Source organism: Chenopodium album, chromosome 20 (genome assembly GCF_948465745.1).
Source record: "Chenopodium album chromosome 20, dcCheAlbu1.1, whole genome shotgun sequence".
NCBI classification, from domain to species: Eukaryota; Viridiplantae; Streptophyta; class Magnoliopsida; order Caryophyllales; family Amaranthaceae; genus Chenopodium; species Chenopodium album.
Window position 1 is genome coordinate 4911446 of NC_137853.1, and position 70656 is coordinate 4982101.

The 70656-nt window shown below is 34.9% G+C and overlaps 7 protein-coding genes and 1 pseudogene across 9 annotated transcripts in view; 4 read left to right on the forward strand and 4 right to left on the reverse strand.

Moving 5' to 3' along the window:
• Positions 1–3485: 3485 nt before the first annotated feature.
• Positions 3486–9463, reverse strand: LOC145597687 (putative trehalase; annotated as a pseudogene). The gene is made up of 11 exons (XR_014103381.1): positions 8598–9463; positions 7455–7574; positions 6421–6535; positions 6216–6316; positions 6018–6127; positions 5407–5479; positions 5172–5327; positions 4996–5083; positions 4430–4526; positions 4123–4336; positions 3486–3880 (listed from the first exon to the last, which is right to left on the reverse strand). The product of XR_014103381.1 is annotated as a putative trehalase (transcript).
• An 8601-nt stretch (positions 9464–18064) lies between these two features.
• On the reverse strand, positions 18065–19537 carry LOC145599243 (F-box/kelch-repeat protein At3g23880-like). The gene has a single exon (XM_081655644.1). The coding sequence runs from the start codon at positions 19535–19537 to the stop codon at positions 18065–18067; it is 1473 nt and encodes a 490-aa protein (XP_081511770.1).
• Positions 19538–21219: 1682 nt separating this feature from the next.
• On the reverse strand, positions 21220–32186 carry LOC145598304 (ABC transporter F family member 3-like). Its single transcript, XM_081654642.1, has 18 exons — positions 31759–32186; positions 29671–29886; positions 28715–28907; positions 28360–28568; positions 28101–28259; positions 27378–27506; positions 27200–27301; positions 26940–27086; positions 26636–26698; positions 26297–26343; positions 26127–26186; positions 25814–25896; positions 25089–25183; positions 24245–24331; positions 22763–22850; positions 22472–22557; positions 21856–21918; positions 21220–21540 (listed from the first exon to the last, which is right to left on the reverse strand). Exons 1-18 carry the CDS (start codon positions 31960–31962, stop codon positions 21418–21420), a joined length of 2154 nt encoding a protein of 717 aa, XP_081510768.1. The 5' UTR covers positions 31963–32186; the 3' UTR covers positions 21220–21417.
• A 570-nt stretch (positions 32187–32756) lies between these two features.
• LOC145598636 (uncharacterized) lies at positions 32757–35305 on the reverse strand. Its single transcript, XM_081655014.1, has 4 exons — positions 35142–35305; positions 34831–34944; positions 34520–34624; positions 32757–33365 (listed from the first exon to the last, which is right to left on the reverse strand). The coding sequence occupies exons 1-4, from the start codon at positions 35278–35280 to the stop codon at positions 33118–33120; spliced, it is 606 nt and encodes a 201-aa protein (XP_081511140.1). The 5' UTR covers positions 35281–35305; the 3' UTR covers positions 32757–33117.
• Positions 35306–36949: 1644 nt separating this feature from the next.
• On the forward strand, positions 36950–44071 carry LOC145597870 (glutamine-dependent NAD(+) synthetase-like). Its single transcript, XM_081654128.1, has 13 exons — positions 36950–37337; positions 37820–38125; positions 38309–38532; positions 38657–38760; positions 38979–39113; positions 40401–40575; positions 40825–40960; positions 41390–41528; positions 41700–41876; positions 42034–42201; positions 42336–42431; positions 43171–43299; positions 43386–44071. Exons 1-13 carry the CDS (start codon positions 37144–37146, stop codon positions 43608–43610), a joined length of 2208 nt encoding a protein of 735 aa, XP_081510254.1. The 5' UTR covers positions 36950–37143; the 3' UTR covers positions 43611–44071.
• A 1746-nt stretch (positions 44072–45817) lies between these two features.
• Positions 45818–49879, forward strand: LOC145597677 (protein KINESIN LIGHT CHAIN-RELATED 1-like). Its single transcript, XM_081653903.1, has 3 exons — positions 45818–46763; positions 47406–48314; positions 49287–49879. The coding sequence occupies exons 1-3, from the start codon at positions 46102–46104 to the stop codon at positions 49519–49521; spliced, it is 1806 nt and encodes a 601-aa protein (XP_081510029.1). The 5' UTR covers positions 45818–46101; the 3' UTR covers positions 49522–49879.
• Positions 49880–52304: 2425 nt separating this feature from the next.
• LOC145599255 (uncharacterized) lies at positions 52305–53285 on the forward strand. Its single transcript, XM_081655655.1, has 2 exons — positions 52305–52613; positions 52723–53285. Exons 1-2 carry the CDS (start codon positions 52574–52576, stop codon positions 53106–53108), a joined length of 426 nt encoding a protein of 141 aa, XP_081511781.1. The 5' UTR covers positions 52305–52573; the 3' UTR covers positions 53109–53285.
• Positions 53286–57915: 4630 nt separating this feature from the next.
• The window catches only part of LOC145597918 (aminodeoxychorismate synthase, chloroplastic-like), a 13138-nt gene continuing 397 nt past the window's right edge, over positions 57916–70656 (forward strand). The window contains exons 1-15 of one of the 2 annotated variants that reach the window (XM_081654189.1): positions 57916–58054; positions 59144–59501; positions 60222–60353; positions 60597–60664; positions 63079–63143; positions 63278–63344; positions 65091–65169; positions 65305–65372; positions 65455–65572; positions 65807–66078; positions 67270–67349; positions 67682–67769; positions 69136–69218; positions 69319–69936; positions 70195–70656. The exon at positions 70195–70656 is cut by the window's right edge and continues 397 nt beyond it. In XM_081654189.1, coding sequence (XP_081510315.1) covers positions 59165–59501; positions 60222–60353; positions 60597–60664; positions 63079–63143; positions 63278–63344; positions 65091–65169; positions 65305–65372; positions 65455–65572; positions 65807–66078; positions 67270–67349; positions 67682–67769; positions 69136–69218; positions 69319–69936; positions 70195–70656 — 2537 coding nt within the window. In that variant the 5' untranslated portion in view covers positions 57916–58054; positions 59144–59164. Of the gene's footprint in view, positions 58055–59143; positions 59502–60221; positions 60354–60596; positions 60665–63078; positions 63144–63277; positions 63345–65090; positions 65373–65454; positions 65573–65806; positions 66079–67269; positions 67350–67681; positions 67770–69135; positions 69219–69318; positions 69937–70194 lie in introns of both variants that reach the window. The other variant, XM_081654188.1, reaches the window with a different exon arrangement.

Here is a 70656-nt window from a genome sequence, read left to right on the forward strand (position 1 = left end):
ATGTTGTTAACAAATTCATCCATACAATATGTATAACATCTTATATGTATAGTACAATTCTTCTGATAAAAGTTTAATCTAGTGCAACCTAATTCTTTGTCTATATTGTTGCTCAATCAATCCTCATGCGACATTGATAGTTGATACATCTTTCACTTGGTCATCAACGGATTGGTTCGTTGTGGACTTCTAGTGTTGTACTGCTTGAACAAGCTTCCTCTTGCGAGTGAAGGTTTAGATTTATCCGAATTTTGCTCATCAGGGTACAATCAGTACGTTTGTGAAGAGCTTGTGAACAAACTCGATCTAAATTCATTCAACAAGTAAATAAGTGAGCACAAACAAATTTTTTGAAATTGATCAATAAAATGATTTAATTCAAACACCATTATATTCATCTAGTTGATGTTTGTGAACATCTAGATCATATCATGGTATAGTTACTATAGTAACGCATTTATCTCTTGTAACATATGTTAACTTTTACACTGTTTAGCTTTAGTTGAACAAAATTCAAATGTATGAAAACATAATTACTTTTACACTGTTTGATTTTAGTTGAACAAAATTAAAATTCTAAAGTATGAAAACATGCATAATTATCACTCCAAATTCTCAATTTTACTAGATATTGATAAACTTCATCAATCAAAAACTGTAGCAGGATCTAGTTAAAGCTAATGAACAAGCTTCTGTAAGCCTGTTAATCTAATTGAACAGAGCTAGAACAAAGTAAGAAAACACTCGGGTAAAACTCGATCATTTCGAGTTTGATCATAAACTAAACAAACACAAACATTCATACTTGTTTACCAGCCATGCTTACAAATCACCCACCAAAACCCACTAATCTAATTAATTTTATGAATAAAACTGTTGAGCAATTCTGATATATTGGTAAAATGATATAGTCTTAGTCATAAAATCACCTATTCCACTTGGGATTGGCTGATATGCAAATCCAGAAACTTTAATAATATTGTTTTGAAGTTGACATGAAATAATACTTAATTAAACTAACCAAAGAGATTAATTCCACTAAGCTTGGAGCATTATTGTACAGTTATAAGGGCTCCTGTTGGAAGAAAACAGAATCAGCAGCAACCTGTCTAGATAATTATGCTCACTAATCTGATGTTGACAGATTATATAATTACATTGATGCAAAGAATATACTCCTTGTTAATGTGACAAATTATGAAATGGAGGTTAGTTGATAGCTTTATATTATAATGCTGCTTCTTTTTGGTTGCATATAATTAGTGAATTAGTGCACATATGGTCCAGCAAGTTCTTCCCAGAATTTCCTCATATCAACTGATGTAACGAAAGTGATTATCAGACTTGTTTAAGGTAGTAGGAATGCAGGATTAGCATAAATATACTTTATTAGATGTGATATACGAGTTTATTAAGCCTTTCGTTGTCGTGCAGTATATCATCAAGGAAGACAAAAATTTAATATTGTACAAGTACCTAGAGAGGCTACAGTGGCAAGGATTTGCATATCTGATGGCTAAGAAGCAGATGATCCATGGTAATTTATCCCTGCATATTGATCAGAAAGACCGAAACACGTCGAGCACCTAAGGTTAAGCAAAGGAAATGACCTTATGTGCACAGACAGATCATGTAAAAATTAACAACCTGATATATGCCTAATTGCCTTTGCTTGAATCTTGGTTACACTAATTCTTTCTGATAAGATTCAAGTACTTTGGGTGTATGTATGCAGCAGCCCTGTTCCTGTTGTTGCTGGTGTTGTTTCTAACATATTTAGCCAACACTCGAGACCTATGCTCAGCGTTTAACAGCAACCAGCAGTCCGGCAGATCTTGTATACAGTAGGTATATTAGTACTAAAGCGTTAAGTCACTTCAAAGGCTTATAATGTATACATGAATGTTCTTCAGCAGATTCAACCACTTCATACATAAATGATATACAGATCAGTAGTTATCGACGTATACTAAACTCTATCAGCGACTCCTGTCAGCAAACCCTTTCAGTTAACGATTTAATTTCCTACAATATACAATAAGATTTGAGGGATTTTAATTCATTGTTTCGCCTTAAGCCAATATAATGTCATGAATCTCATGATCCATACTCTTTTACTCTGCCATGGTGCCAACAGAAAGTCAGAAACTCCCCGTCGATTAGAAAAATAAGACGGCGAAGAAGACAGAAGCTCCTCTGAGGTAGGAGAACTATTTTCAGCTGTTAAGTTAAAAAAACCAGAAATTGATGCGCACTATCTGGACAAAACACAGTCACATACCGTTTAATGTTGACAGAAAAATATAGCATACTCAATGACGTTGGTTAGGAAGAAGACAAGAAATTAAAGAATATATAAACTTGCATTTTTGATGAATTTAAGGTTAATTATATGGCTTAAATGCTTCTCCTTTTTGGTTGCATATTAGTGCACTCTGCAAAGATGTTGCAGCATATACTGACATATTCTTCCCACAATTTCCTCAACTGACGTAACACCTAACAAAGTATTGCAAGGTCTCATAAATCAGGCATGTTTATTACAGCAGGAATGCATAAAGCATGATGGCCATGAATATTTGTCATTAAAAGGACAAGAGTATAAGCCAACTAGATGATCTATGACTTATTAAGGATGCGTGAAGAAGATGATATGTATCAAATATTGACACCCGATTGACCAATTAGATGTTTCACTAACAATCCGATAGCTATCCTTATCCATTGGCAACAGAGAAAAAGATCTTAATTGGTTTGAAAGAGCACCAGCATGCTGATAGGTCTGCAAGACCCTCATCATAGTCATTCGAAGTGCTAGATGAATAACTTAACCTACCGCTTTAGGGTATTTCAACATAAGAATGAACAGATGGGCTATGAAAAAATCCAAGGGTGCTAAATGTTCACGTCCTGGTGAAAGTAACAGAGTAAAAGTAACAGAGTAGATCCTATAGCTGATGGTGGTGTTTCTAATCCATATACTGGCAGAGTGGCAGCTATACATGTAAGATAAGGAATTGATGGGTGAGCAAGTACAAAACTATTAACATATGCGTAAATAGCATTAAACAAACATACAAAGGGGGTGGAGCGCTAGTTTCTCATGCTTGATGCATTAATGCAGAAGATTAATGCAAGCCAATGAAAAAAGATACGAAGCTTTGCAATCTGACATGGGTTGTTCATTTATAAACAAAAGAAGGGCCACTGAATAAACAGAAAAATATATCATATCTGTGACCAGTGACCAACAGAAGCTAAAAGGTTCTATTGGATATTAGTATAAAAAACAGAGAATTAAGTTCATTGTTGCTCGTCTAATATCCACAGCAGGCATTAGTTCATGCTAACATGAGCTCAAACAGTCGCACAACATACAATACAGCATAGAAGAAAACAAGTAAAACTCAGCATCAGATACACTAATTCGGTATCTCCAGACTAGAGTAGCTCAAAAATTATAATAGAGACAATGAAAAGGAACATTCATGAAAATCAGTTGATAATTACTTTATATCTTATTTCAAGAAGCAGCTTGCTTCCAATTAAACACATACACAATGCTGCCATGGGAGTTTAGCAATCAGTTCAACAAAATACAATCATTAATATTTAGAAGACCTGAATGATGGGACATGTGGGTCAATTATCCAATCAATATATTATGAAGCCTAATCTTTACCTGATTAGGAAAATTAAAAGCTTTATTCAATCACTAAATAATGTCATAAATCCGTGGTGCCATCGTCTTTAATTGTTGATAAAGCAGAAGCAACCTAAATTCTTCAGCTCCCAGTTAACAATCAAGTTTTCTATCTTGGGGCCATCCAAATTCTTCTAATAAAGCCAATACAACTCCGTTTGTCCAGCCAAATCCAGTCTGCAAGTAAATTCATAATATATATAAGTGTGAAACCAACAAGTTGCTCTACTATCAGCTACTTTTTCCATCCCCGAAAATTTAAGAAAATTACAGCAATGATTATAATCTCGGTTATAATAATATTGATGATACTAATTTACATATTTATCATTAAAGAGTTTACTAGTATGTTGTTGTTGCCCAATATTGTCATTATATGATACTATTAACGAGTTATTAATGCTTATGTAAACATATACCTGTGCTATGTATTCACCACCGCCTCCAATGTCCCCGCATTTATCTACATCATATTTTTCATGCATTTCTCCAGTTGTCTTGTAGCTTGCATAGTTGGTCTTAATCCACCTGATTGCTATATCTTCTGCCATCAAATAGGCTTCCTTGGAGCCAGACTTCGCAAGAGCTTCAATAATGATATGTTGCATAGGAGCCCAGCCATTAGGATAATCCCTGGTTATGCAATCTCTATCAAATCAGTATAATTCTTAAACATGCAAAAGTTTCCAAAGAAATGAGAGTATGAAGGAGGGTGAGGCAATCAACCATTGCTGTCCAGAATTTGCCAAAGAAGTGGCAATTCCATAAGGACGAACCAGGCCTGAACTTGCAAGACTTTTCATAACCTTCTCTGCCAAGAAAGCTTGAAAATACAGATGTCATTTAAATTATATTGATATTGTAATTCTTTCACCAAATATAACCCTAATACAAGTTGACTGAAAAGATTAGATATTGCAGCTCGTATTCTCTTTTCAAAAGACGTTCAATTTACACCCCGATTAAACCAAAGGATAAATCAATTTTTTTTTTTAATCATTTTCGAAAACCCAAAGGTTACATCAATAAAATATAGTCTTACCAGTACACAGTATCAGATGTTTCAAATGGTAATAATGGCAATACACAGCAGCAAAACATTATTTTCCTAGGTGATCTTATTTCCGTAAGGTATATAAAATATGCATGGTGCATCATTTAGCAGAATTTGACTTATGTAGGGAACAATGAACAACTAATTTTCAAGTCTTTTTGCTTAGAGCAGAGAAAAAACACCCAAGTAAAGTGGCCAGAACAAAGCAAAAGTTATAACGTGGAGCAAAATTAAATACCTGAATCAAACGGCTTGATCCATAAGGGAATAAAGTTTGAAGCAAATAAATGCTGATTCTGGTGAGAAGCTTCCCATGTTTGATCATCCTGTAAGTGTAACAAAAAAGTTAAAAGTTACAAGACTGATAGTAATTGTAGCTAGAGGATAAAACTTAGATTTACAAGCACGTGTCACCTTGCAAGTGATCCAGCAATCAAGCCACTGGCCCATCTTTTCATTCCAGAAGATAGAGTTAAACGCTTTCTCTCTTGATTGAGAAGCTTCGAGAAATTGTGCAGCTATGTTGTTTTCTCCAGCGACTTTTGCAAAGTATGCTATATCAAGCTCCATCTGAGGCAAACAAAAAGTAAATTTTCATTACATGAGATGAACCATCAAATTGATCTCAAGCTATGATCTTATAACATACCTTGAGTATGTATGCATTCAGATCTACAGGCAGTATCGTGGTTGTGGTCAGTGTTGTTAGATCAGAAGAATTCCTGCAAAAATAAACTAATTTCTTCAGAACATGCACCCACATGACCAAAAAAATGTACTTGTAAATCAAATTAAGTTATGAAATCCAGAAAGCAGAATATGCTTTGATACTTTCCAATATCACAGACCAAAGCAAGTCCCATTAGATATATGCACTTAAAGAATAAGAGAATACTAGCAAGAACATAGGTCAATAGCCAAGCTTGCCATGCCTCCCACATGCTCATACACATTGGAATAGAGAATACTCTATCTCAGAACTTATATATACTTTAACAAAGTGTGATTTCCCATAAATACTGCTTATCAGCCATTATTCTACCTTATACAAACTCTGGAGGTACAAGGAACAAGAAATCCAAGAGCCATTACTAATACGACATCTAAAAAGGTAGATAAAGTTATTCATTTGATATTTTGAGCCTCGAATATCCATGAGAAGCTGGAGAATTAAGCATATAAGAGAAATACATGCCATATACAACATCGAAAACTGAAGATTGCTGTAATTAAACTTGAACCCAAGCAAGGTAATTTTACCTCATCCACCTTGTACTAAAATCCCATCCAGATTCAGCAGTTGAAGCCACCTCACGATAAAGCTTTTGTTTGTCAGCTGCATCAGACAGTTTTGAAGCAGTTTCTTTGTCCTGCAAAAGCAACAGATTAATATGTATGTTTGCTATGTGCAGTACTGCAGCTCTTACTCTTGGGTTGTAAAGAGAAAAACGAACATACCGTTGTTGAAGATTCTGGCCTTGGTTTATTCCACATAGCATAATATCTACTCAAATTGTGACTGCAACCTTTAGAATCATGAATTGTAACCTTATGTATTCCTATCAAGACAATTTGATTTAATGATATAACAGTAAAATCAGCATACATGAAGTGGTCAGAAATGCTGAGGATAAAAGACAAAGAAAAGTGCAAAAAATGGCACCTGAATTCCAAATTCGTGTTCTTTGATTAGAGCAGGAAGAGCCTTCTTAATCAAGTTCTTGTCCCCAGTTCTTTGGTAGATCGCATGTATCATCGAACTCAATAGAGGAGGTTGACTGTAGAAAAAAAAACAACTTTAGATGCTTCACAGTTTAATTAGCAGCTGCCTGCATAGCTTGAATTAAAAATTTGGCTGCCTAAGATTCAAGTTCAACAATTAAGAGTCAAACCAGAAGAATCTCTGCACCATCTCACCTTCCATAAACTATCATAAACTGTCACTAAAGACCTAGAATCATATTCCCTCCATCCCACGAAACTGTCCTCAATATTATTTTGGTTTATCTGATTACAATATCCAATTTCTTTAGCAAATGCATATTCACCTAATCATACACACTATTTGTAACATTCCAACTCATATCATTTGCAAAAGTTAGCCAGGAGAAAATTCTTTGGATGAATTTCAATGAGTGTGTTGTAAGATACTAATGTATAGTCCAATGAAGCTCAAATTTCAATGAGAGTGTTCAAAAATATTCAAGATGCCATATACAGAGCAACAAATGTCAATATAACTGTATAAGCATAAAGGCTTGAGTTTTGTTCCATCAATCCATAGTAAGCTTGTGTAACTGCTTCCTAATGATGTGAAAGGACAACTTCATCAGATGCTCCACTTCTCATTAAAAGATTAAAGTTGCTTAATAATATCCTCTAGGCAAGTGAAACTTCTTTCAAAATTTTTTACTTCTAAACCTTAAACTATATCCAGTTAACAACTTTATCTTTTACACTTCCGAGGAAGTGAAACTCCAATACAATCCTTGAAAATTATGGCAAGTGTAAATTCCTAACTCCTATTCCCAACCAAACGACCATAGAGAAAGACAATAATCACAATATCACTCACAGCCACATCTTAGGTAAGTAATACAGGCATACAGCCTCTTAACTGTGATTTCACTAACGTCAGATCTCAGATGCAAATAATTATCTAATCAAACATATTATACATAAATAAGTCACAGTCACCTTCGATTGGTGTAATATGCTCTAGCACCATTAAGCACATAGCCATACTTCTCAACAAAATATATGAGGTTAGTCACAATAGCAGTTGCAGTCTTGTGCATGTGACTAGCTAGCAAACCCCTGCACAATGAAGATAAAAATAACATAAGAAGTTTTGCCAACAGCAAATCATTATTGTAAGCTAACATGCCAAATTGTCATCCAGACTCTTTTACAGAATTGTGATCTATTTTTCTGATTAGAATTGAAAACTTAAGGACCTCGAGCAGATTATTTAAAAAAAAAAAAAAGATGGCACATATAATTTAAGTCCTGATAACTCTACCCTTCAAGGACATAGAGAATGAGAATAATAAGGTCTACATCCAAACAGAACATTCAATATTCTGGTAATTCTTCCACAAATTAGCTTCTGCCAATTCAGTAATCCAGGTGCAAGATTCAAACAATTAGAATCAGATCAGCCCTGTTGTAGCTGAACCAAATATTGTATATTTACAGACAGACTGCACAAACTTTTTATATATTATTTTGAATTATTATAGGTAGTCTAACCATGGTACGCTATCTTTAATTATCCTTGTATCAAAACAAAAACGGAAATGACATGATCATTTTCAAGATGACGAAATCATGCTAAATATTCAAAGCTATATGACTTCAAACAAGTGACCATGATCTAATCTACACATATAATAATAAATTAATTGTTCAATGTTTCAGCATCAACAACAATTTTTCAAAAAACTAAGTTAAATCAAAGACTAATTTAGTCAACCTTCTAGCTGTTTTTTAAAGCTTGGAAAATAACATGTAGTACAATTCTTTCAAAAAAAATTATAAATTAGTACATGAAAATATAAAAGCATTTATTACATTGAACACCAAACTAAGGGTATCAGAAAATAATTGCGCATATTGGTCAGTAAACATCAACATCAAACCACACAACATGTGTCCAAGAACCACTAAAACAAGCAAAAACCAAGAAAATATGCAATCCACAATAATTAAATTAATATTCTCAAACATTTCAAAATAATGGTTACACTTTATACCATTATTTCAGAATGATTTTGAAATAATGGTTGCACTCGTGGTCATTATTTAGAAACGGAGGGAGTACTGTATCAAGAATCAAACCTGATAACCCAATAGGAATCCCAGTAGTAAACCTCCCTAAACCTTGAACCAGGAATAACACAAGGTTCAGGAATAGGAAGCAAAGTATGCAATTCAGGGTGCTTTTTAACATCAGGTGAAGCCTCTCTACTCAAATTCTTTCATAAAGCATGAACTTGCAAAGCCCAAGCTCTAACCTCAGGATTCTTAACTTTTGGTAAAAACCCATTTGGCTCAGCCACAAAATCAGCTGGTTTAACATAAATCAAATCATCCCCTGCACCATTAAAGTAATCTTGTATGAATTTTCGCCATACATCGGATGAAACGGCACCGTTTTGTGTTCTTGGTAGTTTAGCAAAGGCTTGTTGAGTAACAGAAAGATTAGATTTCAATGAGAAATCAATATAGAGCTTAGGATCAAAATTGTTGGGTCCAAATGTATTGAGGGCAGTTTCTTGAACTTGTTCTAGGAATGAAATGAGAGGAATTGTTGAAGTTACAGGCCCTGAATCAAGGGCACTACATTTTTTTGTTTGTGGGTGTGACATGATTGGAAAAATTAAGAGAAATAATGAAAATATGATTGTAAAATTGCAATTTTTAATACAAATTTTAGTCCTTTTGAGAGAGAAAATTTGGTATTTTGGGGAGATTGAAAAATTGATTGGATGGTTTAAAACTAATTGAAATTAAAGATGGCATTTTTCAGACCGAAGACTACAAAGCAAGTCAAACAAAGTGGGGATAGAAAATTAAAAGTCAACAAAACAATTGATTAAAACTCTCTCGAGAAACACTTTGAAAATACCAAATTTGAGTTGAGAAGATGATGATGAAGAGAGGTAAATTTAAGGCAAAAGGTTGGATTCTCTATGATGTCCACAATAAGGAATATAGAACAAAAGCAGCTTTTCGAAATTAAGTCACATTAATTAATCAAAATAATCATATTTATAGCCTTACAATCTCATGTCCCATAGGATAACTAAAACTAAAAGATAAAATTAAAACCTAATAAATTAATAATATTAAACCAATTACTAACCAGATAAGTGTAATTGTATCGGTGATAATCAAAACCTAAGTAACCATTGATAAAATATCAAATTTGGGGGAAATGATTTTGGCACACCCTTAATTGATTTTGGCACACCCCTATGTGAGAAGAGTATAGAAAACTGTGCTCTCACATAGGGGTGTGCCAAAATCAATTAAGGGTGTGCCAAAATCAGTTTCCCAAATTTGGGGTGTACTAATGATAATTTTCCTTACATTTATATACTACAATAAATAACATACTTCCTCCGTTTCTTTATATTTTTGCAATACTTTCCTAAAATGAAAATGACACAATAGTTGCAACACACTACAAAAGGAATAATTTTATAGTGAATATTGTACTATTACATTTATTTAAAGCACATGGCCCACTTGATTATACTCCTAACAACCTTTTAACCTCATTTTTGTAAACCTCATTTTAAGTATATGTGAGATCCACTTTTCTTAAATATCATGATAAAGTATGTGTTGCAACTTGCAACTATAAACAAACAAACTGAGGAAGTAGTTTTTTTTTTAAATGGCAAAAAGTTGGATTCCTTTTAGTACAATTAACTAAATTAAGGAATTTCTTTAATGGGGACAAATTAAAGGTAGTGCCTTTGTTGTGGAACCTGATACTTGATAAAAGATTGTTCCTTTTACGCCAATCAAATGTCTAATCAAGCGTAAACACCGCAACAATGTTTTGAATTATTATTATTTTTTTAATTAACTAATCTTAACGAATTCTTAGTAGATGGTGAATAATAGAAAGACAAAATTAGCTACAAATATTAAAAATATATAAATTCGATGTTTAAACCGATAAATTTCATAAATCTAAAATTCACCAAGTATTTATATATAACTAAGTTAGGTCCCGTGCCATGCACGGTTATTGACAAAAAAAATTATGTACGCATATACTTATCAGTGATCATATATTGTAATATCTCGTTTATAGTCATTAATTTTTGTCTATCCCAATTGTATCCTTAAAATGGATATTGTGTTTGCCACATAAAAACTTATAGTGGAAGATTTGTATTTTTTAAAAATATTTACAAGGATTATATTATACTATTCTAGTTTCCATATTAATTAGTTAATTGAATGTGAATATTTAAAAAAGGTAAATATCATTTTTATTTATATAGTGATTAAATTACAAAAATTTCCTTAAATAAATATTCTATTAATTTTTTTTTAGAAAAAATACTAAGGACACACCAGAAACTGACACGTGTCATTGCTGGTGTGTCTTTTAGTATATATTATTGATTATATATACATATATAGTAACCCTCTTAGGGGGCGTTTGGTTCAAACAATAGTATGGGTTTGGAATGAGGAATGAAACCTGGGTAGTATGGAGTTGGAACTTGATACTTGATTTTTGATTTTATGTGTTTGGTTTTTATGTAGGAATGATAGTTATTTTTTTAATTTTAAACCTAAAGGTATGGGTATGAGCCATACCCACCTCCCCCCTTAGGTTTCAAAAACCCATACCGTGGGGGTTTGAGGTATGGGCCCACGGTATGGGTTTGAAAAATGAAATTTCTAAAAACAAACACAAGGTATGGGTTTTGGTCATTTTAAACTCATACCTTATACCTATTATGCTTGAACCAAACATCCCTTAATTTCACTTTTTTACGTTGTGCGGTTGTGCCCTCTTTACATCTTTCCATACATGGCCGTTAAAAAATTCCGTTAGTAGGGCCCACTTTCCAATTATTAATAATTTTTTTTTATCAATTTGCATGTTAAAAAATGTTTCGTTCAAGGTTTTTTGGGGCTATTTTGGCCCTTAAGAATCCAAATCGAGCTCTAATTTAGGAAAAACGTAAATGTCTTGTTTTGCGTATCAAAAAATGTCTCCATTTGAGTGTTTACGTTTTTTATAAGCAATACAAGATATTTATGTTATTTTTTTGCGAAATCTGAACTCAATTTGAATTATTAAATACCAAAAAACCACATTTATCAAAACATTTTTCAACACGCAAATCGATAACAATCTAACAATCCTAATTACACACTCGAAAAATGAACTAACAATATAACATCTCAATTATCCACACACAAAATGATTGAACAACCTCATGTTAACAATTTTCAAGTAGAGTATGTTAGAAAATTGATTGATCAACTTCATGTAGTGTGCTCAGACATAAAATTATTCGGCCATCTTGTTTAATCGTATTTGTTAAAATATTTATTTTAATGAAATGATAAGAATTTTAACAAATACGAATTTATTTTATTGGTTAGTCATTTTAAATTAGTAAAGAAGTATTAATTATTTGTAGCCAAGAAAAAATAAATCAGACAATAAGAGGATTGTGCGTCATTGAACAAACAATGATGCTAATAAAGTTTTGATTTTATACTGACCATTATTACGATCAATCGTTTTTTTTTTTTTGTGTGATTAATTAAGTTGGTGGTTCATGCATTATGTGTAATAGGATTGTTTTTATGTGATTAATTAAGCCGACCTTATTCTTAGAACAGATGTAAACCAACCTCCAAGGAATTATATTTTAGTTTTGACTTACGGAGTCAATTTTGCATTCTCAACTCATGTAATGGTATCAAAATTTTAGTTGCATCTTTCACGATTCATGACCTTTGGCCGAACACACTAAGCACCAGGGGCGGATTATATAAGGAGCGTACATGGGCTTGACCCCTGATACATTTAAAAAAAAAAGTGTGGTTGTAGTAGTGGACATAATAGTATAAAATCAAAACCTTAGTAGAATATTCTATTCAAACAAATTCATACATATTTTCGTATTTGTTGACATCATTATTATCATTTTCTTTTAATATTTCAAGTGCACTCGCGAATTGAACATTTATATAAATTAACAAATTACATGAAATTACGTATATATTATATTTCATGACCCATATAATATATATTATATTACACATTATTGATCCATATAAAATATATTATACAATAAATTTTCAAGTGGAGTATGTTAGAAAATTAAATTGATTGATCACACTCATGGAGTAAGGTAGCCAGAGCCAGCCAGTTTTCACTAAATAGGCATAAGAGTATTTGAACTGCAGAAAAATAGTGCGGAGGATTAGTCAGAATTGGGCATGTCATCCAATTCGTGACGTGGATGATCCGCTGAATCCATTGCTGACTTCACCACGATCAATTAGGTAAAACGGTTCTGCAAAGTTTGTTTGTTCATATAGGCAGCGTGGTTATAGTAGTCAGAATTAGGTATGCCATGCAATTCGTACTGCATGGCGAGACTCCTCTACCACTCTATAAATGGATGCTCGATAAATCTCTTCACTTCATCAAATTCAAATAAAATAAACTGATTACTTGCACGTATGGCTATGGATGCTGCAACCAAGCTTTATGTAATTGCTGCAGAAATGGGGCAACTGCAAAATGAGATGGAAGAGCACCTTAGAGTGCTAAACCTCTTTTTGAGGAGTGTTGGAACAATGGATCCTGTCAGGAAAGAAACGCGCTCTTCGCCCAGCTTGTTTAACGTATTTGTTAAAATATTTATTTTAATAAAATGATAAGAATGTTAACAAATAATTTTTTTTTATTGGTTAGTCATTTTAAATCAGGTAGAGAAGTAGTAATTACTCAAAATAAAGCAGACAATAAGATGATTGTGTGTAATAACAAAGTTTTGATTTTACACTGACCATCATTCCGATCAATCGTTTTTTTGTGTGATTAATTGAGTTGGTGGTTCATGCATTATGTGTAATAGGATTGTTTTTGTGTGATTAATTAAGCAGTTGGTTCATTTATTGTGGGTGTATGTTAGATTGTTCATTCATAGGAGAAACTAAAGAATCATCATTATTATTAACGAAACTATGAATGTTAGTACTAGAATTATACATGCCTTAAATTTTTCAACAAACAACATTATTCTTAAAACAAATGTAAATCGACCTCCATTGAATTATCTTTTAGTTTTGAGTCTTTTGACTTACGGAGTCAATTTTTGCATTCTCAATTCATGTAATGCTAACAAAATTTTAGTTGCATCTTTCACGATTCATGGCCTTTAGCCAAACACACTAAGAAATAAGCACCCATCCTCTTGCACATTCACAAATGTCTAATTATGGAGGTCAAAATTTTCAATTAGGATATATGTTTATCCATTACTTGATCAACTTCATGTAGTGTGGCCAGACATTACATTCTTTGGCCAATCCACTCAATCATATCAATATTGGGTTAATCAATGGGTAAACACGGGAAGTAGTGTTTATAATCAATATGAGTATTTTCAAAGGGCTCTCGCGCTTAATCATGTTGCTAATGTCGATTATATATTAAAAAGTAAGTATATAATATTCTTTAATCTCACATATTTATTTTTCAAATGTTAATTATGTTTTAATTTTTTTCTTCCTGGAATCCCCTTTCTTTCGGCTACCAACGCTTGTACTTATTAAAGAACTCATGACTATACATGAAGAATTGCAAATTCCCAGACCATTTGTGAAATGCGGAACGGTAAGTGGTCTGAATATTTTGCTTGTGGGGCTGTATTATTGTGTGAAAGATACGGCCTACACTCCAACAGATTGTGGCGTATATTACTATAGACACCCATTTGTGTCTCCCCAAAACCAAGCCCAGTGATGAATACCTTTCACGTCGAACCATAATCGAATGAGGTGAAAGTGGTTGAAAATCAAGTGTTGCGGTTTAGTTTTATTAAAATTCTTTTCTCTCTGTTTTTGAAAATAACTCTATTTATTTGAAAATAGCCAAACCAGTTTAGTTTGGTCCATTATTAAGGTCCAATAATAGTGTAATTGGATGGGGCCGAAAAGACCTTTCCAACAATATATTATAAGCCCAATTCCGATGAATATTGAGGAAGTTATGGCCAAAATACTAAACTGGGCCCGGTTAATTATTTACAAACGGCCCAATGATCTAGAGGAGGGCCCAATATTAATTATTATTCCTAAAATCATTAGGATTAATTATAATTTTCTAGAAGTTTCTAGAAGGTTCTTTTTAATTCTAATATTATTAGATTTAATAATTATTTGTTTTAAATAGACTTTTATTTGGAGTAAAACATTATTTTATTATCTTAAAAAATACGTATTTTATCTTCTGTACGGATTCCGTAGATCAAGTTGATTAAAGATCGGATTCTGTGTGAAGAAAACGCGCTAATACAGGTTGTCGCCAAACGACAAGTCTGTCGCCACGCGACAGACCTTGTCGCCTCGCGACAGACATTGTCGCGTCGCGACAGAGTCGATTCCTGGCGACAGCGTGTAGTTTTATTCCTTATCAAATTCTGTATTTTTCCGGACTATTTTCATTATAAATAGGGTCCCGAACCTCTGTTTTCATGATTAATCATCAACTCTCATCATTAATTCTCTCTATTCTCTCTCTAAGCAATATAGCTTATTCTTTCTCTCCCTATTTCTAAACCAACCTTTTTACAAACAATATTCCGCATTCGCAAGAATTAGAATCTCTTAGCCAAGTTCGAAGTTGCCTTCGCCCTAGACGTGAAAGGTTGATAATTTCTGAGGGTTTGGTCCAAATCTAGTCAAAACTTTATTTAATTTGATTTTGATTTAATTATTTAATTAATTTTTATTATTTTCATTGAAGTTTACTAACTCGTGTATTTTGTTATTAGAAAGAGGTACGAGACTTCAAAGTAAGTAGATTAGCTTACTCCCTATTTTATTAACAATGTAGAAAGCATGCTTATTATTGTTTTATGATTCCTAGTATCATGTTAGGATGTTTAATATTCCTAGTGCCATGTTAGGATGTTATTTTATGCTTTCTAGAATCATGTTTAGGATGCCTTTACTCTTTCTAATATCATGTTAGTGCCATGTTAGGTTTGAAACTTTGATCTTTATTGTTTAGTGACATGCTAGGATTTGTTATTAATCTTGTTAGTATCATGCCTAGGATCTTGCTATTATATTTAAGCTTTATTATGCCTTAACATGATATTATTATTATGATGCTTATGTTGCTTGATATTTTATTTATTGTTATTGCTTGATCACACCTTTTATGATTGTTAAAGGGAATTTGTACTTGAAATCACGCTTAATAAGATAATTAATAATTTGGTTTAGGCTAATGTGATTTTAACTCAAGTGATCGCCAATAATAGTTTTATTTGTGCATTAATATTCAACAACATAGATTAAACAGGGTAGGATTAATATAATGTTTGTATGTTATTCGAAAAGCGCACATGAATACGAGCTGAACAAAGTAGAGGCCTATTTTATAGGGCGGGTCCTTTCTTTTGTAGATTGGATTCGTACCCTCATCCCCGAACCCTGTTTGGTTCAAGACCTTATGGAGTTGATGGTACTTTTGGATTGTCTTTTGGGTTTACAAGTTCCTAAAACTTGTTGGCGACTCTTTTGCTCTCTTTTCTTTCCCTTTGGAACGCCACCATACTTTAGTGTATGATCACAGTGGGGTTCAAGTTTGGGGTCATAATGCTTGAAATATTCCCTACAATTACCTACATTTAAGAAATGTTTTAACAGACTGTTATCAACAATCATTCTATTTGTTTCCAGGCCAGCTTAGATAAAAATATGTATTTTAAGCCTTGTTTAAGCTTAATGAATAAAGTTAAGAGATTGCAATATTTGTTTCCATTAATAATCAAATTAAGAGATTGTAATAGGGATGTTAGTGGGGCAGGTCAAGTAGGAGACCCGCCCCATATAATATATATTATACAATAAATTCTCAAGTCGAGTATGTTTGAAAATTAAATTGATTGATCAAACTGTAATCAGACATTAATTCTTCGGCCAACTTGTTTAATTATATTTGTTAAAATATTTATTTTAATTAAATGATAAGAATGCTAACAAATACGAATTTTTTATTAGTTAGTCATTTTAAATTATGTAGAGAAGTAGTAATTATTTGAAGCCAAGACAAAATAAAGCAGACAATAAGAAGATTGTGTGCGTAATAACAAAGTTTTGACGAATCAATTTTTTTTTTTTTTTTGTAATATGATTGTTTTTACGTGATTAATTAAGAAGTTGGTTAATTTATAGTGTGTGTATGTTAGATTGTTCATTCATAGGAGAAACCAAGGAATCATCATTATTAACGAAACTATGAACGTTAGTACTAGGATTATACATACCTTAGATTTTTCAACAAACAACACTATTCTTAAAACAAATGTAAACCGTGACAAAAATTTTGTTGCATCTTTCACGATTCATGGCTTTTGGCCAAACACACTATGCAGTAAGCACCAGTTTGCACCCATCCTCTTGCACATTCACAAATGTCTAATTGTGGAGGTACAAATTTTCAATTAAGATATGTTTATCCATTGTTTGATCTAACCATACATTAGATTCTTTGGCCAATCCACTCAATCATATCAAAATGGGGGTTATCAATGGGATAAACACGGGAGTTGTAGTATTTATAATCAGGGTATTTTCAAAGGGCTCTCGTCCTTAAATCCTTAATCATGTTGTTAATGCCAATTATATATTAAGAAGTAAGTATATAATATTTATTAATCTCACATATTTATATAACTTGTATATTTTGGTAATTCATATGAGCACTATAATTACATAGTAATTCGTAGTATTATTTTTCTCTCTTCCAAGACAACTTAACATATTTTATTGCCTTACAAATTAAATCTTCTAAAACTTTGTGTTAATGTTGATTTTAAATTAATAACCATCAAAAGTGACCGTTATCTGATGTAGATAACAGGTCTTAGGGTCTGTTCTCATTGACTGAACTGAACTGAACTCAGCTGAACTGAACTGAAATGAATATTTTATAAGAGAAGGAAATTAGGAGCTGAACTGAACTGAGCTGAACTGAATTGAATTTCAACATAAGAGAACAGGCCCTTAGGCTTTGTTTGTTTCATTGTTAGTAAAGGAAAAGAAGAGAAAGGAAAGGAGGGGAAAAGAAAGGAAGAGAAGGGAAAAGAAGGAGATTTTATTTCCAATGTTTGGTAAATGAAATGTAATGAATGGAATAGAAAGGAAATATGCTTTTATTTTCTATTTATAGTCGAAAGCTGAAAATTTGTAAAAAGACTTTCCTTTCACTTCTCTTCCCTTCCTTTAAATTTTCATGTTATTCATCAAACCAAATATGGGAACATATTAAAACCTTTTCCCAAATCCCTTCCATAAAAAAGGAACATATTAAAACCTTTTCCCAAATCCCTTCCATAAAAAAGTGCCTTAGATTTTTATAAATTAGAGACCGCCTCCAATGAAGCGTGTAACAAACTTTCTGATAAATAAAAAGTTTAGCCAATGCCAAATCTTACACAGGATAATACCTATGAAAGAATTTCAAAATCTAGGAAAATAGACCAACAAAAGTAAGGAAAATAAAAGAGCTACACCGCTTAAAACGTGCAGGGGTTGGACATCACTGGTTGGTTGACTTCGCGAATACAATAAGGCAGCTTTGCTAAGCTATACCACTCTTTGGCTCTATAACGTTCACATTTTTTTTCTGTCTCAAAATCAGTGTAATAGATGGGATTGTCCATAAATTGTGGTCCTGCAGGCTCTATGAAAGCGCTGTCAACGGACGAAGCATCACCATCACCATCACCATCTTCGTCATCATCATTTTCTAGTATTAGTTCTCCATCAGGTTCAAATTCTTTGTCACGATATTCCCCTAACATATATCTCCTACACTCTTGCTGCAATAAATCCAATTTTACCTCCTGTTGTTGATCCGATGATGAATAATTTTGACTTGGTTGTACAGAAACAAGACTCTCGGTATAGGCAAGAATAGCAGCGTCTACCATAAGAGGGAGCGATTTCACTTGTTGTAGTGTGACCAAATCATAGCATTTTAGCTCTTGGTCTTTGGCGTTGTGAAACACAATTAACCTGTTGTTCCGCAGCAGCATTGATGGAGTAAACAAGACGAAGTCAGGAATCGTGACAGATAGTTGTTTGCTCCAATACCCTGCAGGGCCATACTTTTGTAAAACCCATAAGTCTATGGTCGATGTAGGCTGTAACCAGTTGCTGTCCAAAATATAAACGGCAGGATACATGTTATCAGAGTCAGAGCCACGATCCAAAAACCCTTTCGGTCTATAAGGCAGACTGGTCTGCAAAAAAACCTCATCAACCATGTCAAAAGAGAGAAGAAATGTGCAATCAAAGGACATCCAATGGCACATACGACCTTTAGAGAAAACATTATGAGAAACCCATACTATGTTCATTGTTTCGATATGGAGCTCCCTCCAGCAATTAGCAGCAAGGGAGTATATCAGTAGCCCCTTCCTAATGTTAACTCCAACTCCAACTCCAACTCCAAGACAGGGTTTAGTACAATAAAAACAAACAACCTTGTAATCATTGGTTTCGGAGTCGAACCCGAAACCAAGATTTTGATGAATAAGATCATCTGCTAAACTGGGCAGCTTAAACACTTGTCGAGTAGCCGGGTTCCAAAACAAAAACACCGTCTCAGGAGGACCTGTTCTGTGGAATTCGACAAAGAAAACGCCATTACAAGGGCCGGAAATCTTGATATCTTTGATTACGTCGCGATGATCAATACCCAACTTGGGTTGTTTATACGAGAGGACAGCAGGTCTAATCTTAAATGCAGTTTCAATTTCAAATGTAAAATTTTCGTAAGAGAAAACAGAAAACGAACAAGCACGGGAAAATTCGGTCAAAAAAGAATCATAACCAAGATTTGAACGAGCAGCATAATGTTTTGATACAAATTCTGAGGATTTTATGATAGAGCGCCAATACTTACATACACTCGTAAATCGAATCAACGATTTCACCGGTAATTGAGCAAGTATCTCTATCAACACATCACCTGGGATTTCCATATCCAAGGAATCAAAAAATTTTAACTGTACAAGATTGCTAGTATTTGAAAATCAAGAGTGATTCTTGGAGGAAAATCAATTTAAAAGAGAGGGAGGAACACTCAGAAAGAGGGGTAGGGTTTCCTCAAAAATAAAAGAAAGAGGGCTAGGGCTTTGGTGAAATTTTCACCCCAGTCTTTATACTGATCGACTTAAATATAATATTTTTTTTTTACCTTTTTTTTAATTAGAAGATAATAATTGTTAGTACTCCGTATAACCTTTTCCTATTTGGAGTATACGTAGTATTATCTTGATAAAATTATAGTGAAATAGATAAAGTTTAATCTTTAGCTAATTTAAGATAACTTCTAAATTTGTTTGGAATAACTTAGACTCTAATATGTAAATTTCAATCCATCATAATGAAGCCTAAATAATCATAGGAGTAACAAAACCATATAGCTATTTGATGAAAAATTGCTCCCATTAATCTGAACTTTGTCTCGTCCGCCGAAAATAATCCCAACTTTCGTTTATTATCTATTGCACCCAACTTTAGGGTATTAATTTTCGTTGCACCCAACAGGTCATCTAACCTGATGTAGCAGGTCACCTAGCCACGTGTCAACGTATGATTGGCTTAAATTTTATTTTTTTTCTTTTAAAAAAAAAACAAAAAACAAAAAAAAAAAATAAAAACCCCACAAACCACCCCATACCAGCAGCCGGCCACCACACCCCCACCCCCACCACGCCGGAAAATCACCCCCACCCTCGAAAAACCCCTCCCCTGCTGCCGGAAACCGCCGCCCAACCTTCCCCCTACCTTGAAACCCACCTCTTCCCTTCCCCCATCCCCGAAAACCCCTCCCTCGTGCCCATAAACCACCGCCCAGCACTCCCCCTTCCCTCGTTCCCGGAAACCGCCTCCCAGCCCACCTTCCTACTTCCCCTTCCCCCTGCGCACTTCACACACTTCACCAACCTCCCTGCTTCCCTTTCCCTGCAACTCCACCAACATCCCATTGCAACCACGACCACCAGCAAGGGCAGCAACAGCCTGCTTCTACCCAAAATCCCCCAAATCCTAACCCTTAAACCTTACATTCGAGACGAAATCAGCCACCAACGGCAGAAATCGGCCGATAAAAGGTTGAAATCAACCATTCAACCCCAACAGCGACCGATTTCGGCCATATGTGGCCAATTTTGGTGGTCGATTTTGGGAAGGGGGGTTGTTTTATGGTGGGGAAACACACATGTAGGTGTGGTGGCTGGCCATTTTCGGTCATTGTGGTGGTCAATTTGGCTGGCTGCTGGGCTACGTGAGGGGAGAGTGTGCGCTGGTGGTGGTGGTGTGGTGGTGGAGGTGGGGCTGGTGGTGGATTAGTTTAGGAAATTAATTTTTTTTTTCTTTTCATTTTTCTTTTTTTTTTTCCAACCAATTACATATTGACACGTGTGCAAAAAAATTTAATTCACAAATGTTAACCTGATTAACCGGTTTCAGGTAAATTGGGTGCAATAGAAATTAATACCCCCCAAAGTTCGGTGCAATAGATAATAAACGAAAGTTGGGATTATTTTCGGCGGACGAGGCAAAGTTCAGATTAATGGGAGCAATTTTTCCTATTCGTTATATTTCAACTTTTTTGCATGTTACATATGAATGTAATCAATTAGTGATTGCTGTATAGTAATTGTTTGCAAGAATAACATAATCACATAATCATACACTCCAAAGCTTAATTAGTGGCAACATACAGCAGCATGTTTGCTATGGTTTCAAACACTCCAGCCATTTCACATTCGTGATATTCTATGCCCACCACTTAAAAACATATTATGTGTTCGCTACATAAAAACTTTAGAACTCATGTTTTGACAACCGACTCAACTCAAGATGAGTGCAGTAACTTCTTATAATCTTGGAATGTCCCACGGAAAGGTGTCACGATCCCATCAGACACTGCCCACAGCTCATCAACACTGTTTGAAATTAAGTGTTCATCGTGGCTAACCTGCATAGACATAGACATCACTTATCCAGTTAAGGATTGTTGTGTTTGTGCTCCAATGGTTGGTTTGGTACAGGTTATAAGTAACATTCGAAGGCAATGGTAATGAGTTAGGAAAGTTTCACAACAATGTTCATGATAGTGCAATAAACAGTTATGATGAAAATTTCAACACATACTTAGAGGTGAGGAAGCATTATCACGGACATTGTTGGACTTAACCTCATTACCATTACTATCAATTGGGGCAAAAGAGCCAAAAAAAAAGTATCAATAAATGGTAGCTACAGGCTACAGCCAAATGAAAGAAAATAATACCATCAGTATTCCTCCTTGGAACATAACAAGACCCTGGATAAGAGCTTCTACGGCATCCAAATCCTGCAGTTAATTTAAAATACCATAATCAATTCATGTCTGAAAAATTTCAATTGAAACGTCTCCTACATAGAACAGTAAACCCACAAACCACATTGAAGGATTCTTCACATAACTTGGCAACTGCTATTGTTAAAGGTTGGCAATCTTCTACTGTGAACAAATGTATGATGACAGAACAATATTGGGAAATAGCATAAACAAATCAAGCTGATATAGCAAATACGTTTACTAACCATTAACCTTTAGTTCCCCACAATATGAACAAATAAGTCAATCCACATTATTTTCATATTTTTGTGACATGTCAGACACAAACTGGAAAAAAGAAAATGTCAAGCCCACATTTTTTCATTATTTTTGACGCGAACTACACACAGAAATGGACTATGCAACAAAGAATTCGACTTTTCAATTCATAAAAGTTTGTTAATTCAATAATTCATCCACCTGATACATTCAAGATTTTGAGGGCACTGCTGCCTCACCCATGGTTCAGCAATTTAGCACTCTTTTATACGAAGTAACCAATAATCACAACGATGAAAATACTTACAAGATGATTTGATGGCTCGTCCAACAATAATAAATGTGGCTTCTTGAAAGTAATCTTTGCAAAAGCTACTCTGCTTTTTTGACCACCTGTTACAAAAAACCATTATATCCATTAATGGAGTACCAAAACTTCAACAACCATAAATTGCAGGATCACCGAGAAGCAGACATGATTAAGTAAAAAATGAATCACAATTGGATATAGTTTTCCGCATCCATTCTGCAAGCTAAGAGAAAGTTTCCACGATGACCAGCATACCAAATATTACCAATATGCTGAAAAGGAACATACCAGATAATGTGTACATAGGCTGAAGCGCAAGATTTCCAGTTATACCAAATGAACCCAAATGACCTCTCAACTTCTGTTCAGGAACACCCTGAAATATTAACATATATAAAGTTTTCAGAATGGTCCGGTCAAATCTTTCAAGTATACAATGAAAGCCACTAAAGAAAGTTTTCCATCATAAATTCCCTCCTCAACATGTTCACTAATTTTGCACATATTTCTCTATGCCAAATTATTTAATAAATGCTACTGATAAGTGATTAAGTAGGTAACTGCATCGGAAATGCTGCCTGGGGTTCTACTAAAAGTCTGAAACTGTGGACACCTGAAAAATCGGTTCTTTCTCATCGGATAGTGGGAAACATAGATAACATAACATCCTAGGGCCCTAGGCCGAGGGATTCTGATGGAAGCTGCAACTGCCAAATCAGATTCTTCAACAAAACTTAATGAAAGTACTTAACTAGATAGACCAATCCTTCTTTTCCTGCTTAAGCCAAGAATGCAAAGACACCAGCCACTACTATTACAAGTTCACATTCTCTTCACCTGTACTGCCTTAACAGATTCTGCCGGGACATCTTTGCTACATTTTCCTGAAACTGAGACTTCTCAAGCTCACTCGGGGTTTTTTCTGAAGGCTTTTTAGGTATGTAATAGCTTATGTGAAGCTATTGGCTAGTCTACTTTATTCCTAATCGCTTATGCGAGGCTTTTGGCTGGACTACTTTATGGATGATGTCCAATTTTCCATTGTTCCATACACTTCAAAAAAATTTAATTTGCAATGTCATGAATATCACACTTGTCAAATCTACAAAAAGTTATTTTAAAAAAATAATAAGACGAGTCTAACAAAATCCCACATCCCTCATCAAAAAAAGAAAGAGAGATCCCACGTGAGTGCATTTTTGCTTCAGTATAAATTACCAAAAAAACAATCAAGGTTCAATATGTAAATAAATGTAAGAGTCAAAACATTGCAAGTAAAAAAACAAAGGAAGAACCAGTGGCATAGTTGCATAAGTGGCTTCTCACAACCTTTACACTGTATGTCACAGCTGTTGTAGCATAATCTGTAAAGTTGGTTTTTTTTACTTAATTATGGTTTTTGATAGTTTTTATAGATGTATATGAACATGTATTCTTTAGCACCTTAATTTGTTAAGAACCGAGGGCAAAACATTCATACTGGCCACAAAATGAATAACAATTATCTAGACATGTAGAAATTAATATTATCAATGTGAATAGCAGCTTTATTGCTACAACTAAAGACATAAGAAAATAGCCAATAATAAACCAACATCAAGCTCTGAATTTATTGCCAAAAGTGACATGTTTCAAGGGATGGCAAGTAAAATCCTGTTTAAAACAGCCCTACATAATGGAGCAGTCTTTACATAATGCAATGGTGTTATTTAATTCTAAGGAATAATTTCATGTAACCGACAATAAAAACAACATTCTCAGAAAACCTACCGGGAAGCAGCGCATCAAATATAGAAGAGGATTTGAAGACAAGTCCAATCCATCAACATGGTGCTGACTAAATACAGCAATACGGACCTGCATATATAAAGTAAAAGATTAGAAGTTGACTGCGGTTGAAACAAACATGAGAAAACATGCCTTCAAGATTTTCTTCATGAACTTAATTGTTTATAGAGCCATAAGCTCCTTTCAGTTTCACAACAGCAAGAAGTCTGGTCTAAATTAAAGAATCCTACTACTATTCAAAAAAATTAACAAAAAAAAGCCCAACCAAAATGACATGTGAACCAAGCAAGCATAAAAAACAGGCAGTTGAACAAATGACAAGGCAGGGAAGAAAAACAATCAGCAAGTAACTGACCAAGACTATCAAATAATTCACAGAAAGATACAGCAGCATTAGCATTCACATATAGATAAAGTAGCTCAGGAAGCCAATTTAACTCCAGCTATAGGCTTGAAAGGTGGAATTTGAAAACAGGTCTTGCCCTGACATTAATGCTAGTGAAGTTTCAGTAGAAAAGATGCAAGACCACACAGCACCACGCCACCACTCAGCAATCAACGAGGAAAGAAAATAAAAGGTAGAAAAGATACTGACTGCAATACATCACAAATGACGACACTACAATACTGAGACAAGAAGACTTCTAATTTTTTAAAGCTCTGAAAAAGAAATGTCAGCTTATAGCATTAACAATTGCAAAAAAAAGAAAAAATTACAATACCAAGGCTAATTACAATAACCATATTATTCCAGGCAGCAATGAAAAGTTTAATGCAACAAGGATAATAGTTTGATAAAATGTGTACCAATGTACATACTGTATACCTTGGCTGAGCGGAATACAGTTCCTGAGCTTGGTTGCAGTTCCCCAGCAATCAAGTTGAGTATTGTGGACTTGCCAATACCATTAGGACCAACCACTGCAGAATAGTATTAAATTTAGATCAAAAGCATCCAATAATCAAGACTTTTCACCAAAAAATTTGACAACATGCTTGGTCCAAATCAAACCAAAATCATTCTAATGGGAAACAAAATGCCTTATCTAAATAAAGATATCATCACTTATGAATATAGGCATACACCTAAATTCCTCACCTAAACTAAATCATGTTCCTTAGCAAACATTCTGTAAGATAAAGAGAGACTAATTCATGAATCATGTCCACTGGTAATGGTTGGGAGCTTAATCAAAACAATTACACAAGATGGAAAGGATGATAGAGACAGCAAACTTTAAAGATTCATTAACAAATTGTTGCAGGAAAAAAAAAAAAAAAAAAAAGAAAAAAAGATTCATTAACAAATAAATCATTCAAACAAGAAGAGATCATTCAACATAGACCCAAAAGCAACACAGCAGATCTTATTGCCTTTTACATGTAAAGTAACAGAATTTCCAAATAAATGCAGTTGTTCACTCATACTGCAGATAATCAAATCAAAAACAAAAGAAAGATAGAAGAACCAAAATCGCTGAGGAGAATCCATCAGCACCTACAAGCAGTCAAGCAGACAAAAACCACGGAGAACTAAGACGAAAAACTTACTAGCAATACGACTGTCCAAATCAATCCCAAAATTCAAATTCTTGAACAGTGTCGGTCCGCCAGGATAGGCAAAAGATGCATCACTAAAACAACATTCAAACATAAACAACTTCAGAATAAATCCTGCCTTCATAACCAGAATCAGTTATTTGCAAAGATGAATTTGGACATAAAAATCAAGCATAAAGAGCCAGATTCCACAAAGCTTCCAAGAAATTAAGGAGATTAAGGTTTATCTATTATAAACACAATTATACCTGTGCGTAAATTCAAAATCAAAAGCAAAGAATGAAAATCAGAATCATAAACATACCTGAAACTTATGATAGGAGGACCTGGTCGGTCATCTGGTGTTGGAAATTCAAATTTGTAACTGCCAAGGTAGAAAACTGAATATTAACTTGAAGAAAACACAGCGTCAAATCATAAGCCAAAGACACATAAAATGTTAAAGAAGCAAGCCATGAAGATGGTAATGCATACTCAGGATCATTAACAATTGCATCAACAACACCCAAGCGGTCTAGTGCCTGTTAAGATAAAAAATAATAAAAAGAGAAGCATTCAGTAAAAAAAAAAAATTAACATGACGAAAATTTAAAATACTAATCATCTGGAAAAAGAAATCAACAGTGCAGATTTATAATATAACATGGAATATTTTCTTATTGAAAAGTTAGTTAAACAAGAATCAAAAGGTAAGAGCTATTCACTTTAACATTAAGTTCCAAAACGGGAGAATCTTAGATCATCCAACAAATAGCTAAGACATCATAAACCAAAAACCTTAATCAACAAAGTTAGAAGAATATCAATTAGCACCTTGATTCTAGATTGAACAAGAGATGCACGCTTCGCATTGTAACGAAATTTGTCAATAAAAGCCTGCAACATAGGAAGAAATGAAGAATAAAGCTTAGCACGCATAAAAATAGAGAGCAGGCCAGAAAATACGCAATGAAAAGCTATGAGACCTTGAAGGAAATAATATCGACTAGAACACAATAAAATAAATTTAAGGGAAATACTACTTGAATATGTAATGGTGGATGCTGAAAGCAATCATTGACATGATATAAACAAGCTACAACAATTAAATCGATTGCAGCAACTTTTGACCACAGACCTGCATATGCGACCTGGATTTTTCATTAGCCTCAACTGCTCTCTGTTGAACCTTCAGTTGTTCCTCTCTTGTCCTCTCAAATGTGTCATAATCTCCTTTGAATGTAGTCAATTTTTGCCCATGCAGATAAATGATATCAGTGACAACCTGAAGGGATATATTGAAAAGATATTTTTAATAATTCCACTTGACAAAGTTCAGAATATGGTATTACTAGTCAAACATCCTTGCCAACAAACAGCTTCAAATTAAAACTCTACCGAATTCAAAAATTCTCTGGCATGAGACACAACTATAAATGTTTTGGGCCATTTCAATAAGTAAGACTCCAGCCATAGCACAGCATGTAGATCAAGATGGTTCTGCACATAAAATTCAGAGGCAACCATTACATCAATACCATCAAAAAATAAGAGTTCGAATGAGCATAATACTTACTGTCGGTTCATCAAGAAGTAATAGATCAGGCTCTATAAACAACGCACGTGCAAGAGCTATACGCATTCTCCATCCTCCAGAAAAGGTTCTTGTGGCCTTATGCTGCATCTCTGGTGAGAAACTGAGACCCTGGAAATATTCCAATTGCCAACAAACTATCAGTATTTAGAATAGGCATCAACAACACTGAATAGCAAGTGACCTGTTCCAAAAAGACAACTTAATAATCAAGAAGAATCAAGGACATCCCAGATCTCCCTAAGCTATTTCATGGTAATTCATTTCTGTTTGAATGTGTAAAGCTCATGAAGCCATCGTACATGAAATTGATATTTATTCAGTCATAGTTTCAATCATGCAGCCCACTGTGTTATTGCAAGGGTATGACTACATACATCAGACACCCTGTACAACACTACAACTGTACAAGCTAGACTTAGTGATAAGTGGAGAATGGTTTCTTTCAATTTGTAACTAAGTACACTAGTACAGTGTGTTTGGTCTATTTTTCGTTATGATGTGATGAGGTGATTTTGGTGCTTGTAATGAGTGGTATGCCACTCTCATGTAACTTTCCCTTTTTGGCAATATGTTTAGCTTACTTTTACCCCAAAAAAATCCAAAATAAGTTGAGTAGAGCACATTCTATATATTTAGAAAATCATCTGGCTAAACCATGATCACAGCCAAACGAAAGCAATATCAATATATGCTCATACTGACCGCAAGGATTGAGGCTGCTCGTGCCTCTGCTGAATCAGCATCTATGAGTTCAAGTCTTTTGTATATTTCTTGCAGCCTCTCCGTAATGGTATCTTTACCAATATCTCCGTTCAATGCACCATTGCTTTTTTCATCTGAGCCCTGAAGTTCTTGTTCTCTCTATTGAAAAGATGAATAGAGAGCAATTAATATCCAAATAACTGTAATAATGTAATGTACCTAACGGCATGTGATGAAAATTTTAGAAGTAAAGTTTCACCTGCAGTGCTAATAAGCGAGCTTCTTCTTGCAAAAGCTGGTTTCGTTCAATGTCTGAATTGAGTACACACTGTAAGGCAGTTGTGTCATCTCCCACCACTTCTTGCTCCACATGTAGTATTTGGCAGTTTTTTGGAATACCATCAATGGCCTTCAAGGCCATGTGCCTGAGGAATGTAGTTTTTCCTGTACCATTTCTTCCAATAAGTCCTGCCAATGAAGAACAATAGCATTAACTAAGTCACCGGAAATACACTGCTGAATTTTTAAAGATTAGATTGCTCATTGCCATTTCTAATGAGCAAGAGACTTGAGGAGGAGGTGCCTCACAGAATACCGGAGTGTGGAAAACATACCATAGTGTCTCCCAAAAGAAAGAGTCACTGAACCATCTACAATGAGATCCCGGCCTCCAACAGATACAGTAAAGCTATCTAAATGGATATCCCTGATAGTAGGTCCACCAGTGTCTTGCCCGTGATTTACGCATACAACAGGCATTCCTGCTCTGACAGCTTCCATTTCTTCCACATGCTTCAGGTATTGAACCTGTTTGATTTTGAACAATAAGATAATGAATGCAAAGGGCATACAAGATAGATATAGACAACTAATAATCACCAAGAGAGCAAAACTAACTACACACTAAGACCTGGGAATTCTACACATTACTTCAATCAAAATAGAGTTCAAAGGAAGTTGAAACACATTGCATATTATGACCCCCCCCCCCCCCCCCCCCTCATATAGCAAGCCTACTCTTTCTATTGAATATTAGATTGGGAAAGAATTGAAATGCCTAGTTCATTCCAAACAAAAAGTTGAAATAGGTTATGTTATTTGATTTGATCCATTATATCTCTCTCTATCTACAGATAACCTGCCTACATTACAAAAAACCTTCATGCTACTTAAAATGGAAAATTTTTCACATATCATGTGAAGTAAACCCATCCACTAACTCTCTTTCTCTCACACTCTCACCCCACCCTACTAAATCCTAAATAAGTGTGTTCAAACCTAATAGGAAGATATTTGAGGACAGAGGGAGTGTTATAATACTGAATATATTGTGATGCTTTCATTGTGCATAGATGGTTAGCTAACCCCCACCAAGCAACTCAGAATGGCATATTACATACACTCCTAGCAACCTGACAATCAGTCAAACAATAAATATATAACTAGTCCAGGAAGCATCCAATTTGCTGTTCCAAACCAATAAGCTTGAAGTTGTTCAAGAGGGACACGAGTAAAAAAAAACAAATTAAGACTTGTGACAAACAACCTTGTAAGAAAACATTGAATTTACCTCCCTTTGACGTTCGTCCTTCCTCTTCTTCCTCTCAATCTTCATTTTGTCGCGCTCAGTCAATAGAGGGCCATCTACCTCCTCGACCTTTTTTTTTGGCACGACATCTTCGTCCATCCCATCAAACATCCTTACTGGTGCTGCTAGACTTCTTACAGTCGGCTTTGGCTTAACTAATCCATGTTTCCCAAATTTATCACATAATATGCTACACACCTGTCAAGATTGCCAAAATACAAAAAAAAATCAAATAGGTTTCATCATAACACAACAGATTCAAGATATCGATACTCCCTCTTTTTTAAAAAATAAAAAAATAAAAAAATAAAAAAAATGTTACAATTTGCCCGGCACATAGTTTAAGTAAATTTAATTGACTTGAACATAATTAAATGTAACTGGGGTAATTAGAGTATTACAAAACCATGAAAACTATAGGTCGTGTATGTTAAAAAGCTATAAGCTCAACTGATTATGTTAGCTGATTTTGACTAGCGTATTGTATTAAATGTTTATATAAAGAATTGGTAAATAATTGATTGCTTAAAGCTATTTCGAATGCAAAATGGCTGATAAGCTAATTGTGGGGTAGGTACTTGAATTCGGGTTTTAGACTAAATGGGGGTATAAGTATAATTTCACCTAAAATATTTAAAGCAACTAATAAAAAAGCTTCTTTAAAATTACTTATTGAAAAAGAGCTTATTTGATGAAATAAAATTTTTTAATCAGCTCTACACCAAACACTTCAAATTAACTTATCTAGCGGTCAATTTGGTCAAATAAGCCAATAATGCCCCATAAGCTCTTTACCAAATACCTTTATAGTGGAGCTAAAAGTTTATTGAAAAGTAAGGAATATGAAAAGAAAAATAATACTCTCTCCGTTTTTTAATACTTGCTCCATTTCTATTGGACACGCATGCCGATGCTAATCTTTGATCATTAACATCTTTAATTATCAATAAGTATAAATTCTAACAATTGAAAATTAATAATCTATTCATTGATATGATTCCAACAAATACCCACAAGACTATATTTTTTCTTATGTATAAATCACAAACATTAGTCAAAGTAGGACAAATGAATAGTGCAAAAAATAGAAATTGAGCAACTATTTAAAAACGGAGGGAGTAATAAAAAAGTAATAACTGGTTCGGGTGGGGTTCATGAGAGGAGAGAGATGAATATGGAAAGGTTTGCCCAATGTATAAAAAGGTTCGAGGGCAATGAGGCGATGAAGATCCTGCTACGCCTGGGTGGGCTTTGGTGCACCTTGCCTCTTTGAAGTGAGGCACACAATATAAAAAGAAATTAATGAAAATTGCATATGTGCACCTCTGGTGAGCCGCTTTAAATGTGCCTCGCCTAGAGCAAAAAAGGCACTCTACCTTTATTGCCTAGTGCCTCTTTGTTATACAAAGGGTTTGCCAAAAATGAAAGTGTAACAACTTATAAAAATGGCCGCATTTGGTAAGAGTAACACTTTTAAACCTTAATGGATTATGTATATCGTTCACCTAAAACAGCTAGCAGCCTAGCAGTAAGTAAACCTATCACCTATGGAAGTTTGATCGAAAAAAGACAAAAACCTCACCTCACCTGTCCTTCCCTCTCTTCCCCAACAAAAGGATTTGAATGGCATGACATGGCAATATGGCAAAGTGAACCTTGGAATGCAAATGTTATTCAAAAGGCAAGAAAGGTAACAGCAAATTACAGTAGGAAGCCTTACAAGACACAAGACTTCACAATAAAAATCCCTTTGCATATCAACAAATTCATTGTCCTCTCCTAGATACTTTATTATGCTTATTTTGAGTAGTCCATACATTCTCTTAAGCCGAATTCATATAAACCTAACAGAAAACCCTAATCCTAGATCACATAATACTGAAAAATCAAAACTTTAGTCCCAATATAATTAAAATCACAAGAATCCAATAACAAACCACCTCCAATCTCTAATACACTAACATCATAATCAACTAACAATTACTATCAATACAAACTGTCAAATTAACTCATAATCAACATCATAATAATCAAACAAATAAAGCAATAGAATAAAAGAGAGAAAATTACAGAGCGGCACTCAGAGAAATCGGTAACGGCGCCAGAATCGACAAGGAGCTCGCCGAGTGCGTCGTATACGCCGTCACCTTCGGCGCCGAAATCGAAATCTTCGTCGGCGAGGACATTGACGATGTAATCAATAATAGGTTGGTCTATGTCTTCGGCTCGTCTTCCCAACACTTCGTGTACTACCGAGCTCGCCACCTCCGTCATCCTCTAATGGCGGAACAAATACTAGCGAGAATGAGAGAGTTGAGGAGAGAGAAAACTTTGGTATCTTCTTCCTCCTTCGCCAATTGTTTGTAACTCTGGTATTCGATTGTTTTTCGAAGGTGCGGAAAAGTGGAGATACGGCGTTTTAGCTGATCTGCAGGTCTTGAGTTTTTGGATGGAGGATGAGTGCAGCCGTACAGTGCGTGACTGCGTACTATTGATTGAAAAAAAAAAAATCTACTCGTATACGAGTAATATGGAATAATTAACCGGGTGAAATATCCTTAGCAAAATTACAATGATGCTATTTTTTTTGTTTAGAGAGCCACCAAGCGGATGATAAATGTAAATTATTGTTCATAGTAATTCACCTTACTCTATAGTTGATGGTGAGCTTATATATCCTTGTACGTAGTACTTGTTAAGCTGTTAATAAATTTGGAATGATCATTGATAATTGAAGTATTAATTTTAAGGTTTTAACACATATGGATGTATATTTAATTTATAAGCAAACAAGCTTTGCAATTCTCAATTTCACATGGTTAGTGAACAGGTAAATAAAGAGTTCTAAAGTTTTGAAACTATGAACAGCTATATACTTTGTGTGATACACTACTACATTATGGATGGACCTCATTATTTATGCTAGAGGGTTTTGTGGAGCTTCAAGAGAAGGAAGGAGGGAAATCAAAAGCAGCTCAACCAAAAATCACAAGGGAATTCAGGGTATTGTTTACATTTATAAATACTTGTATAACTAATAAACTCAAAAAGGAGAACACTCTCAAAGCTTTTGCTGAGGTATATGGGCAGGCTAAACCCAATTTTATAAGTCAATTCCGAGCTGATACAAGCTGAAGCTACAAATTTAGTGCAAGACCATTCATACAATGAGCAAAAAGGCGCATATCAGTGACTCTAGATCTCCTGATTCCAGGTTATGGCGTTATTCAATCGAACATGCAACCCATCATATCTTTAACCCAGATATATTACAGGCGGAAAATTGCAGGAGACCACTAACAAAAAAGAACTCAATTTTACATCTGTACTTCCTTTTTTGGCTGAAGTGAAGTGGTAAGACTTCATTAATGCCCTTCAAATTGGAAATTTATAATATGCCTATCAAAAATTAGAAGTAAAAAACTTAATTTAAGATTCTTTGCCCTTCATAGTTATGGCTCTTTGAGCATGTAGTTGTTCTTCACGAGCTCGTTTAGCAGCCAGTTCTTCTTCATCAAGTATCCGGATGGGAGACCACTCAGGCAATTTCAAGTCGCTACCAAGCAATGAATCATAGTAGCTCTTCACAAGTGGTTGCAATTTAAGTGTAGTGTAGTCAACTGCCGTTCCAGCAATAGCAAACATGATAGAGTAACGAACAGCCCCGCGTTGGCCACCTGTAAGAAAACCATACAAAGGTATGTAGTTAGACAAATAATGGACTATTCACCCCCTCAACCCCTCCCCCTTGCACCTGTTTCTAAAAAGCAATGCACTCTAGCAGAGCAAGCTTGGTTTCAGGAACTATTTAGAAAATTAGAAATTCACTTTTTAATGGTAATTACTAATTCACCGTCTGTTATATAGGCGAAAAATACATATGCCACAAGATGTAAATACATAATCCTCAAGGGAAGCCATATATAAACCTTAAACAGCATGAGAAACTAAATTATGTGCAGATTTTATGCATTTGGAAGTTAACGGAGATAACTGCAAACCAATTGCCATCTATATGCTCCTAATAAAATACTTTGTAGGACTAGAGGTTTCCAAGCATGCTTCTCTGAATATGAAGCCACAGGCAGATAAGAAAGGCTATAAATTGCAATGCACCATTTGCAATTTGACTTGTTTGACGCAAAAGAAAATTCTTACCTGGTAAATAGAGAGACCACAATGCTAAGTTGGTCTACACGAAATGTTGATAGGTTGCACTATGTCACTTCGACTCATATATCTATCTAAAGTACTTGCATCGGACACTCAACACCACTATAAGGGTAAAGAATCCTTACCCGACACTATTATATTAGAGGAAAGTGGAGAAAACAATGTAGTGTATGCTTAAAAGTGGGCATGACATAATAATTCAATAAGAGATAGCAAACACATCAGCCCAAAATGTGTGGATATGTACTTAAAATGTAAAAAGACATTTGAAATCTTTCAAAATTTGTCTAATTCTAGGACAGGCCCTCCCACGTCCAAAATAGTAATCATTGCCTCATTGGCACGTCTAACACTTAAGTAATAAGCACACAACCACACCCAACAATCACACCTGTGTTTAGTAACATAAGTTGCATCTATTGTTTCATGGCAGAAATTAAGTGTTTGAAAATCTTTACAAGAAAAGCATCGTGATCCTTAAAGCATTTGGACAAAGACATACACACAGATAATGCTTTCAATTTACACGCTAAGTCCTAAGACCACTTATGAGCTGAAACAACAGGAAAAACTAAAAACTTCCAACAGTTTATTTTCCTCCAGTTACATGCTTCCTCTTTCTTTCCCTATTCCTTAATTACTCTAGAAAAATACTAACCTTGGAGGCGGCCAAGAAGTGCTCCACTACAAAATCCTCCAATAGCAGAGTCGATAAGATCACCAGGTTCAGATTTTCGAGTTACTCTCGTAAACTCACGAGCTCCTGCAAGTCAACCACGATACCAAAACATACAAATGAGCATTGTCCCTCAAAAAACACTATAAAGTCATTAGCGCCACGAAATTATATACTCTAATTACACATCAAAATCAATTAATACCAAAAACGTTTACCATTTACTAACCAAGTGATCATTCAAGTCAAAGTTAAGAATTGAACATAATGATACTTATATTAAAGAAGAATACCACAATAACAGCCGGCAACAATGGCAAGATTAGTAGCATAAGTAGCTGAAACATTCGCAACGCCGTGAACTTTGCTATATTTTGACATCGCCCCTACTGCTCCACCAACAATCCCTAAAAATGCAAGAGAATTTAAAGTCAGCCATTTTTCCTCTTCGTTAATCTTAAGAATCAAGTTTATCTGACAATAATGAAATAATGCTAGAACTAAGCATCTGTATTGTTAGGAAAACAAAAATTCGGAAAAATTAGGGTTTTCATGATTTGAGTTTGGGGAAAGGGGAAGAAAAGAGAGAGAGAGAGAGATTGACCTCCGAGAAGGGTGGGATAGAAGATCCGTTCCATCCAGCCATCCGATGACGACGGAGTTGAAGGAGGAGCCGCCATATCTGGCATTTTATCGACTGCTGTAGTCGAGGTTGATGTTGGTGATGATGAAGAATTTGCCATTTTGTGTGTTACTGGATTTTAACTCTATAGGAGTAGTTCGTAGTTGATTATATCAATCAGACGGGAATAATTCCTTGCGAATGGGGAAGGAAGGTCACAAAACTCACAACGACGGCACGACATGACACTACACTATACAATCTGGTTTATATCTACTTCCTCCCTTTTTATTTAGTTGCAACACACTTTTTTGGCACGCATGTTAAGGAAGTTATTAGACTAAGTAAATGGAAAAATTAATTTACAAAATTTTAACATTTGTAAGAAGAAAGGGATAAGTTGCTACGGTTTAAATTTCATAGCTTAATTCATTCGTTTACCTAGTTTAATCACCTCATTGATAAGCGTGATAAAATATGTGTTGCAAGTATAAAAAAAACAAACTATTACCTATAGTAAAACACATTACTTTGTATGATACGGTTTGGAGTATTGTACAGGTATATGAAATTGGAAAGAAAGTCAAAATGACATGGTATGACACGACACGACACAATATCCAATAGTGAAACACTTTAGACTTTAGAGTGTTTCAATGACTGTTATACGAAGTACTTATTTATGGAATTAGAAACTAATATGGTGAAACAACTATCATAATATCCACCACCCACAATAAAGCAAAATTGTGATAATAAAGCTTTGGTTTGCATTTTTGTCAGGGGTGATTTCTATGAAGGTGAATGTGTGCATAGTGTTCTAAGATGCAATGAGCTGCTATTGAAAGAGGAATGGCAAGTAGAGATCAAGCACATGTATATAGAAGGCAATCGAGTAGCAAATTGGCTCTCAAATCAAAGAGTGTTCCATAACAAATGAAATTGAGCTCACTTGAGGCCCCCTAGTTCTTTGTGTTTTGCATGATGATGTGGTAGGCGTTGCTTGGCCACGTATAGTCCCTCCCTAGTTTTATTTTTTTTCATTGTTTGTCTTGAGGCTTTGCCTATCTATTGCATTTTAAATATATATATATATATATATATATATATATATATATATATATATATATATATATATATATTTAATAAAACAAAATTGTCGCAATTTGCTAATTAATGTCCTTATAACAATGCAAATAGACTTTCCAAGTTGGATCATCAATCTATTAATAATAATCAACCAAGTAAGACCCTGTTCTTTTGAGCTATATTTGCTCTTCTTTGCACAACCACTAATAGTTAAGGTTATTTGCGCACTCTGTTAATAATAGTTAGGATTATTTTAAGTTAATTTTCCTAAAATTAATAGCTTAAAAATCAACTATACAATATACGTAATACGAAGTAATGTTTAATGTCAGGGTGTAATATGTTACTATATACTATAATCTTTACGGAGTATATGAGAAAGAATTATTCACATATGCTATTTGAATTTGCTAAAGTGCATACGGCTTTATATATTACACTCGTTATTACAAAAATAAATAACAATTCTTCGAACGGCTTTAAGTTTTAACGCTTTGTTTTTGAGCTGTGTTAAAATCAGTGTTTTTGAAGACATCTCGGCCCGCTTCCAATAAAACGCTATTTTCACAGACTGACAGACATGAGGCATCAGTCCATTTCACTTGGTCAAACCTCTCAAAAGTCAAAACGCTATAACCAAACGCAGCCCAAACCTCTATCATCCAGAGTCCAGACATTAGTCGTAACGAAAAAAATAGAGGTGAGAAAAGCGCGAACCTCATATAACTCACCTCTCACTCTCTTTCCCTCTCCTCAGACTTTCATTATCTCTCACTCGACATTCCGATACTACTTTACAAGTTCATACAAATTCCTTACTCCTGCAAATTTGTAGAATTAATGTGTTGAATTTCAACCTAAACATCAATTTAAACAGAAATTAGGGAGAAAAAAAATGAGGTTGCTCAAAGTTGCAACATGCAATTTGAATCAATGGGCAATGGATTTCGACTGCAATTTGAAGAGTATCAAGGAATCAATTTCTAGGGCTAAACATGCTGGCGCTACTATTCGCTTAGGTCCTGAGCTTGAAATTACTGGTTATGGCTGCGAAGATCACTTCTTAGAGCTTGATACTGTCTCTCATGCGTAAGATTCTTCCTCTTTTTCAATGTATATTTTTAGTTCAATGTAATTTCAATTTTATTACTCTAGTTTTAGGATGACAATTGGGATATAATTTTAATTAGTTTTGGAATTTTAAATTGTATAATTTTGTTACTCTTAATTTCAAATTTAACTTGGACAAATTGGCCGATAATTTGGACACTTTGGTAATTATTTTTGATTAGTGGAAATGCTTTACCTATAAATGCTAAAATGTTATGTGTTTATGCTATCATCCAAATGTATTATCGCAAATGGAGTAACTAATTTAAGACGGATGTAATTGTAACATGTATACCGTAACATTTACTTGGGTATAAATAAAATTAGTTTGCATGATATAAGTATTGTATTGATTTCATGAACCTGCCTAGCTATATGTAATGATGCTTGGATAATATCTATATACACGGGTGCGAGTTGTGAGCAGAGAGTAACTGTAACACTTGATGACAATCATGCAGATGGGAATGCCTGAAAGAAATTTTGCTCGAGGATTGGACTGATGGTATACTATGTAGCTTTGGGATGCCAGTTATTAATGGATCAGCGCGTTACAATTGTCAAGTTCTTTGTATGAATAGAAAGATCATCATGATTAGGCCAAAGATGTGGCTTGCCAATGATGGTAATTATAGAGAGCTTCGTTGGTTCACTACTTGGAAGCATACAGACCAGATGGTGGACTTTCAACTACCTCCTGATATTGCAGATGCCATATCGCAAACAACGGTGCCCTTTGGTTATGGGTTCATTAAGTTCTTGGACACGTATGTTACATTGTTTTATGTTTTACATTTTTGTTTTACTAAATGTTATTGAGCACTCCTTGATGCATATTTTCATATTCTCGAGATATTTTTGCCTTTACAAGCAAAATTTGTTCTTGTTGTATGTTATATCCTCGCGCAGATTGCATTTGACAGTTGCTCAACCATTTATTTCTTTGTCAGAACTGTTGCTGCTGAAATTTGTGAGGAGCTATTTTGTCCAGATCCACCTCATGCCCAGCTTGCATTGAATGGTGTTGAAATTTTTATGAATGCTAGTGGAAGTCACCATCAACTAAGAAAGCTTAAAGTTCGCATGGATGCTTTTATAGGTGCTACACAAGCTCGTGGAGGACTTTACATGTATAGTAATCAGCAGGGTTGTGATGGTGGACGCTTATATTACGGTATTTCTATAGTTGACTTTATACTTACATTTAGTCAACTTGATGAAGTGGATCATATATGTGTTTTTAGTAGTGTTCATATAGTTTACCTATCTAATTTTTACCCTCTTGATTGACGTGGCAGATGGATGCTGTTGTGTTGTTGTTAACGGAGATGTGGTTGCTCAAGGCTCCCAATTCTCTTTGAAGGATGTGGAAGTTGTCGTTGCTCATGTGGATCTTGATGCAGTAAGTTTGAATGTTTGATTATAATAAAATTTCAGTCTTTTTGTTTTGTTATCAGGCTGATTTGCCTCTTGGGTAATAGAAGTTGACCTTCATGCTTGAATAGTTGAATGTTGGTCATGTGAGTATAATGATAGTATTGTCCTTTTATTTTTTTTCCAGCTATGTTACATATTGTGCTTGATTGCTCTTTATTTGATCATAGTATATATTCATCACAGATTGCTAGCCTACGACTCTCCTCAAGTAGCCTTCAGCAGCAGGCGAGCAAAAAAGTAACAGTCCCATTTATAGTAGCTCCTTACAAGCTTTGTCAATCATTCCACTTAAAAGAACCTATTTCATGTCCACTCAAGGTTAGCTCATCATCTATTCAAGTAAAATGTTGGTCAAAAGTAGTCACTTTCAAGTACGATTTGGATTTTAAGTTTTAACCTGTGCTTATTGGAGGAATGGGATTCTTGATCCTTGAGCTTCAACAGTGGTTTCCCAGTTTTTTTTCTTTTTTTTTTCTCGGGACATAAATCATTTTATAAATCCAGTCAATTAAACAAAGTTCAATAGAATTGTAGGGCAGAACCTTCTTTGCTCTCTCCTGCTTGGGTACTGCCTACAGTCTTTTAACAGTATGTTGTCAATATTTAAGCTCACTCCTATTGGACAAGTCTTGATTCTAGATATTAAACATGTGTATTGTAAAGTCCTTCCGTTAAACTTTAATTGTATGAGCTAAGATGCTTAGTCCTTATATTCTTAAATAATGGTCAATTGTACAAGATCAATGGTTCCTGATAACCAGAACTCTTGATTTTGACCAGCTGTTGTTGCTGCTGCTGCTGCTGAGTTCAACTTGTCTCTAGTTATTGACTTTGGCTGCAAAATTGAATGCACAAATTCTATAATCATTGGTTAATCATGTTTAGACCGCTAAATACAACTAGGTTAATCAAAGTATCAAACTGACTTAGCTTTGGAATATTCTAAAATCTAATTCTAAGTACACCAAAGCCTTATTTCCAAAAGACAAAAATGACTGCATCAATTTGGTCTTTGGCCTAGCTTTGGAGTATTTCAAAATCTAGGCCTAGCACTATCGAAATGTTTGAAGTCTGAGTTTTCCATGGGAAGAAGCTTTGTTACGTTTAATCGCACAATTTTAAGCTTATCAAACATGGCCTATTTTGGCCGCACCCCAAATGGTCTGTCTTTTTTAAGGGATATTGCCTGTCACGGATTTGCTGTTTTCACGCATTTTCATTGGCCCAATGGATCATCCTTGTCTGATTTTATTGGCTTCAGCCATGACATTTGGCATCAAGTCTTGGCCTAGATTGATGCCTCTACACACTTTTTTAAGGCGCACCCCAACATTTTATCACCTATTCTATTGTTTGCAATTGGGTATTTTCAATAAACTTAATCCAGAATGTGATTAAATAACTTACTGATTTACTAATTTACAAGTAAAGAACATTTTTGTTGAGATATCTGGCAGTCTTCTGTAGCCAAAAGATAAAAAGTGTTTTTTGGAGCCTCTTTCCACATTGCTAAACAAATGTGAATTTTCCCTTCAACAACATATTTATCATTTTGTAGTCTCTACATATACATTTGTCTTAAGGAGATGCAGTGGTGGCTTGTAGACTAAGTACCGTGAACACAAACCTGAGGAAGAGATAGCTTTGGGGCCTGCTTGCTGGCTATGGGACTATTTAAGAAGAAGTGGAGCTTCTGGTTTCTTGCTTCCACTTTCTGGAGGCGCTGATAGCTCTTCTGTTGCTGCAATTGTTGGCTGCATGTGTCAACTCGTTGTTAAAGGTGAGTTCATGATAAGCCTACCTATCTTTTGTTGTAATTAAGTCTTTAATTGGACCAAAATTTGCAGCTTTCTTACCACATAGGAATATAGTCATAATTTTAAAGTTAAAGGTTCTTTTTGATTTCATATTTCTGAATGATATAATACTAGTAGTTCACAATGACATGTACTTTGAATTCTTAGATGTCATTATGTTGTTATTTTTGCTATGGCTCGTTGAAATAAAAATTATGATGTTTGGTATCCAGAAATTCATAATGGGGATGAACGAGTAAAATCTGACGCGATAAGAATTGGCCAGTATCCTGACGGAAAATTTCCAACTGATAGCAAAGACTTTGCAAAGCACATATTTTACACTGTGTTCATGGGGACTGAAAATAGGTACAACTAAATGCTACTCTGTAACTCCAAGCAATGTCTTTTCGTTTTGTGCATCATACAATTGCCAAAATGTGTGCTCACTACTCAATTAGCACATCAGTCGCAAATATAAGACGATGAGTTTCATTGCTGAAGTTCTGTTTTACGCAAGAGCAAAACTGTTGCTAATTTATAGTACATCTAAAATGCTCTCTGGTGTCAATATATACAGTAATCATTGGCATTAACATTGTTTTTCTAAGTATGCAATGATTTTAGGCTAAAAATGATTGAGCATGATGATTTTCCATCTTACATAGATTAGATGGTAATCATTATATGATTGGGCAAAGGTTTTTGTTAAAACCCTGCCCACAATTTTATTGGGGGAGGTTGTTGCTGCTTAGATTTTGTAATCTGATAATGATTATCAATATCATCCTTTTGCAGTTCTGAAACAACAAAATCACGTGCTAAAGAGCTTGCAGATGAGATTGGGTCATGGCATCTTGATGTCTGTATAGATGGTGTTATTTCAGCTTTACTAACTTTGTTTCAGAGATTAACGGGAAAACACCCTCGTTATAAGGTGATCGATCCCTTCTCTGAATGTAAATGAAAAGGACTATATTGAGAATAGAAGGGTTTATTTGGATTTCACCATTAATTCAATATTGTAATAATCTACTAATGATTTATATTTACAATAATGATAGTGCTATGGTAGATATTTGAAATTATATGACTGGTTGTTATGCAGGTTGATGGAGGATCCAATACTGAAAACTTAGGGCTACAGAATATTCAAGCTCGTATTAGAATGGTTTTGGCTTTCATGCTGGCATCACTTATGCCTTGGGTTCATAGCAAATCAGGGTTTTATCTTGTGCTTGGTAGCTCCAATGTTGATGAGGCATTGCGTGGTTACTTGACAAAGGTGATCTTTTCTGAACTCATGTCTCTAGTGTATAGTAGAACTACCTCGATTGTCTTCCATCCTCACAGAATTAACTAGATTGCTGGTTGATTCTTGTGGATTTTAGCTATTGTTCATCCATTGATTGTGTTACTATTACCTTGCGTATGTTTCTTAGTATGATTGTAGCTCAGCCGATATAAATCCTATTGGAAGTATCAGTAAGACCGATCTTCGAGCATTCTTGCGGTGGGCTGCTGTCAATCTTGGCTACTCTTCCTTGGCAGAGGTTGAAGCTGCTCCACCAACTGCTGAACTAGAGCCAATACGCTCAGATTACACACAGGTGACTCTTTGGTAGATGCATCACTGAACATTCTTGTGTCAAATGCGGATACTTGTGGAGTTGTATCTCATTAATTTTTCCGCTTGAAGTAGAAAATTGATTCTTAACTTCTTCATGTAATGTTTTGCTCACAGTTGGATGAAGTGGACATGGGAATGACGTATGAGGACCTCTCAGTTTATGGCCGACTGCGTAAAATTTATCGTCGTGGTCCTGTATCTATGTTCACGGTATGTACTATTTTGCTTCATATTGATGAATACATTATTCCGCTAAATCATCTACAAGCAGGCTGAAAAATCCTGTGAACATGAAAACGTGTAAATGCATTGAATAGTTTTGCAATTTGCATAGCTAAAACTAACTGGGTTTTTCTTTAATGATCAGATAATATAGAAATGACAATCATTTACAGTGTTTAAAACACAAACCGTCCAAAAGGACAAGTATGATATTTTCCTTTTAAGTTGAGGTTTTAGAAACTCTAATTGGTTAAAAATTTGTTTTTTGATAGTAAAATTAAAGGCGGCTATGCCAACTACGTGATTCATCAAGTAACAGGTTATTGTCGGAATATCAGGTGCCAATTACTACTCAAAACAGATTGAGTTAATGGGTAAATAGATGGTGCAAGAAGAGAATATTAGGTTGATGAACTAGGATTTTGTTTTTTCATCTTCCTTGGTCAGAACTCAGAAGTACCGATGGTGATGCTTCAACTGAGCTCTTTAAGCAGTGAACAATAGATCTGACCTCATTCAAGGACATGAATCTCATATTACGAAATCTGAATTATATAACTTATCATTAGTTGATGTCCTTACATAGCTTGGGCCTTCTAGAATATACACAGTAATCTACTGCATAAATATCAGCTAGATAGAAAAACCTGCTTTGACTTTAACAAGAAATCCTTGAAACTAATAGGAGCTAGCTTTTGCTGTCTATCACATTTTCAACTTCTTGCAGGATCTTTGCTTTAGATGGGGTTCAAAATTGACACCATCAGAAATTGCTGAAAAGGTAAAGTACTTCTTTAAGTACTACTCCATCAATCGGCACAAGATGACTGTCCTTACGCCTTCCTACCATGCAGAGGTATTTTTCCTGCCAAACACTGTTTTCCTGGAAATAGGCTATATTGTAAGCTGTAAATCCTTATGTATTGTTGCTTTTTCTTGAAGAGCTATTCACCAGAGGACAATAGGTTCGATCTACGTCAGTTCTTGTACAACTCGAGATGGCCATTTCAATTCCGCAAAATTGATCAGCTTGTTAAGGAGATCAACGGTGACAAAGTTCTCCTGGGAAAATCAAATGACAAAGATAAATCAGAACTTGAATCAGGTCATACTGGTGGCATGGGAGTTGCAGCCGCTGGATCTGGAAACCCCAACGTGGGGTTTTAGTTAAAATTGCATCAGCTACGCAAGTTGCTATTGCATTATTAGCTTGGCAATCATTTTAAATTTTCACCCTTGACTTGTACATCTTATAGAGTTTCGCTTTTAGAGTATCTGCCAATAATTACCTTGTTCAATTTATTCACCATAATTCTGTCTTTTACATCCTGAAGGACATCAGGAACTTCATCATAATTCATCCACCAGTGACCAGACCTAGCTAGCTGATTTCTTTGTGCTCAAAGGCACTAGAGGTAGAAAATTAATAAGTTAGACCTAAGTGTATAATGGAGAAAAATGGAAAGTTAAATGATCAATAGATCCATGAGATGTATGTCTTTGATTTAGATGGGAAGTTATCTCAGATGTCAGACACTGACACATTGTTGTTTGTTCAATACATGTACCTGTACAACGACTAACGTGATCTTCAGCTTTTCACAGAAATCTAAAGGTTGAGTGAGGTTAAATTCTTTGCTCTATTTGAAGTCATCTACTCGAAAGGTGCAATCGTTATTTTTTTTTTTTTTTTTTTTTTTTTTTTTTTTTTTGAATGGGGGATTTATGCATTTAAAATAAGGCAATCTATATCTATCAAACAATACAGTGCTTTATACTTAAACTTTTTGGCCTATATAGTTCATAGTTAAGGACAGGCTTAACATTTAACCAACCAATGAATTGGTAAGAGCTACTTGCCAATTTGAATCCGAATTATCCATATCAATAATGAGGAAGACCAAATGGAAAACATCCTTATGTCATTGCTATTGGGAGGGCTATCAACTCACATATTGGCTAGTAAATTGAGGTGTGACCAAAGATGAGAAAGTTGTTATTCATGAATCATGACTCCTCCGGACCTTTGAAGTATGGTTTGGAGCATGAAGAAGAAAACGATGTTACATATTTTCTGTAATTTCTTGCATACTATTAATTTAGTTTATTTGGAGCAAGCTCATCATCGTTAGAACACCAGAAAATTATTTTTAAAAAAAGCCTTTTTTTTTTTTTAGCATGCTACAATTATAAAGTTAGTACTCCGTATGTATTAATGTATGATATTAAATCACACAATTGTACAGAGTTTAATGGCAACTTTCCACCTTTTTTGGGGATTATTTTAACCAATATTATTTGTTTGGCATAATTTCATAGACTTTATGCTGATAGCTTTTTCATTTTACTAAGCTGGCCCAAAATCCTATAGTACTTGAGCTTTCTAAGCAAGCCCAAACTCACATGCTTAATGCCCCAACTTCAAGAATACGTATGTACTAGTATTTGTATTTCTAAATCCTAGATTGAATTTAAAATAGAAAAAACTAATCTAGTCCGAATAGGTCAATTTTCACCCTGATAAGACCAATTATTTTCGAACACGTACCTAATTTCATGGTTGTTATCTTCAGTTTCTGACTTGTCAAGATTTGATATTCCCTATCCCTCTAATTTTTTTTTATTGTTATTGTTATTATTAATTTAATAACAATAATCAACACATGCATAAGAATTAAGAACAAATAATGATTATGAGAAGCTAAAAAAAAGACTTGAAAATCAAACAAATCGGTATTAGGTGTGCCTAATTATGTTTTAAGTTCCTTCATCAATATAGGATTTAAAATTATACAGAGTATTACTAAACACAAGTTCTTACGGAGTAATCTTCAAGAATTATTACCTCATGACTTTTGAAAATGTGTATTCCTTCTATTGTTATAAAATTGTGTTAGTGGGTTTGAAACTTCAAACCTCTAATCTAAAATGTGGAAGATGCAATCTTTATCGACAAAGCCTTACTCATTTACGTCTTGAAGAATTTTGTTTACAATTTACTGTATATTGTTTACTACATTAGTTCTCTTAACCCCACTTTTTTATTCACTATCTCATACGTAGTATTATAAATTTTTTTGCAAACAGTAAGTGCTAAGAATCTTGGGGCTTGTTCCCTCATCTTAATACATGTGAGTTCAACTCCAATCAGTTCAGTTCACTTTAGTTGACTTCATAATTTCCTTCTGTCACAAACAATTCATTTAAACTCCATTCAGTTCATTTCATCTCAGTTCAGTAATAAAATAGACCCTCACCCCATGAGATCATATGAAAACGGAAGGAATATATTAAAACTGATTTTAAAAACTTTATTGAAAAAAAAAAAAAAAAACAATAAGAAATTCCCAATACAATTCAGTCCAAAACCCCAAAACCAACAAAAATCCAACGACCAAGAAATAACTTCCCATAATTTCATTCCTTTCCTTTCTTACCCTTCTCTCTCCTTCATCCTTCTCCTGTAACCTTCCTTTGCTTCCATTTCCATCCTTTCTCACCTCACTCACCTTTCACCACCAACAAACACACACAATCATTCCTTCACTTTCTCCTTAATCTCTTCTTCTTCTTCTTCTTCAATCTTCATCTTCTTCCTTCAACTACCCCCCTTTCAATTTCATCCTCACTTTCTCTCTCCTCCATTACTACCCCCAAAATGCCAGGCTTAGTCTCTGCTAAAACTCCCCCACCAACACTTTCTCTCTCCTCCACTGAACAACCCACCTCCCAGATCCGCCCCTCAACTGGGTCCCGCCTCAACTCCCCTTCTCCTGCACCCAAACGAACTCCCTCTCCTTCACCTTCAACTTCCCGGGCTAAACCCTCCCCTGATCGGAGCTCCGGGAAGAAAAAACCCGACCCGCAAAAAACCCCACTTAATCTAGATGAATCTTCCCTTGATAACCCGGATCTAGGCCCGTTTCTTTTGAAGCTTGCTAGAGATACTATTGCTTCTGGGGATGGCCCGATTAAGGCCCTAGATTTTGCGATTCGAGCGTCGAAATCGTTTGAGAGATGTGCGGTTGAAGGGGAACCTAGTTTGGATTTGGCGATGAGTCTTCATGTTGTTGCAGCGATTTATTGCAGTTTAGGGAGGTTTGATGAAGCGATTCCAGTTCTAGAAAGAGCGATTCAAGTTCCAGATGTTTCGAAAGGAGCTGATCATGCTTTAGCTGCGTTTTCTGGGTTTATGCAGTTGGGTGATACTCATTCTATGTTGGGTCAGCTTGATAAATCGATTGAGTGTTATAAAGATGGGTTGAAGATCCAGATTCAAACTCTTGGAGATTTTGATCCCAGAGTTGCCGAAACTTGTAGGTCTGTTCTTTTTTTACTACATTACTTTATTTTATCTGCTTGTTATATTTTATTTCGGGCCGTGATGATAATCCCGATATTTAAGACCTGTGATCAAATCCCGTCTATATCTCACTAATATACTCGATAAGAGAAGAGAGAGATTGTTTAATTTTAGATTTTTTTTTTTTTTTTGGGGGTGGGGGGTTGGGATGATGATCTTAAATGTTGCAGGCGATTGTATATGCTTATTAGTCCAATTTGGAATTTTTCCAGGTTTATGTTTGTGAATTTGGTTTTTTAGTTTTGAATTTTTGATTATGAGGATATACTAATTTAGCTCTTTGTTTTAAGAATATAAGATTTAGATTTTAGTTTATGCTCTGATGAATAAACTAATTTAGGAAGTAATATGATAGATTACAGCTTTAGTTTGGTGAATTAATTAGGGTTTGATGCTAAATAGATTAAATGCTGTTTACAATAATAATGATTAAAAGTGTGAGAAATTTTGTCACTTTTGATAAACAAGTTTGAGTTTTAGTGTCAGGTATTAGCTAGCATGTCATATTCTAACAATTAACAATCATGCTGTTAGGTAGGGATTTTTTTTTTCTTTGTTTAATCTTAATTTGTATTGTTGGTGGTTGTATTATTAATTAGGTACTTAGCTGAAGCTCATGTCCAGACTATGCAATTTGAGGAAGCTGAAAAGTTGTGTAAGCAAACCCTAGAAATCCACCGTGTTCATAGTGCTCCTGCGTCTCTTGAGGAGGCAGCTGATCGCCGTTTGATGGCTCTCATATTAGAGGCAAAGGCGGACTATGAGTCAGCTCTTGAGCACCTTGTTCTCGCTAGCATGGCAATGATAGCCAATGGACAAGAAACTGAGGTTGCTGCTATTGATGTTAGCATTGGCAACATATACCAGTGCCTCTGCCGTTTTGACGAGGCTGTTTTTTCCTATCAGAAGGCCCTGACTGTCTTTAAATCATCCAAGGGTGAGAACCACCCTTCTGTTGCATCAGTTTTTGTTCGCCTTGCTGATCTGTACTACAAGACCGGAAAACTTAGGGAGTCGAAATCTTACTGTGAGAATGCATTGAGGATATACAACAAACCTGTTCCTGGAACGTCACAAGAGGAGATTGCCAGTGGATTAAGTGACATTGCAGCTGTTTATGAATCAGTTGGTGAGCCAGAGGAGGCATTAAGGCTCTTGGAGAGGGCTATGAAATTGTTGGATGATAAGGCTGGTCAGCAGAACACTATTGCAGGGCTAGAAGCACGCATGGGTGTGATGTATTACTTGATTGGTAGATATGGTGAAGCTTTGGTTGCTTTTGAAAGTGCAGTTACTAAGCTTAGGGGCAGTGGAGAAAGAAAGTCAGCTTTCTTTGGTGTATTGTTGAACCAGATGGGATTGGCGTGTGTGCAGTTGTTTAAGATAGATCAGGCCGCTGAATTGTTTGAAGAGGCTAGAGCAGTCTTGGAGCAAGAATGTGGCCCTTGTCACCAAGACACCCTTGGAGTATATAGCAACCTTGCAGCTACTTATGATGCTATGGGAAGGTATCAATTTCTCTTTCACTTGTACTCTTGCTTTCTTGTTGATGTTCTGTGCTTGTTTGACTACGTGATATTACTGTTATGTTTAAAATCTTTGGCTTTAGCTACATTACCACTTTACAAGTACTTAATATATATATGTTAACAGTTTCTGATTTAATTGTCCTTGAATTTTGAGGGGAAAGACTTGGGTGAGCATTTATGGGCACATATCTCTTTGGTTTTAAATTTGAGAGGTGATAGTAGTTTTGCTTAAGAAATTAAGTAGTGTTTACTGTTTAGTTCATAATTTGGCAAAGTAAACAGAGAGTGTATAATGTTTTTAGGTCCTTGGGGGTAGATCATCTAGTTATGGTTGATTATTATGTAAGACAGGTCAGCGCAGTTAGTGCATAATTTACTTCTACTGTATTATGCTCATTGACCCTTGGAGATGAAAGAATGGGGAAAGTTTTGGTGGATGTGATTTTTGATAAGCAACAAAAACCATGGTAAATTCCAACTAAAGCAGGTGCTCTTCAACACCTTTTGCAGTGAGGGGTGGGTAGAGGGTTATCTTGTACCATTTTTTTTTCCGCTTCTTTTGCAGCCTTCAGCCTTGGTCAGAGGTATCTAGAATTTGCTTTAATTCGAGTTAACCTGCTTTTATTTCTCTTTAATGTATGATTCTTTAATTTATACTTAGTATATGTTGGATAGATGAGGGATGAGTCACATGAGTGTAGCTCTTTGACAGTTATGCGTTTTACTCTTTCCTTATGAACTGGTCCTAAAAGAAAAAGGGCCACCTTTTGAAACTTCCAACGTTAGGCTGTTTTCTTTCAGTATGATGCTTTATAAATTCATTATTTTATTGGGTGAGAGAATAGTGCTGATATAAGTGACATAGACATAGTAGATGCTAGCCTGTTACAGAATGATATTGTCAACTGTCAATAGAGGATAGATAATGATGTATTGGCCATGTTATTACAGAGTAGAAGATTCTATTGAGATCCTGGAGTATGTTGTCAAGTTGAGGGAAGAGAAGCTAGGTACAGCCAATCCTGACTTTGATGATGAGAAGAGCAGACTTGCCGAACTATTAAAAGAAGCCGGCAAGAGCAGAAATAGAAAAGCAAAATCCCTGGAAAACCTCATTGATCCAAACACAAAGAGAACAAAGAAAGAGTCGACGAAGAGGTGGGGAGGGTTGGGTTTTAGGATTTGAGGAAGCAGCTCCTCCGAAATTCCAGCTGCTCTCGTGTAACATATAGTGTATAGTTTTAAATATGTAAGCTTGTGTGCCCTTTCCTTTACAAGGTCTTAGGTTCTTCCCTTGATTTCATTTATTTTTAATTGATTGCTTAAAGCGAATTTTATTCTTCTGTCTTTCGACCTGAGCTCTCCTATGGGAAGGAATTGGTGTCATAGGGCATATATGGATGAGCTCATTATACAAGTACCCTTTATTTTCTGATTATTATTAGTAGTGTTTGCCACTGTAAGCTGTAACAATGTAAGTTATTGTACTCGGAAAAGAGTATGCATGCAGCATGCCGATGAAAGGAAAGCTGTCTTTGGGATAACTCTATGGTTGATTTTGTTGGTCGATGTATTGTGGCCTGTATGATTCTTGATTCAGATTGCTTGATTTTTGTCGATTAATTATTATTGAAATGTCCATTAGATGGTGTTTTTTCTCAACTTAAAAATAGGGGTAAATACAAGTTAATCTAATCTTTATGTAAATAAGTTAGGGGCTCATGGCTATATTTTAATTTTTTATCTGGTGTGATCAAGTGGATATAAGACTAATGACCTTTAACTAATACGAAGTACTTCCTATAACCCTATTGCATAAAAGTATAAATCCTAATAGAGTGCTTAATTAATTTTGAATTCAATGGTGGTCTTTAGTTAGCTTACCATGTATTGATGTATATTAATGCTTCAACAATTTCAGAATTTGGACAATAATAGCATGACCATGAAATCAAGTCAATTATAAATGAGTATATAAATTGGAGAAAATCTCAAATCTCCTCTACCTACATAAAAAATTCCATTTCAAGTCTTAGTCTTCGTTATAAATCTTATAATTGAGCCACCATTTTCTCCACCCTCCCTCACTGCATTCATTTTCTCTTTACACCCCGTTGCTCTCTTGTTGAAAAATTCCAATGTCAACTTCACCACATTTCATCTCACTTTTCTTGACCAATAAGGTAGGCATTATCTAATACTTGTCAAAATTAGATTGATATGTCATATACGAAATCTAATACAGTATATTATTTGTATATTTTAATTAGAAACTGTGATTTAAATATACATATAGACCATTTTTAATAACTTATATAATGTCTTCGTCAATATAAAAGATTTCCATTAAAAAAAAAAAAATTATTGTTAACAAAAGACATTTTGACTTCTCCTTTTATTTACTTTTTATTTTTTGGCGTATTTATACTAAAACTTTCTTAGAGTATTTTCAAACAAATAATACTCGTAGACATTTTTGTTCATCTAATTATTATTTTTTTTGAAGGCTTTTGTTCATCTTATATAATTATACATTTAAAAGTGAAATTTTTTTGTGGTTATTCTCAAAGCTAAGCCCACAAATGGAAAGTTGACAATCTATTTCGAATGGAGGAACTGAGGAAGTGTACATCTTACATTTCCAAGGGCCTATGCATTATTGCTCACAATAATGTGTCATAAATCATAATGAACCATGATGGCCCAAATAACCTTTGTCCCAAAAATAAATAAAGGTAAAAGATGGTCCAAAATTCCCAATTGGAGAAGATCGTTTAAAGCCAATCTCATAAAAGGTAAAAAGATGGTCCAAAATTAAAAGAAAATATTAAAATTGGGTCTACCAACCTTAACCGATTGCTTAGTTTATGGTGCACCGAAGGCTTTGCTAATAAAGAGTACATTTGACTGCCAAAAACAACCAATAAACGAACTCGAACAACAACTAATAAATGAGTAAGTGATTCAAATTAAATCTTTTTATTTTGAATTTTTTATGCTTCACTCTCACATTTATCAACAAAATTTACAACTTCTTTTAGTTACATACAAGTACTTCGTACTAGATTAATCCCATGTGTTGCACAGATTAAATAGATATTATTTTGGAAATAGTTATCAATATTCTTTATATTCTCATTTATTTATTTTGAGAGAAATATTGTAATTGTTTAGTTTTAGACTTAGGGCCTGTTCTCATTGACTGAACTCAGTTGAACTGAAATGAATATTTTATAAGAGAAGGAAATTAGGAACTGAACTGAACTGAATTTCAACGTATGAGAACAGACACTTAGGAGAAAAACAACAGAGAAAAAAAACGATGAGGTCAAAAATAGTTTTGGCGGGAAAAAATTTCATAAGAAATTAACAAGTGTCCCTAAATGATATTAACATATTTTGTTTTAGTAATAATTAATAGATTTTAGTTTTTAATGCTTCAAAAAGGAAAAAAAAAATATAGTTTTTGATATTTACGCTATTTTTTTTGAGTGTTTTTTATGAGTATAAACCATAAATACATATAAGTACCTACGTATTAATGAATAAAAAAAATTAAATTGATATAGATAATAAGAATTGAAGCAATAATATAAGAAAATGTTGTATTTAAAGAAAGCATATAATAATGGGTGAATTCAATAAGATCTCATACATATCATTTGTTATAAATTACAATAACTTGTACTCTATTATTATTTGTTCATCTTATTTGAAATCTTTACACGATTCATAAGTTGAGAGGTTATTTTAATTTTTTTTTTTATTATTGTCAATATATTCAATACATTTATGTTTTTTTTTTCAATGGGATGTTAGATCTCTATTTTGTACTTTGTATTTGATAAGAGTAGTAATAGTTAAATTTGAAAGAATATGTAAATAGTGTAAAAATGCGTATAAAGCAATACGAGTAATAAAAAAACGGAGAAAGTGTGAGAAGAGACATTAAAATAAAATAAAGGAAAATTTGTCAGAAAAAACCTTTTAAAAGGCTCATTTTGCAAGAAAAAACCTTTTAAAGCATTCTTTGTTTAAAAAAACCTCGACGATCACTTTTTTTGTTGAATGAAACCTGAGTCTTCTTTTCCGGCTTTGACCATGACTTTCAGGCGTTGACTCCCCTATTTTCCTACTTGCAGCCTACAGCATCTAATTTTTCCCTCCTTTTTTTTGTCTCCCTTATTTCCCTCCTATATATATTCTAGGATAGCCCTCCCCAAATCACTTCATTTCGAATGAGGGCAAATTTTCCCCCAAAATCAGATCAATCAAAAGGTAAAATAGGGTTCTTCAGCAATTTCTTTCACAACTATGGTGTTCAAATCTCCAATTGGGTTCTTCTCTTATCTCTAATACCTCTGTTTTCTTTTGTATAATTTTGTAGGTAAAATGGTGAATTGCGGTTGTGGCTTTCCCTGTGCGAAGAGGACCTCTTGGACACATGAAAATCCGGGAAGAAGGTTCGAGGCTTGCAAAAAGTACAACCACGACACCGGAGAAAGAGGTTGCAACACTTTCAAATGGCTGGATGAGGAGCAAACAGAGTGGCAGCGTGATGTGATTAATGTGCTGCTTGCTGAGAGGCATAGGAGGGCAACCGAGTTGACTATTATGAAGGCTAGAAATGCTTGCCTTGAAGATCATAACAATCTTCAAAGGGGGATGCAAAGAAGCTCTGCACCAGAGATGCAGCAAGGGGGGTTTAAGCTACCTGTCATTTGTGTTGTTGTCTCTGTGTTTGTTAGTGTGGTGATGAAAATGTTTATGTAGTTAGAATGCTAGGGCTGGTGGTTTGGTAAGTATGTAGGGGCTAAGGTAGGTAAGTTGTTGTTTTTAGCTAAGTAGACTTGGCTATTTTGGTGGGGGGTTTAAGTTAATTGAAAAGCTAAGCATTTTGTGTATTTTGTACCCCTTATTATCGAATAAAAAAAACAAGCTTTTGGTATCAAACAATTTTTGGTTCATGTTCCTTAATTAGTCCTTTATACTATTTGATTAGTGGTATAACTAACCCAAAACAAAGCAAGCAAAAACAGCTTATTTATAGCTACAATAATTTTGAAATCATTCATAACATTACACAAAATGATGTGATCATAAACAGATCTCCACATCATGAGTTTGTTCACAAAAAATTTGTTCCAAGTACCAATGTTGTTAAGCTTGGTAAAGGCAAAAGTTGCAACATTGTTCACATAAACACTATTATGACCAAGTACACAAATTTTTTAACAAAACAATAAACATGTTAAGCTTCATAGCAATATTCAGGTACCATTCTGGGTTCCATGTGGTGCAGACAGTGAGATGGTCTGCTGTGAAGGCTGAGATGAGGTAGCTTCTGCTGCTTGCCCTGTTACTGGTTGCCCTGTTGCTGCACCTTTCTTTGGTCTTCCTGGAGGCCTCTTTGGCTTTTCAATAGGTGGGGTTGGGCACTTATTCTTGTAATGCCCCAACCCACCACAGTTAGAACATTTATTTTGCACTTTTGCCCTTTTCACAGTCTTCATTTTTTTCTCTTCTCCAGCTTCTTTCTTCCTCTTTTTACTTGAAGGCCTTCCAGGTAGGTTTCTGTGAGGAGGAGGTAATGGTTTTGGATAAGGGGTGACTTCCCATTGTTGATGACCTGGCATTGCTTTAAAGGTTGGAGCATATGTCTTGGTGTATGTCTCCACATGATAAGCTGGGTGAATGAACTGCTCTATGTCCAGCCTTCTCAATTGAATACAGGCAAGTGCATGCCAGCAGGGAATACCCATAAGTGTCCATCTGTTGCAGCTGCAAGATTTGGTTTCTAGGTTTACAACATAAGTGTCTTCTGAGTCATCACATTCAAATTCCATCAAGTCAGCTTGAGTAACCCTCATGTTGGACACTTGTTGCAAACCTCTATGCACAAACTTCAAAACAGTTGGCATAATCAAACCAGTGAAATGCTTGAGCCCTTCCTTTTTTGCAAAAAACCTTCCCATAACATATCTTCTTACCCACTCCATCAGTTGCAGAATAGGCTTAGTTCTAGCTTCTCTGAGAACATTGTTGAAGCTCTCACAACAGTTGTTCAAGAGCATCCCTGACTTGGAATGAGAGCTGAACTTGTGCCTTGACCAATGAGCAGGTGGAATGGCATTTAAGTAGTTGTATGCATCTGCACTGAGCTTCTTGATCTGTTCCATATGCTGCTTGAAATGATGCTATGGACAACAACAGCAACATAACAAGTGTTAGGGTCTTAGAATAATATGTATATGTAACCAAAGAATACTACACTATGCCATGTACCTCTGTAGTTGATCTTGCAGCTTTCCAAAAATGCTCCTTGTATACAGTCCCAGGGAATTTATTCTTGAAATTGCTCCAAATGTGCCTACAACAGTACCTAGTATCTGCATTAGGCATCACTGTAGCAAATGCATCCAATAGTCCCTGTTTCCAAATATTCCAGCAAGCAATTAGCAAACTAAATTTGATATTGATATGAAAAATGGACTAAACATTTAGCAATATAATTACCTTTTGCCTGTCACTCATGTAAGTGAGTTCATCAGCTTCATGAACCCAAGTGACAGAATCTGCAACTGATGCAATGTCCTTCCTTAGTAGCTCCAAAAACCAGGTCCAAGTCTCTCCATTTTCCACCTCTACAACTGCCCAGGCTACAGGGAAGATGTTGTTGTTGCCATCTTTCCCTACTGCTGTCAAAAGGATGCCTGGATATGCCCCCTTCAAGTGAGCACCATCCACTCCCAAGATGGGTCTGCATCCTGCCATGAATCCCTGCTTGCAGGCTTGCAAGCACACATATAATCTCTGGAATACAGGTTGGGGGTTTTGCACTCCATCTACCTTCACAATTGCTGTACTACCTGGGTTATACTTCAATATGGCAGCTGCATAGTCCCAAACCTTCTCATATTCTAAATCTGCATCTCCAAAAATCATCTTGAAAGCCCTCTGCCTAGCATACCATGCTAAGTAGTAGCCTATTTCTACTTTACACTCTCTTCTTGCCCTTTTAATGAATGCACCTAACTTCCAAGTGGGGTCATCCCTCCAGTCTTCAAGGTACCTCTCAGCTAGGTACTGTGAAGTTATCTTTGAGTTCTTAACTTGGTGCCCACATATATGCTTAAGCCTTAAACTCTTAATTTGCCAAGTTGCCTCACCTTTTAACTTTCTGCAATGTATCTTAAACCTACACTTTCTTTTTGCCTTGCATGTGCATTCCAAAATTCTAGCTCTCTTCCAAGGACACCCACATCTATGAGCACAATATGCACTCACTCTTTGGTTGTTGTTATGTAGAAAATAAAAGTCATAACCATGGTCAATTGCATGATATTGTAAAGCCCTCCTAAAGCACTTGTTAGTTGGGAATTTCAAGCCTTTAGTCAACACCACTTTGCCCTTGAAATCAACCTCTGGGTTGAACTCAGGATACACTGGCCCCTCATCATCAGAACCTACCTCACTAAGTACTTCACCATCTGAGTCCACAATGTCCTCATCATCTCCAATCTGCAAACCATCCTCAACATCATATCCACCATCATCTAAAACTGCAGTTGACAGACCCCCTAAACTCCTAGTCACCCTCTCTTGTATGTCATGATCCACAAACTCATCAAACAAATCATCATCATCTTTGTCCTCATAATCATTCTCACTTAAATCAGCATCATCTTCCACTAAATCCTCACCCCCTGCTAACTCCTCACCCCCAGCTAACTCCTCATCATCATCTGTATCAGTCAGGTTTGTAAATTCAAAATCATTGAGCATCAATTGTTCAATGCCTATTTCTGGGTTTGTTTCTGGCAATGTAGACAGTGTAGGAAGAACCCCTAAATCTGGAAGAACAGGGAAGCTATTGGCAGAATTGGAAGGGGTACTTATGTCAATAATTTGGGTGGGTGGTTTTTTGGTTGCAGAAATTATTGGAAGCTTTGTTTTTTTGAGAGGGAGAACATTTTCAGAAACTGTTTGGTGAAATGCACTTTGACTACCAGGCAACTCAGATCTAGGGTTTTTAGTTTGAGAGTCATGCTCTTTTTGTGTTTGTGGACCCCCCTCTACATTATTTAATGACACACTACCCCCATTGCTTGCCATCTCACTGCCTTTCTCACTAATGCTCTCACTATCTGTATAAAAACCAACACCTGGCCCATATATTAACCTCCTATTAACATCATCCACCTTCTCTGCATGCACAACATACAAGTGGTAAAAGCCATCCTTCTCAGGTGCATCAAGAAACTCTGCTATGTCTTTATCTCCCTCTATTTTAGCCCTCCCAGTGTGTAAAGAGCATCCCTTTTTTCTATACCAAATTTCCCCAATCTCATCAAAGCCTAAATCAGACTTAATCCAGTATGCAAACTCAAAATAGCAAACCTCCTCCACATTCACACGTAATGCCATCCCCCACTTTGTTGGGTCTACATTTGGTTTTCTCTCATAAGTTGTAGTGTTTTTCTTAGTCACAAAATGACCACCATAGTACATCCTAATGTTAATAGGTTCCATGAATATAAATCGAGGTTCAAACACATTTACTCTACCATTAAACCTGATAAACACACCAACAACAACAAAATTCCAGAAATTCAATTATCTAGGGCAACAAAGTCACAATTCAAATCAATTTATAAGCAAAAACAAGTTTGCATGTATCAATTAAGCCATCACAGATCAAAATCAATGAGCAACCAACAACAATTAGGTTAATTATGTTTGATTTACGCTGATTTTTGGTGATATTATCTACCAATTGACACGCAAATTGCGCAAATGAAGAACATACCTGGCTTTGTACTTCACTACGTAATTGGGAAAGTTTGATTTGCGTCCAAGCGTCGTCTTCCTTCGACCTTTACCCATTGAATACAGTAAAAAAAAAAGTGAGCAACTTTGCTTGTCTTGAACAAAGTAAAACCCCAATTTTTTTGGGCTATTTTCGAACATACAATAGATTACTTAACACTTACCGTATTTTATTGATCATGTATTAATTGCGAGCAGAGAGAGAGAGGGAGAAACCCATTTTGATGGGATAGTTTTGCAGAGCATTCATGGAGTAGAGGAGAGAGAGATGAGAGAGGGAATACAGAGCAACTTAGTTGGAGGGAAAATTAGGGGAACAATTAGAAGGGGAGTGCAAATAACAAAATAAAGGGCAGCAAGTAGGAAAATAGGGGAGTCAACGCCTGAAAGTCATGGTCAAAGCCGGAAAAGAAGACTCAGGTTTCATTCAACAAAAAAAGTGATCGTCGAGGTTTTTTTAAACAAAGAATGCTTTAAAAGGTTTTTTCTTGCAAAATGAGCCTTTTAAAAGGTTTTTTCTGACAAATTTTCCTAAAATAAAATTTAGTGTGGTGAAAAGAAAAACAAAAAAAGAGTGTAACGGGTGGCACGGGCCACTAGCTTTGCATGGATGGTGTTGGTGTGGTAAGAGTTTTTACTACTTGTAGAGTTGCCGCACACACACCAAAGAAACATCACACACATTTTCATTCAATTCAATTGAAAAAATAAAACAAAGAAAGAGAGACGTTTTTAGCTTTTGCTCTTCGTCTCTCTTTCTTCCTCCTCCTCCTCCTCCACCGCCATCTCCGCCGCCTCCGTCACCGCCTTATTCCTTCTTCACAATCTTTGCCATTCTACTTTCTCTCTATATCTCGCCGCTCTTTTACTTCCGCCTAACTCTCTTTCCGGTACATTTCTTACTCTTCTTTTTTTTTGCTTAGTTCAATGTTTTGTTTTTGATTTGTTATTTGTGCAATTGTGCTCCGTAATTTTAATTCATTTTTATTTGCATGCTTAAATTTTATTCTTTTACATATTTGATGATTTTTTTTTTTCTGAATTGAATTTCTATGTAAATTTTGATTTGTTTGAAGTGAAATCTAATTTACATTTTAGTTTCATTGATTGAATTTGAATTGACGAACTCGAACTCTCAAGTAGTTCGATTTTTATATTTTTTTATTTTATTTTATTTTTTATGTGATGACATTAATTCAGATGTTTTATGTTGATTACGTATGTATTGGTTGATTTTTGATTAAAAGGATGATTAATGTTACGGAGTAGTATTATCTTAGTAAAAAATTAGTGTGATTGATTTTTTATTTAAGTTTTTTGTTTGCATGTTTTATAATTTATTTCCCAATTTGTCTGAATTTCTCGTATTTCACATTCTTAGTAAAGTTGATATATTCAAATTTATAAGTTGATTTTGAAATCGCGAAGTCCAACTTAAATTGAATGCAAGTTTGATTTTTGTTCAAAAAAATTCAATTTGCTGATCGCTGATGTGCTTCCCATCAAATTAGATGTTGTGTTAAAGAAATGATTAGTTGTAAATAAATTTAGTTTAAATAGTTGACTGCTTAGGTAGTTGATTGTTGTACTTTGTAGAAAGTTACTTCATTAATTTGTTATAACGTAACTGATTTTTGTAGATGTGTTTGATATTTATTTGAGTGATTAAGTCTTGTTTGTTTGCAGGATTAGCTTTTCTTTATTTCTACGTGTATAATTTCTCACTCAATTTCGATTATTTGAGAAAGAAATCTAATTTCCAACTTGGTGTATTGATGATTTTGCGAACTCGAACTCAAGTTCGATTTTTTTTAAAAAGTAACTCATTGTGCTGCTGGCTGATGTGCTTCCAATTAATTTTGGTGTTGTTTGTTGATAAGTATGTATTGGTTGATTTTGAATTAAATAAATGATGATTAATGCTGTGATAAAACTTAGTCAAAAATAAGTCATTGATTTGTTTTTGGTGAATTGATCAGCTTAATTTGTAAAAAGGAGAAATGAGCTTTAGTTTGTGGTGTTCGTCATCTTTGGAGGCGAAAAATCCTCATCCGGAGGGTTTTCGTTCCAACAGAACAAAAGTTCCTTTGCCTAAGGCATCTGTGTTGCCGGTTAAAAAGGATGAGTCTCATAATTGTAGTTATGATGCTCAGAGAGCTGTTGTAGCCTCGTCGAGCCATTTGGCTGCTGAAAAATTGCAGGAGGTGTCCAAGAGTAAGAAGAAGTGGAAAGAGATGCATGCGAATCGGAATTTGGAGTGTGTTAGGACTTTGTTGATTGATAATTATGATAGCTACACATTCAACATTTATCAAGAGCTGTCTGTCATCAATAAGGGTATGAATCATCATTGCCCTTTTCTCTATGACTTACATTGCATTTGATTTATTGTAGGTATATTGATCTTTGAGCTTGTGTTGTCTCTAACATGTTGACGAAGAACATATATTTTCATAGTAAACTGTCTTGTTGATTCTCTTGTAGGTCGATATTTTAAAATCATGTGCTTTGTCATGAATGTAGTGTATACTTTGTAGGAAATATGTATCATCTATTACTGTGTGGGAACATGAATTTCCCCTTGGTTGTACAACTTCCAAATTTTAATCTCGTGGGATATAGGAGCTCATTTATGGTGGCTTTGGGGCATTGAAGTGGGTAAATCTTCGAGTTCTTAGAATGTGTGGTTTTATGTTTAGGCTGTTTGACAATCCATTATTACTTTGCATGAGATACTATTGACTTCATCCTTCAAGAAAATGCTAGATTTCCTCGATTGTTTTAAATGCTTAGTAACTTTTGTTAATGTATACATTGAAGATAGTTTTATCATTGTCTGCCAGTTGTTCGCTCTTTGGTTGAACTGATGATTTAGTATTCTTTTGAGTATTGATCATGCGTTTATTAGGTTGTTGTTAACGTTAGCAAATGTTTTTCAGCCGCATCCTTAGATTTACTTTAGATCTTAGAGGCTTATAGATCAACTATGAATATAATATTCTACACATGGAGATGACTGTGCTGACAGCTTTCACTATGTGTTAATTGTTATATCAGTTCCTCCTGTTGTTGTGCGCAATGACGAATGGACATGGGAAGAAGCTTACTATTACTTATATGAGGAAAGAGCCTTTGATAATATCGTCATATCACCTGGCCCTGGTTCTCCAATGTGTGCTGCTGATATAGGTGAGAGTCGTGAGACTATTTTGCTCAACTTGCTTTCAATAGAGGTGATGCGAGTCACTTTAATTATTTTACATCTTCATATGTTTGAATTGTGCTTGTTTCAAAGATTATTGAGCCGATTTATAAAGTTTAGTAATGATATGTCTGCCCAAAATTGTTTAATGCTGCAATCTTAGATAGTTGCCACTGGTAGACAAAAGTGCATTTTCAGTATCTGATTGTGATTTGCATTTTCATTTTCAGGGTTATGCCTTCGGCTGCTGCTTGAATGTAGTGATATACCAATTTTGGGTGTTTGCCTTGGACATCAGGTAGAGTTTAGTGTATTAATTAATAAAAGAATTGCCACATTTTTCCGCTTACTGTTTGTAATTTGTCTCAACGCAACATATAAACTCTTTGGTCAGCACCTTAGATGGAAGATAAAAAACAAGATGTTGTAATGGATAAGCTGCAGACTGACTTAGGCTATGCTATCTTCATGCTGAAACTTTTAAGGTTTGATCTGGTCTAATTGCATCTCTTGGTTTGAAAAAACATTGATTACACTAATATGTAAGAAAAACATTTTTCCGGATTGGATTGGGTGTGTTATGTTGTGAAATTTGATATTTGTATAATGAGGAGCAGATCAGATGTGTACAAGATCTTAGTTCTAGCCGGCACTAAGGATAACGCAATAACATCAGGATTTTTTTTACCTTGAATCTAGTTTGGGGCTGTGATAAGCGTATAAGCTAGTTGATTTTTTAATCAACTCTTATAAATTCTGTTTTGAGAGGAAAAGCAGTTATAACTACCTTGTAACTGTTTCTGTTATGTTTCCTTATTCTTTCTGTTAAGTTGTTTGGTGATTGAAGTTGAGTTGAATTATAAATTAATCAACTTCTATCATTGTAAGGGCATTCAGCAAACATAATATAATTCATTCCTCTCTCTCTCTCTCTCTCTCTCTCTCTCTCTCTCTCTCTACCCTTCTGTTGAGCCCTATTTTTGGGATAACTATTGCAGTAGAGCTTAGCTCCTGCAACAGGTTGATACAATGAAGGCCAGCAAATGTGCTGGATTCAAAGAAAACAGAGAAGAGGAGATAACTTACAAAGGGAGGGAGAGAGGGAGAAACAGAGATGGTCCTTTAAATTGTCCTGTACTCCTATTGGCATTTCCACACTAGGCAAGACAGTTAGACAGTGCAAGAGAACACAGATATATAGGATTTAGTAATGTGTGGCTAGCTTTTGGGTATAGTTGTCTGTCTTTCGTGTTGTTGCTGGTAAGCATTGATTGGAGAGGGAAAGTTTGGAGGGAGAACTGGCCACTAGTAGGATCAAGAAAGCATTTGGAAGAAAATAAATTCAGGAAGTTCCTGAATCTCTGGCTTTGCTGTTAAAAATTATCTTTAAGAGCAATCTGATGGTGCATGGTGCACTATATTTGCTTCAATTTGTCACAACTACTACCTCCGTCCCTGAAAGTTCTTTATGCTTTCCGTTTTTGTTAGTTCCTGAAAGTTTTTTACATTATTGTTGTATCCCATTTTATACCTATGCCCCTTACAATGTTTACATCTTCTCACCCATCACTCTTACATTTTCAACCTTTTTCTCACACCCACTTTTTTCAATTCTCTCACTATGTCCACCTTTTCTTACTCTCACACACCATCAACACTCTCTCTCCAATTGCGTCAATTGTGTGCAAATAGTAACAGTAAAGAACTTTTGGAAATAGAGGTAGTAGTAAATTTAGGAAAGCATATGGAAGAAAGGGTACATTTCAGGGAAAATTTCAGGCTTTGCTCTTTTAGGTTTTAGTTTCATGGATATCGTTTAGTATCCGTGAAACACACAGGTTTAGGCTGTTTGATGGTGTGTGTCCATTGTTTGCTTATATCTTTTTGTGTGAGCCCTTTCTTACTTGAGATAAGTCCTGTATTTCTAGTGGCTCCAATGGGGTATATCGTGGTATGATTACTGGATTAGAAACGATGGCTGGAATGAGAGATTTTGCCAAAAGAAAAGAGGAAAATTCATGAAATTGTTGGAAAATATTACTAATCCTAAAGTCTAAACACAAATCTCCATTCCCCTTCCAAGAGTCCTCGTGTTTACTTTATCTTCTTTATTGGTGTGCACACCGAGATACCATGACACAGGTGAAGTTATGGCGTCTGCTATGCATCAGCTTATCTCTGACATCTCTGGCTGTTGGCACTTCACAGCCGACATAACTGCATTATTACTTGAATCAGTTGAATGTTATTAACCACTAGTATATGTAAAAATCTGAGAATTAACTGTCATACACTCTTTTGTTTCTAGGTATACATGAAAATTTAAGGCTCTATACCTACAGAGGACAAGTTATGATTGTTATACATGAAAATTTATTGATTGAACCAAAATTCTGGTGGATTTAAAGAGGAACTAAAGAAGGTTTAGGAATTTAGGAATCTATTTAAGTGAAAAAGGGGATTTTTGGTTCTCTTATTTACTTGAAGTAGTTTTAAAAAAAGCCAAATCAAGGAAGCTGTCCTCTGAAGAGGCTAATAAGGAAGACCATGTTCTGTTAGTTTGGATGCTTTAGATAGTGGATCTATTCCTTATAAGTTCTAGCGCTCTACGTTAAGAGCATATTTCTTTAAACCATTTTTATGCATATGGGTAGTATATTTCTCATCCTAAGTGTCAAGCTCTCTGTTTTTAATTGCATTGTGCTCTGGCAGGCCTTAGGATACGTTCACGGTGCTCAGATTGTACATGCAGCTCAACCTATTCATGGACGCTTGAGGTACTTGCTATGTCATCTGCTTGTGGTAATTTAGTAAAGATTATTTTTAAGCATAAAAATGAACTCGAAGTCTTGTTATGAAATGTTTTCTTATATGTATTTTTTTTTTCTTCCATTGATTATACCCATTGCAGTGAGATTGAACATGATGGTAGTAGACAATTTGACAACATTCCTTCTGGGAGAAATTCTGGTTTCAAGGTTAGTTGATTGGAAGGGAAATGTTTACATTGTTCTGAATCTACTGGCAAATTTTCGTTGTGAAACTTCACCTATTTTTCTTAGTGATAAAATTGACAGCTAAATTTGCGCTGTCATGAAGTTGGACAAAGATATGGGGAGATTTAATGGTTTATATGAATTAATGGCTGTGTGTGTAGTTTGTTATTCTAAGCAAATTAGGATCCTGTCTTGTCAGGCTATGAAACAAACTATATTCCAGATGTAAGATTTGGTCACTGGGATCTGAGTCCCCCACATACACTTGTATTATTAAAAATTTGAAACGATTGGTTTTAAAAATTTTGTGGATTTCAAATTGGATTTGAGAACTTGTATTAGGGTTCAATTTTGGTTCAACCTACCTAAGAAAGTTTCTTATCATCTAATAACATTTAGAAAATGAGAAAATGTAGGGCCATTTAAAAAACTTATATGTATGTTTTTTCCACTTATGATGTAAAATAATTAGCAAACAATAAACTTGCAATTAATTCTTCAAACTCAAAGTTCCAAACTTGCTTGAATTTGTGAAATTGTGTGGGAAAATAGAAGAAAAGCAACAAAGGTATTTCTTGATACACTAACCACCAAGATTGATGTAATCAAGGGTCTCAATTTTGGCCTCTCACAATATTTTGGCTAAATTGAATATAAATCACAAGATTTGTAATAATCACCAAGATTATAGAGGAGAGAGAACATTCTCATCCATAGTTTAAAAGAGGCATAAGTTGAATTACAAGAGTTTCTCTTCTCCTTGTATATGCCTATATGGTGTCTATAAAACCTACTATCTTAAGCTTAAAATTAACATAAAAATGTCCAAAAGTGCAAAATACAAAGACTAACAAGTAACATGTGACCGCTTAATTGTTCTGGTGAACCGTAGGTAGGTTCAGGAGAACCTGTCCAAATGTTCAGTTGAACCATGTAGAGGTTTGAGCAAACCTTCCTGAAGCTCAACTTCTCAATTCTTTTGACAAAAAGTTTGAATGAACTCCAAAGTAGGTTTGGGCAAACTTAGCCTGAACAACTTAACTTCAAATGCTTATAACTTATTCGTACTTGCTCAAACTGGGCTTATGAGCTATTGACGTAAAGCTCTTGGACTCTACTTTCATAACCAAAGATATTGCTGTTTGAAGTTGAGTAATCCGTTTTTGAACAAGTTATAGCCTTTCAATTTTCACCCTTATTTCTTTGTTTCCATGTCCAACCACCAACTGAAATTACAAGACACAAGGATCATCATTATTCAATTCATCCACGACACAAAATAGATTACTCATCCCAATAGTCATTTGGAGCCAAAAAAGCCACCATGCCCACCAAGCGGTTCATATCAATGTATACCATAGGTTTCATGGATGTTCCTGCATCATTTTAAGTAATTAATGAATTTTTGATATTGTTACCTTGCATAGTGATCTAGTATATCTTACATGAAGGCTGTGTTCTCATGTATTTGACGTTTAGTAAAAAAAAAAAAAAGTTCCCTCTATTGTTTGTCAATTTTATATGTTATATTTTTCCATACTTTGATAATATTTAAATTATCTGATACATTTGTTTGACTTGGACAATCGTTTAAAATGGTTTGATACTGGAATAGTGTTAGTCGTGACACGTAGCAGAAAAAATTACACTTGGCTGCTATAGCTTATCCAAGATTTGTTTCCACCTAAGAAGTTGCTCATCATTGATCTCTTTGCTGTGGTGCTGCAGGTTGTTCGTTATCATTCTCTTGTTATAGACGAGGACACATTACCTAAAGAACTTGTTCCCACAGCATGGACCTGTTCAAGTAACACACTTTCTTTTCTTGATACATCTTACTTGATCCCTGATTCCCATACTAACAAGGGAATCCAGAAAATGAGCATGAAGTATTCACCTGCTTATCTTGGAAATGAAAGATCTTTACCCTCTTTTCATGGAGACTGTGTAGATAGTGAAAAAGTTCTCATGGGTATAAGGCATATCAGCAGACCTCATTATGGCTTGCAGGTGCTTTATATGCTAATATGCCTTTCATTTTTATAACTTGATAATGACTATATGCCTGATGAGAGCTTATATATACTTCCAGTTTCATCCCGAGAGTGTTGCAACCAATTATGGGAGGCAGATGTTTATGAATTTCAGAGACTTAACTGTGGATTATTGGCAAGGATTGGGGCAATCACCTTCTAATAGAAAGTTAAATGGTATAGTGGCTTTCCTGATATTATATGTAGCTACCTTGGAACTTTTAAAGCTTCCATTCCATCTTAGTGTCTAATGAGATACTATAGTGCTGTAATTGCTTGGTTGTTTAAATTTCATCGCTTACAATGACACTTGAGTTTTGAATTCTTGCACACATTTAGTCATTGCTAACTTCTGATTATGCAAAATTTATATTTATACTCTTTGTAACCTGAGCAGTAAAGTTTATTTAGTATGCATGCAGAAACCTCAGACAGTTCAGTCCCTCAAGTTATTGGCAAGGAGACCATTTATCAATAAGGAGAATCACATTAGCCATTCTGGCATCAGCAATCTTTTAAGTTTTTCAAGAAAGAGTTTGAGAGTTCAGCACCTGAAATTAAGGTGGTATAAACTTGATTCTCTTGCTAACAAAGTTGGTGGTTCGAAAAATATATTTTCCAAACTTTTTGGAAATTGCAACGCTGAAGAAACCTTTTGGCTTGACAGTTCATCAATAGAAAAGGTATGTTGAATGTGATCCTATACTTGATCACTTTGTTGATATTATATGCAGTGCTTGAGAAGAAATTTGTTTTATCATTAGGTTAACAGAGGAGTTGTTGAAAAAGAATTATAATTTTTAATAATAAATCATTGTAGTTTAAAGTAGACAACTTTTTTGTTCTGTCTTATAAGCATCCATGTCAGTTTGTGTGTGCTAGTATGATGCATATGCTGATAAATTAATTGGATTTGCTTTAGGTCTTACTCTTTGTTAATGCAAAATAATTCCTCCCAATATATAAAGCTTGTCAAGTTGCAGAAAATTAAATCAATATAATGTTTCAGCAAATGGATGGCTTACTAGATTTCTACATTATGGTTCCCTGCTCCATATAATAATAAATTTTGATTTAAATTTGAATCCGATCCTAATCTCATGAAAACATCCATTAGTTCATATAAAAATTATTAAATTGAATATATAAGACAATTTTAAAAAACTAACAAGATTGATTTCATCATTTTTTTTGTCATTTAGCAACCCAAAATCAGAATGCTACATGATGGTGTTTGCAGGTAAAATGTTCAAGAAACTAGGAATATACTCAAATGACAATGAGGATTTTGTCAGTGCACATTCTAAAATATCACCTATTAAAGTCTCCATGAAAATAAATATGTATTATGGATAATTTTTCAAAGGAAATCTTTTTAGTGAAGTGCCCCTTTTTGTTTTCCAATTTTTATCCACATTGTTAGATTGTGGCCCCAATGGGGGTTCGGAGGCAACACCCCTGAAACTGTCGGTCTGACAGTTTTTTGTTTAGGCCTATTCCGTTTCTGTTTTGGGTGTACTGTTTAAGCTTCCTAGAATTTAACCTACCCTAATTACTAGGTTTTAACACATTATTAGTGAACCATATTGTTGTTGTTTGTAAATCTTTACATTTTACTGGTTCTTAATTTTTTTTATACTTGCTCTCTGATACTGTTTTATACTCCCTCTCCAATTCACAACTCTTTATTTATTACCTCCGTTAATGGTTATTTGCAACAAAGGGGTATTATTTGTGAGATATAAAATATTCCTTTGTTGCAAATAACCATTAACGGAGGAAGTACATGACTTTGCTTGCTATTGTATTTTTGTTTATCGTTGTAGTGTATGATGGTGGGTTTTTGTTTAAACATTCTGTTGCATCTATGTCAGGGAAGAGCTCGCTTTTCATTTATGGGGACGAAAGGTGGATCTCTATGGAAGCAACTTACTTTCAAATTGTCAGATGAAAGGTCTAATCTATGTTTCTTATGTACCTTTTCATGATTATGTTATTTTTACCAAATCTTCTACTTGCCTCCATTTGTAGCTTTGCACTGAAATGAGTCTTGGCTTTGCTATTAAGCTTGGTCTATGAAACACCGTTTGAGTACTCTTCGCAATTTTGTTCAGTGACATGAAATTATATTTCTACTCGCCTTTCCTCTTCTGAGATCACAGCTGATACATTAAAAGTTTTAAAATGTCCATTATCTGATTAAATCTTATTGATTTTCTTCATTTCTTTTTCCTCTTACTTTCTTGGAAAATCTAAGGCATTCTGTTGTGGTAATTGTATGTTCAGAAATGGAGGTCATCTCTCAATTGCAAATGCTCTTGGCAATGTTACAAACATTTACTTGGAAAATGGTTTTCTTGATTTCTTGGAGAAGGTACGTGTGCTAGTCTAGCTTATTGAATAGTCTTAATCTAACTACACAAGGTTTCCATTTGGATATTTAAATATGGAAACAGGCATAACTGCTTCCAATTACTAGTTTCTGGATCAGTGGAGAAAGAGTGATATATACTAAATGCGCATAGTAAAATTAATATATTTCAGACTAGTAGTAGGACGACCTGGGGAAAGTGACTCCTTTGGTAGAAAATTCCACTACCAACACCTGCCTCACCACCTTACCCACTCCCCCCCACAAAACATATAAAGAAGAGAAAGAAAGATTTGTATATATTCATCTAGGAGCAAGTAGACTATTTATTACTTATTTTGCTATTGTCATGAACTTTTTTCTCTTTAAAACACTTAAGAGCAACATAAAGGAGAATTCTCACCGAGATTTTTTTGTTAATTTAGTTATAATGGTTGATTAGTATAGAGTATATGTATAAATTATAGATCAGTATAGGTGAGTTGTTATATGTAAATTGGACTATCTTGATCATTATATTTCCAGTAGTTTCGTAATTTTATTCATGAACTGTAGGTACATACATGTTTTTGCTATCTCTAGGAGTGCCACCAGTTGTTGTTAGTTTCTGATCAGCAAGTAATAAATTTATGGTAGTGAAATTGAAAATTTTAAAGAAAATAGGAATCTATCAACAGTTGGAGAATAGGAAGTTGAAGATTATCCCTTCAAAAAAAAAAAAAAAAAAAAGGAAGTTGAAGATTATACAGAACTTCTGTGTAGGTATATTACATACTTGATTTAGGTAGAAAACTTTTATAAGATAATATATACTAAATGAAAAATAAAAGGATAATATGCCTGTGTGCATATGGGCTAATAAAGATTTTGAGATGAAAACTGTGATACCAATGACTTCATTCTCTGAGATTTGATGGAAATGTGAAGATCTTTAAAAAACAGTATTTGTCATGTTTGGGTGTTTAGCTGTTGAGCTACTTTGCTTTAGAATTTAGAAGCTTACTGTAGCTTATATTTTCCAATGTTTGCAATTACATCAAAGAATTGCGTAACTCATTAATGTATTAGATATTGGTGCCGGAGTCAGTTCACATTGGTATGTCATTGTGTCATATAAGGTTCATTCTATATTTGAACTTATAATACATAATTGTGAATAAATTTAAGTCGTTAGAGCTCACTCTATAATTGAATTTATATTACATAGTTGAGTAACTTTAAGTCCTTGTAGATTGCAATGGGACTGCCTCTTCTGCAATGTTCATTTTGATTAAACCTTGAATACACAATTTATACTTCCATTTCGTAGCAGTATTAAATCTTCTGTATCAGCTGTATATGATATACGAATTTGGTTTCCAAACTACAGGATCTCTTATCAATTCATTGTGATGATGAAGATTATCAAGGGCTACCTTTTGACTTTTGCGGTGGATATATTGGTTACATTGGGTATGTTAGATTAGTCTTGAAAAACGAATGTACCACATTCTAATCAAATTATGCCTCCATATCTAGTATTCAAGTATCCTAAACTGTTACCACTTTGCAGGTATAATCTTAAAGTTGAGTGTGGTTCTGCATCTAATTCACACAAATCTTCTGCTCCAGATGCCTGCCTTTTCTTTGTAGATCACTTTTTGGCAATAGATCATCACAATGGTGATGTTTATGCTGTATCATTATGGGACAAAAGTTCAACTGAATCGTCATGGCTAGATGATATACAGCTGAAGCTTCTTAGCTTGGAATTTAGTGTTGCAGATAGTAACAAGGAGCAACAAACTTGGCCTCTGATGTTCTCTCCACTTAAAGCTGGCTTCACCTCCGAAAAATCGAGAGATCAGTACATACAAGATGTTGAGAGGTGCCTTAGGTACATCAAAGATGGCGAAAGTTATGAGTTGTGTCTCACAACTCAGCTGAGGAAAAATATTGGCGAGGTAGATCCTCTAAATCTATACCTCAGACTCAGAGAACAGAATCCTGCACCGTATTCTGCATGGCTTAACTTCCCAAAAGAGAAATTATGCATCTGCTGTTCTTCTCCAGAAAGATTTCTGCAATTGGATAGAGATGGTATCCTGGAAGCAAAGCCTATTAAAGGTACCGTCGCTCGAGGTTCAACGCCAGAAAGTGATGAACAGCTCAAATTGCAGCTTCAGTACAGGTATATATGAACCATTACTTTGATTATATGCAAATTTTAAATTATCTTCCCTTTTTACTGTATTTGTGAGTATGCAGTGCATCCATACGCTTGTATTTCTTTGCATTCCTTCAAAAAAATATATTCCTTTGCTTTAACAACTCTGTTGACCTAAATTAAAAAGGAACAATTTAGAGGAGACCCTAATCTAGAGACGAAAAGTCTATACTGTTCTTCGTATTCCTCTGTTTATAACACGTTTTTTCTAAACTATGACAGTGAGAAGGACCAGGCTGAAAATTTGATGATAGTTGATCTGCTCAGAAACGACCTTGGACAGGTTTGTGATCCTGGTTCTGTTCATGTGCCCCATCTCATGGATGTGGAGACTTATGCTACAGTTCATACAATGGTGAGTACAATAAGAGGGAAGAAACATGAAGATGCAAGTCCTATCAATTGTGTCAGATCTGCGTTTCCTGGTGGATCCATGACAGGTGCTCCGAAGTTGAGATCCATGGAGATTCTTGATTCTCTTGAGAGCTGTTCTAGAGGTATTTATTCCGGTTCTATTGGTTATTTCTCAGTTAATGGGACATTCGATTTAAACATTGTGATAAGAACAGTTGTTATCCATGAGGGTGAAGCTTCGATTGGTGCTGGAGGTGCAATCGTTGCTTTGTCAAAACCCGAGGATGAGTATGAGGAAATGATACTTAAAACTCGTGCCACCTCAAGAGC

Coding starts and splice junctions, on each gene's coding strand:
- LOC145597677 (XM_081653903.1), top strand. CDS start 46,102: ATGCCAGGCTTAGTCTCTGCTAAAACTCCCCCACCAACACTTTCTCTC. Junction 46,764..47,405: donor AGAGTTGCCGAAACTTGTAG/GTCTGTTCTTTT, acceptor ATTATTAATTAG/GTACTTAGCTGAAGCTCATG. Junction 48,315..49,286: donor ACTTATGATGCTATGGGAAG/GTATCAATTTCT, acceptor ATGTTATTACAG/AGTAGAAGATTCTATTGAGA.
- LOC145597870 (XM_081654128.1), top strand. CDS start 37,144: ATGAGGTTGCTCAAAGTTGCAACATGCAATTTGAATCAATGGGCAATG. Junction 37,338..37,819: donor CTTGATACTGTCTCTCATGC/GTAAGATTCTTC, acceptor ACAATCATGCAG/ATGGGAATGCCTGAAAGAAA. Junction 40,576..40,824: donor GTGTCAACTCGTTGTTAAAG/GTGAGTTCATGA, acceptor TTTGGTATCCAG/AAATTCATAATGGGGATGAA.
- LOC145599243 (XM_081655644.1), bottom strand. CDS start 19,537: ATGGAAATCCCAGGTGATGTGTTGATAGAGATACTTGCTCAATTACCG.
- LOC145599255 (XM_081655655.1), top strand. CDS start 52,574: ATGAGGGCAAATTTTCCCCCAAAATCAGATCAATCAAAAG. Junction 52,614..52,722: donor AAAATCAGATCAATCAAAAG/GTAAAATAGGGT, acceptor ATAATTTTGTAG/GTAAAATGGTGAATTGCGGT.
- LOC145598304 (XM_081654642.1), bottom strand. CDS start 31,962: ATGACGGAGGTGGCGAGCTCGGTAGTACACGAAGTGTTGGGAAGACGA. Junction 27,087..27,199: donor CCAGAGAATTTTTGAATTCG/GTAGAGTTTTAA, acceptor ATATCCCTTCAG/GTTGTCACTGATATCATTTA. Junction 25,897..26,126: donor CCTCCTATCATAAGTTTCAG/GTATGTTTATGA, acceptor ATGTTGTTTTAG/TGATGCATCTTTTGCCTATC.
- LOC145598636 (XM_081655014.1), bottom strand. CDS start 35,280: ATGGCAAATTCTTCATCATCACCAACATCAACCTCGACTACAGCAGTC. Junction 34,625..34,830: donor TGTTGCCGGCTGTTATTGTG/GTATTCTTCTTT, acceptor GTTGACTTGCAG/GAGCTCGTGAGTTTACGAGA. Junction 33,366..34,519: donor ACTTCTTGGCCGCCTCCAAG/GTTAGTATTTTT, acceptor GTTTTCTTACAG/GTGGCCAACGCGGGGCTGTT.